This window comes from Oncorhynchus tshawytscha, linkage group LG01 (assembly GCF_018296145.1).
Source record: "Oncorhynchus tshawytscha isolate Ot180627B linkage group LG01, Otsh_v2.0, whole genome shotgun sequence".
NCBI lineage: Eukaryota > Metazoa > Chordata > Actinopteri > Salmoniformes > Salmonidae > Oncorhynchus > Oncorhynchus tshawytscha.
Genome location: NC_056429.1, coordinates 35,349,743 through 35,421,831, shown reverse-complemented (window position 1 = coordinate 35,421,831; position 72,089 = coordinate 35,349,743). Strand labels below are relative to the sequence as shown.

The 72,089-nt window shown below is 42.8% G+C and overlaps 1 protein-coding gene across 1 annotated transcript; it reads left to right on the top strand.

The window, feature by feature from the left end:
- Window positions 1–37,597: 37,597 nt before the first annotated feature.
- Window positions 37,598–63,373, top strand: aqp4 (aquaporin 4). Its single transcript, XM_024413997.1, has 5 exons — window positions 37,598–37,700; window positions 52,338–52,818; window positions 53,311–53,475; window positions 62,084–62,164; window positions 62,445–63,373. Exons 1-5 carry the CDS (start codon window positions 37,666–37,668, stop codon window positions 62,709–62,711), a joined length of 1,029 nt encoding a protein of 342 aa, XP_024269765.1. The 5' UTR covers window positions 37,598–37,665; the 3' UTR covers window positions 62,712–63,373.
- The last annotated feature ends 8,716 nt before the right edge of the window (window positions 63,374–72,089 follow it).

The following is a 72,089-nucleotide window of genomic DNA, read 5'->3' as shown; positions in this document are numbered from 1 at the left end:
GGACATGAAGGTCAGTCAATATGGATCATTTCAAGAAGTTTGAAAGTTTCTTTAAGTGCAGTCACAAAAACCATCAAGTGACATGATGAAACTAGCTCTCATGAGGATCGCCACAGGAATGTAAGATCCAGAGTTACCTCTGCTGCAGAAGATAAGTTCATTATAGTTACCAGCTTTAGAAATTGCAGCCCAAATAAATGCTTCACAGAGTTCAAGTAACAGACTCATCTCAGCATCAACTGTTCAGAGGATACTGTGTGAATCAGGCCTTCATGGTCGAATTTCTGTAAAGAAACCACTACTAAAGCACACCAACAAGAAGAAGAGACTTGCTTGGGCCAAGAAAAATGAGCAATGGACATTAGAGGAGGAGGTGTTATGGTGTTGTGGTGCTTTGCCGGTGATACTGTCTGTGATTTATTTAGAATTCAAGGCACACTTAAACAGCATGGCTACCACAGCATTCTGCAGCTATACACCATCCCATCTGGTTTGGGCTTAATGGGACTATCATTTGTTTTTCAATGGGACAATGATCCAACACACCTCCAGGCTGTGTAAGGGTTATTTGACCAAGAAGGAGAGTGATGGAGTGCTGCATCAGATGGCCTCCACAATCCCCCAATCTCAACCAAATTGAGATGGTTTGGGATGAGTTGGACCACAGAGTGAAGGAAAAGCAGCCGACAAGTGCTCAGCATATGTGGGAACTCCTTCAAGACTGTTGGAAAAGCATTCCAGATTAATCTGGTTGAGAGAATGCCAAGAGTGTGCAAATCTGTCATCAAGGCAAATGGTGGCTATTTGAAGAATCTCAAATATACAATGTATTTTGATTTGTTTAACCCTTTTTGGATTACTACATGATTCCATATGTGTTATTTCATAGTTTTGATGACTTCACCTTTATTCTACAATGTAGGAAAAAAAAGAAAAAAAAATACCCTTCAATGAGTAGTTGTTCTAAATCTTTTGACCGGTGGTGTAGTGCAATAAAGAACCATTTCCCAAGGTTCTATAAAGAACCATTAAAAACGCTTCTACAGTATATAGTGTCACTTGATGAACGACGTCCGAAGCTTCATTTCGTCGAACAACCCCCTGATTGGTTTGGTATTGGTTTCAGTGGAAGACAAAAATGCCTCGCGGCGCACCTGCTCCAGAGTGTCACCTACAGTATAATGACTTGGCAGGTCTAAATTCTTTTGAACAGCAGATGACACTAGTGTACACTGCATAGATCAAAGCCTCAAGTAATTAACCTATTTTCAACACAATTGGCTGGAAAGCTTCAACGCTTCAGGAAGCTTAATTTCCCAATCACTACTGGACCAGCTAGGAGTCTCTGAGAAGATAATTGGGTACTACAGACTTTATCAACCGTTCTCAATTGACACAAGACCATACATGAGTCTTTCACAAGACACCGTCACTGGTCAATCACCTGTAATATACAATAACATAAAACAATAAATTGGTTAAACTGGAATGACCCATGGTTGCACAAACATTTTAGAATGAGCCGCCGCCACGACATGTTCCTTATCAGTAAAAGAAGAAAGATTACTCTCAGAATTCTGTAAAACGCAGAGAAAATTAGAGAAACAGCCTTGAGAAGTAGTTTCTCTTCGCAGGATATACACCATTAGACCAACTCATTAGAGCAGTCATTGCTAAATACTTTAACTTCTAAATAGGCCGTCTTTATCCACTTATTGCTGGGAGCTGCATGAATATGAGATGAATAGAGGTCTAATTATGGGTTTGTGGGGCCTTCTAAAAGATGTCCTATATTACTAATATGATCAGGATAATATCACATACTGGCTATGCGATTCTCTGACTAACGTTGATTATTTTCAAGCAAGATCTGATCCAGCCAACTTGTTGGAGCAGAGGCAATAATACGATATGCTAAATGTAAAGTGTGTGATGTGGTCTCATGGTGTGTAGGTCTGTATAGGTGTCTGCAGAGAGCTGATATAATGCGTGTGTCTGTGTGAAGTGCCTTCTGGGTGAATCGTGTGTGTGTGTGTGTGTGTGTGTGTGTGTGTGTGTGTGTGTGTGTGTGTGTGTGTGTGTGTGTGTGTGTGTGTGTGTGTGTGTGTGTGTGTGTGTGTGTGTGTGTGATTTTTTAAATTACATTCTTGAAGTGGTGAGTAAAATCTAATCAAATGTTATTTGTCACATGCTTCGTAAACAAGAGGTGTAGACTAAGAGTGAAATGCTTACTTATGGGTGCTTCCCAACAACGCAGAGAGAAAAATAGTATAACATAACAAATAAATACACAATACTAACGACAGAGATGGCCGCCTCGCTTCGAGATGGCGCCGACAGAGATGGCCGCCTCGCTTCGCGTTCCTAGGAAACTATGCAGTTTTTTTTTTTTTTTTACGTGTTATTTCTTACACTAGTACCCCAGGTCATCTTAGGTTTCATTACATACAGTCGAGAAGAACTACTGAATATAAGATCAGAGTCAACTCACCATCAGTACGACCAAGAATATGTTTTTCGCGACGCGGATCCTGTGTTCTGCCTTACAACCAGGACAACGGAGTGGATTACATGCAGCGACCCAAAAAAACGACTCAGAAAAAGAGGGAAACGAAGCAGTCTTCTGGTCAGACTCCGGAGACGGGCATACCGTGCACCACTCCCTAGCATTCTTCTTGCCAATGTCCAGTCTCTTGACAACAAGGTTGATGAAATCCGAGCAAGGGTAGCATTCCAGAGGGACATCAGAGACTGTAACGTTCTCTGCTTCACGGAAACATGGCTCACTGGAGAGACGCTATCCGAAGCGGTGCAGCCAGCGGGTTTCTCCACGCATCGCGCCGACAGAAACAAACATCTTTCTGGTAAGAAGAGGGGCGGGGGCGTATGCCTTATGGCCAACGTGACATGGTGTGATGGAAGAAACATACAGGAACTCAAATCCTTCTGTTCACCTGATTTAGAATTCCTCACAATCAAATGTAGACCGCATTATCTACCAAGAGAATTCTCTTCGATTATAATCACAGCCGTATATATCCCCCCAAGCAGACACATCGATGGCTCTGAACGAACTTTATTAAACTCTCTGCAAACTGGAAACGATTTATCCGGAGGCTGCATTCATTGTAGCTGGGGATTTTAACAAGGCTAATCTGAAAACAAGACTCCCTAAATTTTATCAGCATATCGATTGCGCAACCAGGGGTGGAAAGACCCTGGATCATTGTTACTCTAACTTCCGCGACGCATATAAGGCCCTGCCCCGCCCCCTTTCGGAAAAGCTGACCACGACTCCATTTTGTTGATCCCTGCCTACAGACAGAAACTAAAACAAGAGGCTCCCACGCTGAGGTCTGTCCAACGCTGGTCCGACCAAGCTGACTCCACACTCCAAGACTGCTTCTATCACGTGGACTGGGAGATGTTTCGTATTGCGTCAGACAACAACATTGACGAATACGCTGATTCGGTGTGCGAGTTCATTAGAACGTGCGTTGAAGATGTCGTTCCCATAGCAATGATTAAAACATTCCCTAACCAGAAACTGTGGATTGATGGCAGCATTCGTGTGAAACTGAAAGCGCGAACCACTGCTTTTAATCAGGGCAAGGTGTCTGGTAACATGACTGAATACAAACAGTGCAGCTATTCCCTCCGCAAGGCTATCAAACAAGCTAAGCGCCAGTACAGAGACAAAGTAGAATCTCAATTCAACGGCTCAGACACAAGAGGCATGTGGCAGGGTCTACAGTCAATCACGGACTACAGGAAGAAATCCAGCCCAGTCACGGACCAGGATGTCTTGCTCCCAGGCAGACTAAATAACTTTTTGCCCGCTTTGAGGACAATACAGTGCCACTGACACGGCCTGCAACGAAAACATGAGGTCTCTCCTTCACTGCAGCCGAGGTGAGTAAGACATTTAAACGTGTTAACCCTCGCAGGGCTGCAGGCCCAGACGGCATCCCCAGCCACACCCTCAGAGCATGCGCAGACCAGCTGGCCGGTGTGTTTACGGACATATTCAATCAATCCCTATACCAGTCTGCTGTTCCCACATGCTTCAAGAGGGCCACCATTGTTCCTGTTCCCAAGAAAGCTAAGGTAACTGAGCTAAACGACTACCGCCCCGTAGCACTCACATCCGTCATCATAAAAGTGCTTTGAGAGACTAGTCAAGGACCATATCACCTCCACCCTACCTGACACCCTAGACCCACTCCAATTTGCTTACCGCCCAAATAGGTTCCACAGACGATGCAATCTCAACCACACTGCACACTGCCCTAACCCATCTGGACAAGAGGAATACCTATGTGAGAATGCTGTTCATCGACTACAGCTCGGCATTCAACACCATAGTACCCTCCAAGCTCGTCATCAAGCTCGAGACCCTGGGTCTCAACCCCGCCCTGTGCAACTGGGTACTGGACTTCCTGACGGGCCGCCCCCAGGTGGTGAGGGTAGGCAACAACATCTCCTCCCCGCTGATCCTCAACACTGGGGTCCCACAAGGGTGCGTTCTGAGCCCTCTCCTGTACTCCCTGTTCACCCACGACTGCGTGGCCACGCACGCCTCCAACTCAATCATCAAGTTTGAGACACAACAGTGGTAGGCTTGATTACCAACAACGACGAGACGGCCTACAGGGAGGAGGTGAGGGCCCTCGGAGTGTGGTGTCAGGAAAATAACCTCACACTCAACGTCAACAAAACTAAGGAGATGATTGTGGACTTCAGGAAACAGCAGAGGGAACACCCCCCATCCACATCGATGGAACAGTAGTGGAGAGGGTAGCAAGTTTTAAGTTCCTCGGCATACACATCACAGACAAACTGAATTGGTCCACTCACACAGACAGCATCGTGAGGAAGGCGCAGCAGCGCCTCTTCAACCTCAGGAGGCTGAAGAAATTCGGCTTGTCACCAAAAGCACTCACAAACTTCTACAGATGCACAATCGAGAGCATCCTGGCGGGCTGTATCACCGCCTGGTATGGCAACTGCACCGCCCTCAACCGTAAGGCTCTCCAGAGGGTAGTGAGGTCTGCACAACGCATCACCGGGGGCAAACTACCTGCCCTCCAGGACACCTACACCACCCGATGCTACAGGAAGGCCATAAAGATCATCAAGGACATCAACCACCCGAGCCACTGCCTGTTCACCCCGCTGTCATCCAGAAGGCGAGGTCAGTACAGGTGCATCAAAGCTGGGACCGAGAGACTGAAAAACAGCTTCTATCTCAAGGCCATCAGACTGTTAAACAGCCACCACTAACATTGAGTGGCTGCTGCCAACACACTGTCAATGACACTGACTCAACTCCAGCCACTTTAATAATGGGAATTGATGGGAAATGATGTAAATATATCACTAGCCACTTTAAACAATGCTACCTTATATAATGTTACTTACCCTACATTATTCATCTCATATGCATACGTATATACTGTACTCTATATCATCGACTGCATCCTTATGTAATACATGTATCACTAGCCACTTTAACTATGCCACTTGGTTTACATACTCATCTCATATGTATATACTGTACTCGATATCATCTACTGTATCTTGCCTATGCTGCTCTGTACCATCACTCATTCATATATCCTTATGTACATATTCTTTATCCCCTTACACTGTGTATAAGACAGTAGTTTTTTGGAATTGTTAGTTAGATTACTTGTTGTTATTTGCATTGTCGGAACTAGAAGCACAAGCATTTTACTGCATTGTCAATGTCAATGATTGACAACTGCTCAAAAAATAAAGGGAACATCACATGCTGTTGTGCAAAAATGGAATAGACAACATGCTGTGTGCAAATTATAGGACAACAGGTGGAAATTATAGGCAAGAGACACCCCCAATAAAGGAGTGGTTCTGCAGGTGATAACCACAGACCACTTCTCAGTTCCTATGCTTCCTGGCTGATGTTTTGGTCACTTTTGAATGCTGGCAGTGCTTTCACTCTAGTGGTAGCATGAGACGGAGTCTACAACCCACACAAGTGGCTCAGGTAGTGCAGCTCATCCAGGATGGCACATCAATGCGAGCTGTGGCAAGAAGGTTTGCTGTGTCTGTCAGCGTAGTGTCCAGAGCATGGAGGCGCTACCAGGAGACAGGCCAGTACATCAGGAGATGTGGAGGAGGCCGTAGGAGAGCAACAACCCAGCAGCAGGACCGCTACCTCCGCCTTTGTGCAAGGAGGAGCAGGAGGAGCACTGCCAGAGCCCTGCAAAATGACCTCCAGCAGGCCACAAATGTGCATATGTCTGCTCAAATGGCCTGAAACAGACTCCATGAGGGTGGTATGAGGGCCCGACGTCCACAGGTGGGGTTGTGCTTACAGCCCAACACCGTGCAGGACGTTTGGCATTTGCCAGAGAACACCATGATTGGCAAATTCGCCACTGGCGCCCTGTGCTCTTCACAGATGAAAGCAGGTTCACACTGAGCACGTGACAGACGTGACAGAGTCTGGAGAAGACGTGGAGAACGTTCTGCTGCCTGCAACATCCTCCAGCATGACCGGTTTGGCGGTGGGTCAGTCATGGTGTGGGGTGGCATTTCTTTGGGGGGCCGCACAGCCCTCCATGTGCTCGCCAGAGGTAGCCTGACTGCCATTAGGTACCGAGATGAGATCCTCAGACCCCTTGTGAGACCATATGCTGGTGCGGTTGGCCCTGGGTTCCTCCTAATGCAAGACAATGCTAGACCTCATGTGGCTGGAGTGTGTCAGCAGTTCCTGCAAGAGGAAGGCATTGATGCTATGGACTGGTCCACCCGTTCCCCAGACCTGAATCCAATTGAGCACATCTGGGACATCATGTCTCGCTCCATCCATCCGCCATGTTGCACCACAGACTGTCCAGGAGTTGGCAGATGCTTTAGTCCAGGTCTGGGAGGAGATCCCTCGGGAGACCATCCGCCACCTCATCAAGAGCATGCCCAGGCGTTGTAGGGAGGTCATACAGGCACGTGGAGGCCACACACACTACTGAGTCTCATTTTGACTTGTTTTAAGGACATTACATCAAAGTTGGATCAGTCTGTAGTGTGGTTTTCCACTTTAATTTTGAGTGTGTCTCCAAATCCAGACCTCCATGGGTTGATAAATTTGATTTCCATTGATAATTTGTGTGTGATTTTGTTGTCAGCACATTCAACTATGTAAAGAAAAAAGTATTTTATAAGAATATTTCATTCATTCAGATCTAGGATGTGTTATTTTAGTGTTCCCTTTCTTTTTTTGAGAAGTGTATATAGGTTACCAGTACCGAGTTGATATGCAAGGGTAAAAGGTAATTTAGGTAGATAATTTGTGTATATATACGTAGGTGGTAAAGCGACTAGGCAACAGGATAGATAATAAACAGTAGCAGCGTATATGATGAGTCAAAAGAGTTATTGGAAAAGGGGGTCAGTGCAGATTGTCAGAGTAACTATACTTTGAACAAAAATATAAATGCAACTTTGACAATTTCAACAATTTTATTGAGTTACAGTTCATAAAAGGAAATCAGTCAATTGAAATAGATAAAAGGCCCTAATCTATGGATTTCACATGACCGGGGAGGGGCGCAGCCATGGGTGGGCCTGGGAGGGCATAGGCCCACCTATTTGGGAGCCAGGCCCACTCACTGGGGTGCCAGGCCCAGCCAATCAGAATGTGTTTTTCCCAACAAAAGGGCTTTATTACAGACAGAAATACTCCTCAGTTTCATCAGCTGTCCGGGTGGCTGGTCTCAGACGATCCTGCAGGTGAAGAAGCCAGATGTGGAGGTCCTGGGCTGGCGTGGTTACAAGTGGTCTGCGGTTGTGAGGCTGGTTGGATGCACTGCCAAATTCTCTATTGTCTTAAAAAATGAGAAATGCTCACTAACAGGGATGCAAACAAATATATCTGCACACAATTTGAGAGAAATAAGCTTTTTTGTACATATGGAACTTTTCTGGGTCTTTTTATTTCAGCTCATAAAACATGGAACCAAAACTTTACATGTTGCGTTTATATTTTTGTTCAGTATATTTTAGCAGTCTTTCTGTTTAGTGGCAGAAGTTGTTCAGGGTCCTATTGGTTCCAGACTTGGGGCATCGGTACTGCTTGCCATGCGGAGAGAACAGTCTATGACTTGAGTGGCTGGAGTCAATAGTGGAGAATGCATTCACTGTAAATGCTGCATATGTCTGCTCAATCGGAAAATGTACTTTATATTTCAATTGAACAATCTGTAACGCGTCAGCGATACATATTGAATAGAGTCCTTACTCTCAGTTGGCTGTGTTGTGTTGTCACATTCTGCAGATTGAAGTGGGATGTTCAGAGTCATCTCATTCAGAGGCATCTCTCCCTGTATTGGGCTGTGTCCCAAATGGCACCCTATTCCCTATGTGGTGCATTACTTTTGACCTGGTCTAAATTAGTGCACCACTTAGGGAATTAGGTGCCATTTTGGACGTAGCTCCTGTTTTGGCCTTTTGTTGTAGGGAGGTGTGTCCTACCTGTGTACTTGCTGCAGGTTCTATAGACTCCATCGATTTTCCTCTTTTCCCAGTCGGAGCCCTTTCTCTCAAATCAATTCTGGGAAATTGCTTGTTCACCAACAAATGACAGTTGGAAACCAGAGGAGTGTGAAGGGCAGAATTCCGAGGGCTATCCTGGGTTTTTGTTCTGTCAGCTAGAGACGGGACGGAGCGTTTGTGGAGGGAGAACTCAAAGGTGTGTGTGTGTGTGTGTGTGTGTGTGTGTGTGTCTGTGTGTGTGTGTGTGTGTGACAGCTGGTGGAACAAAGGGCATGGCCATCACACCATAATGTGCCGCACGCCACTTAGTCAGACACATGCACATTACACACCGCACGCATGCAGTCTCATCTTCTGACAAACATACACACACACACCCACACATGCACACACACAGTCTGGAGATAGGAGAGAGAATAGTGTGGGCTAGCTCAAGGACAGAGAGAGGCTGTCAGTCCAAATGACCTCTTTAGACTCAGTTTATTTTGTTGATGTTTTCATGGATGGAACTCAGCAGTGATATTGATCTGTTTATCTCCCACATACACTTTGTCTTGCACTGAGGTGTGTGTCTCTCTCTCACTCCTGCTCTCTCTCGCTCTCTCACTATCTATCTGTCTGAATGTGTGTTTGAAATATGTTGTTTTAATTTGTGAGGAAATTCAGAGAACTGTTTAAATAGTAAAGGGTCTATTACCGCCCCCACCTTTGACCCTGTTCCTCCTTGTTAGCCAAATAGCCAACTTTGCCTGAGCAAACAGAAAATTCACCACACATTTGGCCTTTTCCTTATTCGAATACTAGTACCCCATTATAAACATCCCGACAGTAAACTCCACCCCCAACCTCTCACACAGACATTCCAAAAGAGACATTAATGGCATTAACCTGGCACACACAGAAAACACATGATGCACAGTTTCACTCGTGACACAGAAAGGACACCCCTGTCCGACTCCTGGGTCAACTGTGCCAACCAGCTCTTAGTGGCCAGGGCTCCAAGTAGAACCCCCCACTGGAGGTCCCTCGACCTCTTTGGTACAAGATGTTTGCAGAGCTGCCTACATCTAAAACCCACCATGCTCTCTACCCCACATACATGCTACTGATGTGCCTTCACTCCTGTTATGTTCCTAATGTTTTTCACTTTAATTTCTCACCTTAATGCAGAGGTTGTAGAGGGCTTTACTTCCCATGCCCTTTACCTCCCATCCCCTTATGTAGCAGGGTTTCGCCTGCTACGCAAGTTCTGTTATACTCACAGACATGATTCAAACCGTTTTAGAAACTTCAGAGTGTTTTCTATCCACATATACTAATAATATGCATATCTTATCTTCTGCGGATGAGTAGCAGGCAGTTGAATTTGGGCATGCATTTCATCCGGACGTGAAAATACTGAATGGACACAACAATCAGGTCTCTCTCTGTTCTTTATCCATCACTCTCACCCTCCTTTTCCCCCTTTCTTTCCTCTCTCGCTATATTTATCCCTTTCTATTTTTATTCATCACTCTTAGTTCTACCCTCGCACCCTTCCACAATGCCTTTCTCTACATTACACTCTCTCAATCTCCCTATCTTTTTCTGAGATAGCATGTTATATGTAATTTATAATGGAAATGCTTAAATAAACTAACAGGCACATATACACAAACCAACAAAAAACATTACAAACCTCACATGACATTCAGTCACGACTGTCTCACACAGAGAGACACAGAGTTATCAATAAACATGTATTTTTCTATTTCCCTTCCAGTCTAACCCTTTAACCCATTTCAAATGAAAACTGGAAATGCTTTCAGAATTCAGCTCACCTTCACAGCCCAGTGTATGAATACTGGACTACCAACGTCTGAACATAGACTATACTGGCTAGATCACCACGGACATCTCACACTCGCTCTCAATCACTCTCACTCGCTCTCTCCCCCTCTCTCTCCCCCACTCTCTCCCCCTCTCTCCCCCTCTCTCCCCCTCTCTTCCCCTCTCTCCCCCTCTCTCTTCCCCCCCTTCCCTTCTCTCTTTCCCTCTCTTCCCCTCTCTTCTCTCTTCCTCTTCCCCTCTCTCTTCCCCTCTCTCTTCCCTTCTCTCTTCCCTTCTCTCTTCCCTTCTCTCTTCTCTCTCTTCCCTTCTCTCTTCCCTTCCCTTCCCTCTCTCTTCCCCTCTCTCTTCCCTTCTCTCTTCCCCTCTCTCTCTCTCTTCCCCTTCTCTCTTCCCCTCTCTCTTCCCTTCTCTTCCCCTTCTCTCTTCCTTCTCTCTTCCCCTCTCTCTTTCTCTCTTCCCCTCTCTCTTCCCCTCTCTCTTCCCTCTCTTCCTTCTCTCTTCCCTCTCTCTTCCCTCTCTCTTCCCTTCTCTCTTCCCCTCTCTCTTCCCCCTCTCTCTTCTTCCTTCTCTCTTCCCCTCTCTCTTCTCCTCTCTCTTCCCTCTCTCTTCCCCTCTCTCTTCCCCTCTCTCTTCCCTCTCTCTTCCCTTCTCTCTTCCCTTCTCTCTTCCCTCTCTCTTCCCCCTCTCTTCCCTCTCTCTTCCCTTCTCTCTTCCCCTTCTCTCTTCCCTCTCTCTTCCCTTCTCTTCCCTTCTCTCTTCCCCTCTCTCTTCCCCTCTCTCTTCCCTTCTCTCTTCTTCCCTCTCTCTTCTCCTTCTCTCTTTCTCCCTCTCTCTTCCCTCTCTCTTCCCTTCTCTCTTCCCTCTCTCTCTTCCCCTTCTCTCTTCCCCTCTCTCTTCCCCTCTCTCTTCCTCTCTCTCTTCTTTCCGCCCTCCCTCTATCAATTCAATTCAAAGGCCTTTATTGGCCTGGGAAACATATGTTTACATTGCCAAAGCAAGTGAAATAGATAGTGAATTTACTTAAATAGTTAAGTAAACAATTAAAAAAATTAACAGTAAACATTACACTCCCAAAAGTTCCAAAATAATAAAAACAGTAGTTTATATTAGAGGTCGACCGATTAATCGGAATGGCCGATTAATTTGGGCCGATTTCAGGTTTTCATAACAATCGGAAATCGGTATTTTTGGGCACCGAATGGGCGATTACATTTTTTTTTTTTTTTACACCTTTATTTAATCTTTATTTAACTAGGCAAGTCAGTTAAGAACACATTCTTATTTTCAATGACGGCCTAGGAACAGTGGGTTAACTGCCTTGTTCAGGGGCAGAACGACAGATTTTCACCTTGTCAGCTCGGGGGATCCAATCTTGTAACCTTACCTAATCCAACACAATAACAACCTGCCTCTCTCTCGTTACACTCCACAAGGAGGCTGCCTGTTACGCAAATGCAGTAAGCCAAGCTAAATTGCTAGCTAGCATTAAACTTTTCTTATAAAAACAATCAATCATAATCACTAGTTAACTACACATGGTTGATGATATTACTAGATATTATCTAGCGTGTCCTGCGTTGCATATAATCTGACTGAGCATACAAGCATACAAGTATCTAAGTATCTGACTGAGCGGTGGTAGGCAGAAGCAGGCACGTAAACATTAATTCAAACAGCACTTTCGTGTGTTTTGCCAGCAGCTCTTTGTTGTGCTTCAAGCATTGCGCTGTTTATGACTACAAGCCTATCAACTCCCGAGATGAGGCTGGTGTAACCGAAGTGAAATGGCTGGCTAGTTAGCGCGCGCTAATTGTCGTTGTGATTTTTGGTTCGAGCCCAAGGAAGAAGCGAGGAGCGGGACGGAAGCTATACTGTTACACTGGCAATACTAAAGTGCCTGTAAGAACATCCAATAGTCAAAGGTTAATGAAATTCTAATGGTATAGAGGGAAATAGTCCTATAATTCCTATAATAACTACAACCTAAAACTTCTTACCTGGGAATATTGAAGACTCATGTTAAAAGGAACCACCAGCTTTCATATGTTCTCATGTTCTGAGCAAGGAACTGAAACGTTAGCTTTCTTACATGGCACATATTTTACATGGAACATATTGCACTTTTACTTTCTTCTCCAACACTTTGTTTTTGCATTATTTAAACCAAATTGAACATGTTTCATTATTTACTTGAAGCTAAATTGATTTTATTGATGTATTATATTAAGTTAAAATAAGTGCTCATTCAGTATTGTTGTAATTGTCATTATTACAAACAAATAAATAAATAAAATTGGCCGATTAATCGGTATCGGCTTTTACGGCCCTCCAATAATCGGTATCGGTATCGGCGTTGAAAAATCATAATCGGTCGACCTCTAGTTTATATACAGTGTTGTAACGATGAGCAAATAGTTAAAGTACAAAAGGGAAAATAAATCAACATAAATAAAATAAAGCAGCTTAATTTAATTTAAAACCCCAAATCTGTTTTGCATGAAGACACAACCTGTCATTCATCACAAACTTTGTGAATATCTGGGTTTTCCCTCTTCACAATGCAGAAAGACTGCATTTAATCAGTGGGCACCACTCATTTTTTATTACAACATACCTTTCTTAATTGTTTTCTCTACTAAAGTAGAGGTTTATTATTATTATTATTATTGCTAAAGTTACTGCATAGGTGTAAACAATTTTTATAAGATAGCACTTCTATAGCCTAAGAAAGTAGCAGAAATGTGTAGAAAGAAGTTTTGAATGCATTTTATTGAAGGGAAACAATAACAATCTTGAAATTTTTTGGCAGTATACTTATATACTGTACAATGAGGAATTCAACTACAAAATACAAGCCTTCTACCATTTTTTGAACCATTGCCCCCCCCCCCCACAAGGTGTATAAACTACATCAATAAATAATAATAAAATAAGATAATAGATACAAAACAAAAGCGAGAAGAACATAAATCAACCAACTCTAATTAGCAGATGTAGGACAGTATGCAAGTGTGTGCATGGACTTTGCAGATGTATTTCTCACATGTGCAGCACATAGTATTTGTTTTACAGTCCTTCCTGTGGGGGCATAATTGGCATCTCCTCCTCTTGCCTGCCTCAGCTGCAGCTTCAGGTGGATCAGGACAAGATTCAGCCCCCTGAACAGATTTCACAAGCGCTGCAGAGGCTGCTGTGTGGGGGAGGTGCTCCCTCCTTTGAATGTGTGGGGTTACAATTGCCTTTCCCAGCTGCTCCAGGAACACCCTCCTCTTGTCCCGCTTATCAGGCATCCAGGTAGGGTTCCATATCACGAAGGCATTGTATGAGGACACATCAATGATGTTATGGAAGATGACCAGGGGGCAGCGGGCAGTCATCTGCCTGCAGTTGTAAGTTCCAATCACCTTGTCCAGGTTGTCTATGCCTCCTTTGTTGTGGTTGTAGTCCAGGATGATGGCTGGCTGGCTTTTCCTCCCGATCACTGATCTCAGCCGTTTTGTGCAGTGTGCTCAGGAGGACCACATTCTTGTTCCTCTTTGGAAGGTAAGAAACTAGAGTGGTAGTGGAGGTGAAGGCAAACATTGGTGAGAAGGTGTTACGTTCCCCAGATTATGTGTTGTAGTTTGTGTATTTGCATGTGTTTATTTCAGGAAATGGCTTCCTGAAATCCCTCAAGCAGCTGATTGGTCGACTCCAGGGCTAATTGGAGAGCTGACCCCGCCCCCTCATCAAGACACAGCTGTCTCCAATTACCCATTCCTTCAGAAGCTATATAAAAGCCAGTGTTCTGTTCAAGAGATTATTTTTGTAGAGGATTTTGCTGGAGGTAGATTTGCTAGAGAGATTTGCTGGGAGGTCATTGCAGAGATTTTGCTAGAGAGATTTTGCTAGAGGTTGATTTTGCTGGGAGTTCATTGCTGAGAGTTGGTCCCTAGCAAATTCAACAAATGTACGGTGAGACGTTTTTTTTGTGGTTCCTGAAGCGCTGCCTATAAGCTTCAGGCACCAACTCATAAGCCCGCAACACGGTAGTTTTAACTGTATCGTAATGTAAACTTGACATTGTGCCCCCTCAGTTCATCTGTCACATCAAGCATAACCGGCATCCCCTGGGTCTTCTCTGGGACTCCACTGGTCGGCTTCTCTGTGTAGACTTACAGCTTCCAAGCATAGCTGGAATGTGCATCACAGGCCACCCATATCTTGATGCCATACTTTGCTGGCTTGTTGTGAATATACCCCCGGAAAGGACAGTGACCTTTTGACAAAAGAGATTACTATCAGTAATTAGTATCAGTGCCACAGAAAACAATCACATAAATCAATGATATTACAGCAATGCATAACTAAATTAAAAGTGAAAATCACTTGCATTACAGATAAAAATGCACCTCTGAATGGAACCAGTTGCTCATCCACTGTTACCTCAGGCCCGGGGTTGTAGAGGTATGGCAGATGCTTCACCCACTTCTCCCAGACCTCTCTTATGGCCGCCAGTTTGTCTCTCACACGTCTTGCAGGTCTTGACTCACGATTATCGAATCGTAGCATTCTTGAGAAAGTGTGAAAGACTCAGTGGCATCGTGGCATGGAAAATCACCCTTCCCTTCTCTGCATCCCAGAGACTACATGTAACCTCGCCTCGGGACCTATACACACCCGCTAAGATTAGCAGCATTATGTAGGCATGCAGGTCAATCTCATCCATCCTTTTCCAGTTGTCTCCATATTTACGGAAACCCTCCAAACTGGACATTTCCAGGATTCTTTTTTGGATGGCTGGTGTGATAAACAATTAGAATGTTGAGGAGATGGCCTGGGCATGGGCAACTGCATGTATTGTGGGCTCTGAGGTCATCCTTATGACATTTTGTGCTGCCATCCTGCCCTGGTTGTCATATTGTGACAAGGACCATGTTATTTTACTGTTCTTTGACAAAAAATGTCTCTCTTTCAGCTTGGGGGATTTCTTCTTCATCAGAAGATGACACATCGTGCTCTGGGTTGTATACTTCCCCAACATCTTCTTCAGATACCTCCCTCCTCTTCTAAATCATAGTTCTCTTGTTCCCCCTGGACATCTGAAAAAATCAGATCTACGACCTGTTGGAGAACGAAACGTGCACTCAGGGCTTCAGCAAAGAGAAAACTGGGGGGGACTGTCTTCTGCAGCACCTTTATACCCTCTGACTGCATTCCCTATTAGTAAACAATGCTTTCAAGAAATGTTTATTTTGTCTGAAATTTTGGTTATTTTGTCTGATCTTGAGTCACCTGTCTGGGGTTGTGGAGGCAAGATGCTGCACAATAAAGTTTTAGTTTTGTCTGAGTTGAATCAGTAGCACACAATCTCAATTTCTCATTGTTATGTGTGTCTTTGTGGTTTTTGTGGTGTGTAATGATTTCATTTCATGGTGGGACAAAAATGACCCTAAGACAATCTTTGTACTCTGGTATACAGCTTTCATGGAAATATGAACAAAGGCGATGTTTCACTTTTTCTAATGTTGGAGTCACTCTAGGAAAACTCAGCAAATGTCAAGTTGAAAAAATATCATTTAGGGGGTTTTCTTTGCTGTTTAACATAGTGGCGGGTCATTTTTGACCCTAAAGACAACACAAGGGTTAAATCTTCTCTCTATGGGTAATTGGGGTTGGGAAACACATTTATATCAGTGCAGCACAGTAAAGTGCAGCACATTATAGACTTCAATGTTTGGGCTCATGGACGGTTGGAGCCCCGTGCTGGCTTTGCATCGCAATACTCTTCACTTTACTTCTGAAGTGTGCATTTGTCCACAACCCACATCAAATCAAATCAAATGTACCTTGTCACATGCGCCGAATACAACAGGTGAAATTCTTACTTACAAACCCTTAACGTAGTTTTAAGAAAAATACCACAAAAAAAGAAGAAATAAAAGTAACAAAGAGCAACAGTAAAATAACAATAGCGAGGATATATACAGGGGGTACCGGTACAGAGTCAATGTGCGGGGGCACCGGTTAGTGGCGTAAACGAGGGGGGCAATGCAAGTAGTCTAGGTTGTCACGCCTTGATCTGTTTCACCAGTCCTTGTGCTTGTCTCCACCCCCTCCAGATGTCACCCATTTTCCCCATTATCTCCTGGGTACTTATACATGTGTTCTCTGTTTGTCTGTTGCAAGTTTGACTTGTTTGTCAAGTCAACCAGCGTTTTGTGTCTCAGCTACTGCTTTTTCCAGTCTCTCTTTTTTTTGCCCTCCTGGTTTTGACCCTTGCCTGTCCTGACTCTGAGCCAGCCTGTCTGACCACTCTGCCTGCCCCTGAGCCTGCCTGCCGACCTGTACCTTTTCCCCACCTCTGGATTATTTGACCTCTGCCTACCCTGACCATGAGCCTGCCTGCCGTCCGGTACCGTTACCCCACCTCGGGTTTTCTGACCCCTGCCTGCCCTGACCTGTCGTTTGCCTGCCCCTGTTGCTGCAATAAACATTGTTACTTCAACACAGTCTGCATTTGGGTCTTACATGAAATGTGATATTGGTATCCATTTGATTAGATGGGGGGTAGAAGCTGTTTAGAAGCCTCTTGAACCGAGACTTGGCGCTCCATTACCACTTGCCATGCAGTAGCAGAGAGAACAGACTATGACTAGGTTGGCTGACAATATTTAGGGCCTTCCTCTGACACCGCCAGGTATAGAGGTCCTGGATGGCAGGAAGCTTGGCCCCAGTGATGTACTGGGCCGTACACACTACCCTGCCTTGCAACCATGCTCTCGATGGTGCAGCTGTTGAACCTTTTGAGGATCTAAGGACCCATTCCAAATCTTTTCAGTCTCCTGAGGGGGAATACATTTTGGTGTGCCCTCTTCACGACTGTCTTGGGGTGTATGGACCATGTTAGTTTGTTTGTGATGTGGACCAAGGAACTTGAAGCTCTCAACCTGCTCCACTACAGCCCCGTCGATGAGAGTGCCTTTTCCTGTAGTCCACAATCATCTCCTTTGTCTTGATCACGTTGAGGGAGAGATTGTTGTCCTGGCACCACACGGCTAGGTCTCTGACCTCCTCCCTATAGGCTGTCTCATCGTTGTCGGTGATCAGGCACTGTCGTGTCATCTCCAAACTTAATGATTGTGTTGGAGTCATGCCTGACCTTGCAGTCATGAGTGAACAGGGAGTACAGGAGGGGACTGAGCCTGCAACCCCGAGGGCCCCCCGTGTTGAGGATCAGCATGGCGGATGTGTGGTTACCTACTTTTACCACCTGGGGGGACCCCGTCATAAAGTCCAGGATCCAGTTGCAGAGGGGGGTGTTTAGTCCCAGGGTCCTTAGTTTAGTGATGAGCTTTGAGGGCACTATGGTGTTGGTGGTGATCCTCTGTAGCTCAGTTGGTAGAGCATGAACATTGCAACTAATGGAGATGCCATAATGGCACAGATACAAAAGATGAGACTTCCTTCTATTTATATGGTGTCAATTGTTTCGGTTGTGACCGTTTCGGTTTAAACCATTTTGACTTATAGACTTACTTGAATGAATCCATATAGTTAGCATGTAGCTGGCTAGCTTTCATTCGGGCAATGTACATCCTAGCAAACATATATTTGAATTAAAAAACTGTACTTTACATATTTCTTGAAATATTAGATGTTCGTTAGTGACACTTCTTAAAAATACATGAAGATTTACCAACAAACAGACAAATGTTCTCCAAAATGCTTGCAGACAAACTACTCAACATTTGGCCATGCTGGAGAGGGGTTTAATCCCATCACCTGGTGGTATTTGTAGGGTTGTGGCTTAAGGCACAATCATTCTACAGTCTTTTAATGTGTGTGTTTTTGTAGTGTCATCAGAAGGTGGGACAGAATTTTTTTGAGAAATATGTTTTTAAATAAACAAAACTACTAATTAGATCAGTATCTTTCAAGTCAAGATGTTCAGTCGATATAACAGTGCACTTTGTTTTTTTACTTAAATCATGAATTGCTTTATTTTCAAACATGACAGCCGTGGTATATCAGACTGGTATGACAAAATGTTTATTTAATCTGCTCTAATTACGTCTAACCAGATTATAATAGCAATAAGGCAGTTAAGGAGTTTGTGGTTTGTGATAAATGACCAATATACCATGGCTAAGGTCTGTGTCCAGGCAGTCGTGCATAACAGCCATTAGCCATGGTATATTGACCATATAGCACATCTCCTCTGGTCTTATTGCTTAATTATATCAAAGTAAACTTGGAGTCAAGCAATGATATGTCGGTAAAGCATGCAGTTTATTAGACTACAGATGAAAAAAGTTACGATGAACTTCACAGGGTGGTGAAAGTGCAAGGTGATGACCTCCTTTCCAATAAATATTTTGAGAGTCTTAGTCTGGTGTCTAATCTTGCTCTTTTGTCCATAATAATCTCATGTAGGCTATACATGCTCTCTAGCCAACAGCGAGCAAATAGTACTGTTGGCTAGAGCGCACGTTCCAAGGGTACACTCGCTTTATAACGCCATAAGGGTACACGCGCTATATAACGCCATTTTTTGGGAAAATATGATGGAAACCCATTTAATTTCTATGATTTATTTGATACATGGGAATTTACCTGCAGAAGGTATTTTTATGTACACTACGTCATCACTCACAGCCTTTTATCAAGTCAATTTGATAGAAACCTAGCTACAGAGAGAAATAATTACTACGGGAGACAAAAGAACAAATTTTATTTCACCCTTACTTCACATATCAATTGATATAGTTTGTATTAACTCCTTATTATTCTCCTCCATGCCGTGCTACTGAAATGTTACAAAACCTCTCTACTTGAGGTTTCTAGTTAACAGAGTCACCGTCACAGGGCCACCTTGTTTCTATGAAGAGGTTGGCGTTTCATGTTTCACTGAGTGGAGGGAGAGCTTAACATCTTGGTGTTAGGGGGCGCTATTTTAATTTTTGGATGAAAAACGTTCCCGTTTTAAACAAGATATTTTGTCATGAAAAGATGCTCGACTATGCATATAATTGACAGCTTTGGAAAGAAAACACTCTGACGTTTCCAAAACTGCAAAGATATTGTCTGTGAGTGCCACAGAACTGATGTTACAGGGGAGCCTGCCTGTTACGTGAATGCAGTAAAAAGCCAAGGTAAGTTGCTAGCTAGCATTAAACATATCTTAGAAAAAACAATCAATCAATCATAATAACTAGTTAACTACACATGGTTGATGATATTACTAGTTTATCTAGTGTGTCCTGCGTTGCATATAATCAATGCAACGCAGGGGGATTATTTAACAAAAGCGCATTTGCGAAAAAAGCACAATCGTTGCACGACTGTACCTAACCATAAACACCAATGCCTTTCTTAAAATCAATACACAGAAGTATATATTTTTAAACCTGCATATTTAGCTAAAAGAAATCCAGGTTAGCAGGCAATATTAACCAAGTGAAATTGTGTCACTTCTCTTGCGTTCATTGCACGCAGAGTCAGGGTATATGCAACAGTTTGGGCAGCCTGGCTCATTGCTAAATAATTTGCCAGAATTTTACGTAATTATGACATAACATTGAAGGTTGTGCAATGTAACAGCAATATTTAGACTTATGGATGCCACCCGTTAGATAAAATACCAAACAGTTCTGTATTTCACTGAAATAATAAACGTTTTGTTTTCAAAATTATAGTTTCCGGATTCGACCATATTAATGACCAAAGGCTCGTATTTCTGTGTGAATTTATGTTATAATTAAGTCTATGATTTGATATTGGATAGAAAAGTCTGACTGAGCGATGGTAGGCAGCAGCAGGCTCGTAAGCATTCATTCAAACAGCACTTTTGTGCATTTTGCCAGCAGGTCTTCTCTGTGCTTCAAGCAATGCACTGTTTATGACTTCAAGCCTATCAACTCCCGAGATTAGGCTGGAGTAACCAATGTGAAATGGCTAGCTAGTTACCAGGGTGCGCTCTAATAGTGTTTTAATCGTCACTCGCTCTGAGACTTGGAGTAGTTGTTCCACTTGCTCCTCAAGGGCTGCGGCTTTTGTGGAGCGATGGGTAACGCTGCTTCGAGGGTGGCTGTTGTCGATGTGTTCCTGGTTCGAGGGGAGGAGAGGGACAGAAGCTATACTCTTACACTGGCAATACTAAAGTGCCTATAAGAACACCCAATAGTCAAAGGTATATGAAATACAAATGTTATAGAGAGAAATAGTCCTATAAATAATATAACTACAACCTAAAATCTCTTACATTGTAATATTGAAGTCTCATGTTAAAAGGAACCACCAGCTTTCATATTTTCTCATGTTCTGAGCAAGTAACTTAAACATTAGCTTTTTTACATGGCACATATTGCACTTTTACTTTCTTCTCCAACACTTTGTTTATGCATTATTTAAACCAAATTGAACATGTTTCATTATTTATTTGAGGCTAAATAGATTTTTATTGATGTATTATATGAAGTTAAAATAAGTGTTCATTCAGTATTGTTGTAATTGTCATTAATACAAATACATTTTTTAAAAATCGTCCGATTTAATCGGCTTTTTTTGGTCCCCCAATAATCGGTATTGGTGTTGAAAAATCATAATCAGTCGACCTCTAGTGGAGATACAGTATGTCTTTGTGCTCTGGGAAGGAAGTCAGCAGGAACTCAATTCAAATTCACCATGCAGACTGATGAGAGAAAAATACACTACCTGGACTTTATTTCATCAAAGAGAATGGTATATTACACACAAACTTATACACAAAGCCTAAAGACCTCAATACCCTGCTACGTGCGGATAGTATGTATCACATTCCCCTCGAGAAGGGTTTATCATTCAGCCAGTTATGCAGGGTTAAACGAATCTGTGGCCACCTGTCAGATATTGAGAGCAATGCTAAGAAAATTACAGACACATTCATAAATGAGAGGCTATAAGGACAAAACTCTTGATGCTGCAATGATGAAAATATCTCAAAAACCAAGAGAGGAATTGCTAAAAACGTAACCAAAGAAGAAAACCCCGCAACAGTATTTTGCACTAAGTACACCAAGTGTTCAGAGAAAATGAAAGAAATCCTGAAAAAAGCACTGGCATATTATGCAATCAGATTTTTTTTAAATGCACACCTCTTCAAGGAACCCCCACTGGTGGTCTATAAGTGTGGTCGCAGAATTGGAGATAGCTTAGCGAGATCTGACCTGCCCCCTGAGCCCACTCAGACGCTCTTGACACCCATTCCAAATGGGAACTACAAAAGTGGCTCATGCGCACAGTGCAATAGCACTACAAAAACATCCTTCTTCAGACACTCACATACAGGTTGAAAAATCGCTGTTAGCGGTATCATCTCATGCAACACAAAGGAAGTAATCTACCTCATCACCTGTTTATGTGGGAAAGCCTATGTAGGACAAACGAGAAGGCAGTTCAATCAGGTGTAAGAACATTGACTATCCAGTAGCAGCTCACTTTGTTGAAGCTAACCATCCTATTTTTCTTTCCCAAGATGGCGTAGCAGTCGGACGTGTGTTTTTGTCTTGTCCCTTCCTGTCACTTGTAAACATTGTTTTTCCTTTTTTTTTCTCTCGTATATATATTTAATATTTTAATATAACTTTCTATCTACAGACTGAATATACTCTCCTGCAACCCGCCTCACCCAATGTGGTACTGATCTGCTATCTTTATACTTAAGAACTCATCAACTCATCAAAAGCTAGCCAGCTAACTGTCTACCAGCTAACTGGCTACTAGTTAGCCACAGCCCACTAGCTGTCTAAAGTACATCGGACTGTTAGATGAAGAGACCCATCGGACAAATTCTTTGGCCACTATACCCACCATATGGAGCCCTGCTGATCCGTCGTCTGAACCGCCGCTTGAACCAGAACCCCAACAGATGCTAGCCACCCAACAAGCTAGTAGTCAGCTAGCCAACTCTCGCCAGTCTGCACAGCGTGACTCAAACCAGAGCAAATCGGACTTAGTTTTCTCCATATCTCCGGATTCCTACTGCAAGCTCTGAACTTTTTTATTTTCTTCACCTGGATCACCGCAGCTAAATAGCTGCTACTCGAGTGGCCACTCCTGGCTAACGTCACTGTCCCGAAGCAATAACCAATTAGCCTAGAGCTAGCCTAGCTAGGCCCATCCCCCCCCCCTGTCCCCCATGCTAGCCACGGCCTGCTAGCTGTCCAGAGCACATCAGACTTTTAGCTTAAGAGGCCCACCAGACAAATTCTTTGGCCACTATACCATTTCTGCCAACTGGCCTGATTTACCACACAGAGCCCTGCTGATCCATCTGCCAATGTAATAGCACGAGAGGGCCACAACAGACTTTCTTCCATTACGACGTCCCTCCAAGGCCCTTCTGTTAGCTTGACATCACCTGATTTAAATTATATTTCTAGGGACAATATGTCTTTCATCGTGACTCTATGCACAGGTTTACCCTCACTGTATCCTACAATACCTTTGTCAGTACATTATGCCTTGAATTTATTCTACCATGCCCAGAAATCTGCTCCTTTTACTCTCTGTCCTGAACGTACTAGACAACCAGTTATTTTAGCCTTTTAGCCGTACCCTTATCCTACTTCTCCTCTGTTCCTGTAGTGATGTGGAGGTTAATCCAGGCCCTGCAGTTCCTAGCTCCACTCCTATTCCCCAGGCGCTATCATTTGCTGACTTCTGTAACCGTAAAAGCCTTAGTTTCATGCATGTTAACATTAGAAGCCTCCTCCCTAAGTTTGTTTTATTCACTGCCCTAGCACACTCTGCCAACCCGGATGTCCTAGCCGTGTCTGAATCCTGGCTCAGGAAGACCACCAAAAATCCTGACATTTCCATCCCTAGCTATAACATTTTCCGACAAGATATAACTGCCAAAGGGGGCGGTGTTGGAATCTACTGCAGAGATAGCCTGCAGAGTTTTGTCTTACTATCCAGGTCTGTACCCAAGCAATTTGAGCATCTACTTTTAAAAATCCACCTTTCCAGAAACAAGTCTCTCACCGTTGCCACTTGCTAAAGACCACCCTCTGCCCCCAGCTGTGCCCTGGAAACCTTTTGTGAACTGATTTCCCCCCATCTATCTTCAGCTAGTGCTGCTAGGTGACCTAAACTGCGTGACCTAAGCCATCCTATAATCTAAGTTTGATGCCCTCAATCTCACACAAATTATCAATGAACCCACCAAGTACAACCCCAAATCCATAAACACGGGCACCCTCATAGATATTATCTAACCAACTTGCCCTCTAAATACACCTCTGCGGTTTTCAACCAAGAACTCAGTGATCACTGCCTCATTGCCTGCATCCATAACGGGTCTGCGGTCAAACGACCACCCCTCATCAATATCAAACGCTCCCCAAAACACTTCAGCGAGTAGGCTGGAAGGATATTGACCTCATCCCGTCAGTAGAGGATGCCTGGTCATTCTTTAAAAGTGCCTACCTCACCATCTTAAATAAGCATGCCCCTTTCAAAAAATGTAGAGCCAGGAACAGATATAGCCCTTGGTTCTCTCCAGATCTGACTGCTGTTGACCAGCACAAAAACATCCTGTGGCATTCTGCATTAGCATCGAATAGCCCCCGTGATATGCAACTTTTCAGGGAAGTCAGGAACCAATATACAGAGGCAGTTAGGAAAGCTAAAGCTAGCTTTTCAAGCAGAAAAGCTTCCTGTAACACAAACTCAAAAAAGTTCTGGGACACTGTAAAGTCCATGGAGAATAAGAGCACCTCTTCCCAGCTGCCCACTGCACTGAGGCTAGGAAACACTGTCACCGCTGATACAGTGCCATGCGAAAGTATTCGGCCCCCTTGAACTTTGCGACCTTTTGCCACATTTCAGGCTTCAAACATAAAGATATAAAACTGTATTTTTTTGTGAAGAATCAACAACAAGTGGGACACAATCATGAAGTGGAACGACATTTATTGGATATTTCAAACTTTTTAACAAATCAAAAACTGAAAAATTGGGCGTGCAAAATTATTCAGCCCCCTTAAGTTAATACTTTGTAGCGCCACCTTCTGCTGCGATTACAGCTGTAAGTCGCTTGGGGTATGTCTCTATCAGTTTTGCACATCGAGAGACTGAAATTTTTTCCCATTCCTCCTTGCAAAACAGCTCGAGCTCAGTGATGTTGGATGGAGAGCATTTGTGAACAGCAGTTTTCAGTTCTTTCCACAGATTCTCGATTGGATTCAGGTCTGGACTTTGACTTGGCCATTCTAACACCTGGATATGTTTATTTTTGAACCATTCCATTGTAGATTTTGCTTTATGTTTTGGATCATTGTCTTGTTGGAAGACAAATCTCCGTCCCAGTCTCAGGTCTTTTGCAGACTCCATCAGGTTTTCTTCCAGAATGGTCCTGTATTTGGCTCCATCCATCTTCCCATCAATTTTAACCATCTTCCCTGTCCCTGCTGAAGAAAAGCAGGCCCAAACCATGATGCTGCCACCACCATGTTTTACAGTGGGGATGGTTGTTCAGGGTGATGAGCTGTGTTGCTTTTACGCCAAACATAACGTTTTGCATTGTTGCCAAAAAGTTCAATTTTGGTTTCATCTGACCAGAGCACCTTCTTCCACATGTTTGGTGTGTCTCCCAGGTGGCTTGTGGCAAACTTTAAACAACACTTTTTATGGATATCTTTAAGAAATGGCTTTCTTCTTGCCACTCTTCCATAAAGGCCAGATGTGCAATATACGACTGATTGTTGTCCTATGGACAGAGTCTCCCACCTCAGCTGTAGATCTCTGCATTTCATCCAGAGTGATCATGGGCCTCTTGGCTGCATCTCTGATCAGTCTTCTCCTTGTATGAGCTGAAAGTTTAGAGGGACGGCCAGGTCTTGGTAGATTAGCAGTGGTCTGATACTCCTTCCATTTCAATATTATCGCTTGCACAGTGCTCCTTGGGATGTTTAAAGCTTGGGAAATCTTTTTGTATCCAAATCCGGCTTTAAACTTCTTCACAACAGTATCTCGGACCTGCCTGGTGTGTTCCTTGTTCTTCATGATGCTCTCTGAGCTTTTAACGGACCTCTAAGACTATCACAGTGCAGGTGCATTTATACGGAGACTTGATTACACACAGGTGGATTGTATTTATCATCATTAGTCATTTAGGTCAACATTGGATCATTCGGAGATCCTCACTGAACTTCTGGAGAGAGTTTGCTGCACTGAAAGTAAAGGGGCTGAATAATTTTGCACGCCCAATTTTTCAGTTTTTGATTTGTTAAAAAAGTTTGAAATATCCAATAAATGTCGTTCCACTTCATGATTGTGTCCCACTTGTTGTTGATTCTTCACAAAAAAATACAGTTGTATATCTTTATGTTTGAAGCCTGAAATGTGGCAAAAGGTTGCAAAGTTCAAGGGGGCCGAATACTTTCGCAAGGCACTGTAAATCCACTATAATAAAAAATGGCAATAAGCATTTTTTGTTTACGGCTGTCCATGCTTTCCATTTGGCTACCCCTACCCCGGTCAACAGCCCTGCACTCCCCACAGCAACTCGCCCAAGCCTCCCCATTTCTCCTTCATCCAAATCCAGATAGCTGATGTTCTGAAAGAGCTGAAAAATCAGGACCCCTACAAATCAGCCAGGCTAGACAACCTGGACCCTCTCTTTTTTAAATTATCTGCCGAAATTGTTGCCACCCCTATTACTAGCCTGTTCAACCTCTCTTTCGTATCGTCTGAGATTCCCAAAGATTGGAAAGCTGCTGCAGTCATCGCCCTCTTCAAAGGGGGAGACACTCTAGACCCAAATTCCTACAGACCTATATCTATCCTTCCCTGCCGTTCTAAGGTCTTCGAAAGCCAAGTCAACAAACAGATTACCGACCATTTCGAATCCCACCGTACCTTCTCCACTATGCAATCTGGTTTCCGAGCTGGTCATAGGTGCACCTCAGCCACGCTCAAGGTCCTAAACAATATCATAACCGCATCGATAAGAGACATTACTGTGCAGCCATAATCATCGACCTGGCTAAGGCTTTCGACTCTGTCAATCAGCACATTCTTATTGGCAGACTCAACAGCTTTGGTTTCTCAAAATATTGCCTCGCCTGGTTCACCAACTACTTCTCTGATAGAGTTCAGTGTGTCAAATCGGCGGGCCTGTTGTCCAGACCTCTTTCAGTCTATATGGGGGTGCCACAGGGTTCAATTCTCGGGCTGACTCTCTTCTCGGTGTACAGTGGGGCAAAAAAGTAGTCAGCCACCAATTGTGCAAGTTCTCCCACTTAAAAAGATGAGATAGGCCTGTAATTTTCATCATAGGTACACTTCAACTATGACAGACAAAATGAGAAAGAAAATTCCAGAACATCACATTGTAGGATTTTTTAATGAATTTATTTGCAATTTATAATTATGGTGGAAAATAAGTATTTGGTCAATAACAAAAGTTTATCTCAATACTTTGTTATATGCCCTTTGTTGGCAATGACAGAGGTCAAACGTTTTCTGTAAGTCTTCACAAGGTTTTCACACACTGACGCTGGTATTTTGGCCCATTCCTCCATGCAGATCTCCTCTAGAGCAGTGATGTTTTGGGGTTGTTGCTGGGCAACACAGACTTTCAACTCCCTCCAAAGATTTTCTATGGGGTTGAGATCTGGAGACTGGCTAGGCCACTCCAGGACCTTGAAATGCGTCTTACAAAGCCACTCCTTCGTTGCCCTTGGGTGTGTTTGGGATCATTGTCATGCTGAAAGACCCAGCCATGTTTCATCTTCAATGCCCTTGCTGATGGGAGGAAGTTTTCACTCAAAATCTCACGATACATGGCCCCATTCATTCTTTCCTTTACACGGATCAGTTGTCCTGGTCCCTTTGCAGAAAAACAGCCCCAAAGCATGATGTTTCCACCCCCATGCTTCACAGTAGGTATGGTGTTCTTTGGATGCAACTCAGCATTCTTTGTCCTCCAAACACGACGAGTTGAGTTTTTACAAAAAGTTATATTTTGGTTTCATCTGACCATATGACATTCTCCCAATCTTCTTCTGGATCATCCAAATGCTCTCTAGCAAACTTCAGACGGGCCTGGACATGTACTGGCTTAAGCAGGGGGACATGTCTGGCACTGCAGGATTTGAGTCCCTGGTGGCGTAGTGTGTTACTGATGGTAGGCTTTGTTACTTTGCTCCCAGCTCTCTGCAGGTCATTCACTAGGTCCCCCCGTGTGGTTCTGGGTTTTTTGCTCACTGTTCTTGTGATCATTTTGACCCCACGGGGTGAGATCTTGCGTGGAGCCCCAGATCGAGGGAGATTATCAGTGGTCTTGTATGTTTCCATTTCCTAATAATTGCTCCCACAGTTGATTTCTTCAAACCAAGCTGCTTACCTATTGCAGATTCAGTCTTCCCAGCCTGGTGCAGGTCTACAATTTTGTTTCTGGTGTCCTTTGACAGCTCTTTGGTCTTGGCCATTGTGGAGTTTGGAGTGTGACTGTTTGAGGTTGTGGACAGGTGTCTTTTATACTGATAACAAGTTCAAACAGGTGCCATTAATACAGGTAACGAGTGGAGGACAGAGGAGCATCTTAAAGAAGAAGTTACAGGTCTGTGAGAGCCAGAAATCTTGCTTGTTTGTAGGTGACCAAATACTTATTTTCCACCATAATTTGCAAATAAACTCATTAAAAATCCTACAATGTGATTTTCTGGATTTTTTTTCTAATTGTGTCTGTCATAGTTGAAGTGTACCTATGATGACAATTAGAGGTCTTTCATCTTTTTAAGTGGGAGAACTTGCACAATTGGTGGCTGACTAAATACTTTTTTGGCAGACCACACCATTCTGTTTACTTCTGGCCCTTTTTGGACAATGTGTTAACTAACCTCCAGACAAGATTCAATGCCATACAACTCTCCTTCCGTGGCCTCCAACTGCTCTTAAATCCAAGTAAAACTAGGTGCACGCTCGGAAACCGATCACTGCCCGCACCTGCCCGCCCGTCCGGCATCACTACTCTGGATGGTTCTGACTTAGAATATGTGGACAACTACAAATACCTAGGTGTCTGGCTAGACTGTAAACTCTCCTTCCAGACACACATTAAGCATCTCCAATTCAAAATGAAATCTGGAATCGGCTTCCTCTATTTCGCAACAAAGCATCCTTCACTCATGCTGCCAAATATACCCTCGTAAAACTGGCTATCCTACCGATCCTCGTCTTAGGCGAGCTCATCTATAAAACTGCCTCCAACACTCTACTCAACAAATTGAATGCAGTTTATCACAGTGCCATCCGTTTTGTCACCAAAGCCCCATATATTACCCACCACTGCGACCTGTACTCTCTCGTTGCCTGGCCTTCACTTCATACTCGTCGTCAAACCCACTGGCTCCAGGTCATCTACAAGTCTCTGCTAGGTAAAGCCCTGCCTTATCTCAGCTCACTGCTATATTGTAATTACTTCGCCACCATGGCCTATTTATTGTCTTACCTCCCTTATCTTACCTCATTTGCACTCACTGTATATAGATTTTTCTTTTGTCTGCTGTATTATTGACTGTATGTTTGTTTATTCCATGTGTAACTCTGTGTTGTATGTGTCAAACTGCTGTGCTTTATCTTGGCCAGGTTGCTGTTGTAAATTAGAACTTGTTCTCAACTAGCCTTCCTGGTTAAATAAAGGTGAAATAAAATATTTTCTTAAATCTCCTTTCTCAAATACACAGGCATTCAGCACGTTACTCTACTAAGGAGAGGAGGTAACATCGAGATTTTTTGATATTTCCGTATTTTATTTTTAATAAATGTGCTAAAATAAAATAGAAACGTGTTTTTGCTTTGTCATTATGTGGTATTATATTTTTTTCTAATCATTTTTAGAATAAGGTTGTAACGTAACAAAATGTGGAAAAGTCAAGGGTTCTGAATACTTTCCGAATGCACTGTGTGCGACTCTATTTATTTATTTTTATAGCTTACAGTTTATTTGCCATTAGACAGCACCTGTACTCTAAATAATTGTCTCTGTGTGTGCACCAGCTCATGCTTTTCATGAAATACAGTATAAGCCAATGCTTTCAAAGCTGAAGTCCCATCGCAATTAGGAAAATGGATGACATAAAAGGTCATTCTGAGTGGCTGAGATTGCCCTCTTTTCAGTACCCCCAGAGATCAGCCAAATTTCATGTGGTAGTGAATATATAGATTTGATGTCCCAGTACCTACTGTATGAGGGAATAGATGTCTTATTGACGCAGACGTTCTCAGTTAATCATCAGGCGACTAATGTTGCCGAGGAATCTGAATGGCCAAGTAGTCCATACCACTTTCAGCTACAAAGAGAGTAAAGTAGTCCATACTATAGCAGTTAAAGTAGTCCATATACTACCAGTACACACACACACACACACACACACACACACACACACACACACACACACACACACACACACACACACACACACACACACACACACACACACACACACACACACACACACACACACACACACCACACACACACACTGTAGCACCACCTCTAGTCTCTATTGACCTGTCCTGTTCTATTATGTATGGCTGGAGGCAGGACCCAGTCTGCAGTAGACACTGTGGTGACACCCTGGCCCAATTGGAGAATGGAGCAGGTAGTTACACACACACACACACACACACATACACACACACTCTCAAACATCTTCGTTACTAATTCATAACCCAATGATTTTACTTTGATTATTACAGCACATCTCCCATCAGTCCTCAACTGCATTTATGCCAATCACAGTGCTGAAGTTGTAATCTTGATTTTACGCTACTCTGCCTATCCAACATTGTATAAACAACCAGCTCAAAGCACTGACTCAGTCCCAGCTCCCAGCGGCAACAAGATCACAAGATCTTCAAAATTCGACATATTAAGGATGAACATTTATTTTTGACCCGTTCATTTTGCGTGGTTACAGAAACAATTCAAAGGTTAACAGTTTGAAACAAGTCTTAAGTCTTAAAATAAAATAATGAAAAACGACTCACTATAACCATGAAGTATTACCTACTGCAGCCCTCATCCTCCACATACAACAACCGTTCTGCCAGTCACATTCTGTTAAAGGTCCCCAAAGCACACACATCCCTGGTCACTCCTCTTTTCAGTTCGCTGCAGCTAGCGACTGGAACGAGCAAACACTCAAACTGGACAGTTTTATTTCCATCTCTACATTCAAAGACTCAATCATGGACACTCTTACTGACAGTTGTGGCGGCATCTTGTGATGTATTGTTGTTTCTACCTTCTTGACTTTGTACTGTTGTCTGTAGAAGTTTGTACCATGTTTTTGTGCTGCTACCATGTTGTGCTGCTGCCATGTTGTGTTGCTACCATGTTGTCATGTGGTGTTGCTACCATTCTGTGTTGACATGTGCTGCTGCCATGCTATGTTGTTAGGTCTCTCTTTATGTAGTGTTGTGGTGTCTCTCTTGTCAGGATGTGTACTTTGTCCTATATTTTTCCTTTTAATCCCAGCCAGTATATAACGACGTGTTTGATGTTTTATGTATGAGATGTACATTATATGTGTGTAAGCTTCACCTAATATAGAATACCTAATATAGAACAGGAGAGGCGTTTGAATTTTCAAATTTGTATTGCAATTATGTATCCTGTTTACTACTTAAATTCAAATTCAAGTGTTGAATTGGAATTTGTGTCATTCTCAATTAAATTCTGAGCGGAATAGGTGGAATGGTATCAAACACTGTTTGATACCATTTCATTCGATCCGTTCCAGCCATTATTATGAGCCGTTCTCCCCTCAGCAGCCTCCACTGGCACACACTATGCACCACACTCCTACTCAGTCACATGCAAACTCAGAAAGACATTTACACACATTTATATTCAGGACAGGAGGAAATTATCAATGATCAGGCTGAGGAAATGTCAGGATCAATTAGCCTGTCCCTGACGAGTCGAACATTCTTTATAGCCAGAGAGAGAGGGATAAGGGAGAGGGATAAGGGAGAGGAGGGAGTGGCGAGAGAGAATGAGAGCGAGAAAGAGAGCGAGAGAGATGGTCATCACTTTACCACCACAATGAGTTTGTTCGGTGAATGTACTTTCTAAAGAACTCTGCTGCCCTCTATAGGTATAGCTCTTAGTCAAACTCTTTCATGTAATGTAGAGGTCGCCAGCTGGCGACCCGTGGGCCAAATGGTTTTATTTGGCTCCCCAAGTTTTCTGAGCTAAAAAAACAATTTTAATTGTTGGACATAAAAGACTGTAAAAACACCAGGAAATCACCCCCAATTGATTTTAATTTTGGAACTCTGTTCCAAAGTATTCCCATGCATAATAGAGACGTGATCATATACACTGAACAAAAATATAAACACAACAAGTAAAAATAAAAGATCCCAGAAATGAAGGTCATTCAAAAATGTGCAGTTTTTCACACAACACAATGACACAGGTGTCTCAACTTTTGAGGGAGTCAGCAATTGGCATGCTGGCTCCAGGAATGTTCACCAGAGCTGTTGCCAGAGAATTGAATGTTAATTTCTCTACCATAAGCCACCTCCAACGTTGTTTTAGAGAATTTGGCAGTACTTCCAACCAAACAACCGCATACCTCATGTCACCACGCCAGCCCATGACCTCCACATCCGGCTTATTCACTTGTGGGATCATCTGAGACCAGCCACCCGGACAGCTGATGAAACTATGGAGTATTTCTGTCTGTAATAAAGCCCTTTTGTGGGGGAAATTTTTGTGGGGACCTTGCTCCCCAGTGGGTGGGCCTATGCCCTCGCAGGCCCACCCATGGCTGCTCCCCTGCCCAGTCATGTGAAGTCCATAGATTAGGGCCTAATGAATTTATTTAAATTGATTGATATCCTTATATGAACTGTAACGCAGTAAAATAAATTAAATTGTTGCATGTTGTGTTCATATTTTTGTTATGTACTGTATATACAAAAGTAAGCTAGGTTTGAAATGATTATGTTTTAGTCAAATATTATATTTCTTTGGGAGGCTTGTGGTCAGTTTTCAATTATTTGCAATTATCTTCCGGCCTCCCGACCATCCGCTTAAGAAGATATCTGCCTGTGGCTGAATCGAGTTGATGATCCCTGATGTTATGTGATCGTCTATCGCTAGTGTCCTTTTATACTGATGAATACAGAATGCCATAGAGAGCCATATGTCCCTTGAAATTCAACCACAACACCATGGGAACACTATTCAAATAAATGTAAAACTCTTCACACTAATAACGTGGACATCTCTGCACATATCAGGAAAGTGGGGATGACCCAACAATGTCCCCCATTATGATGCATTAAAGAGTGTTTTTGTTGTTGTAGTGTGTGTGCAAAATCTTACACTCCATTGTGTTTGCTTGGAACCAATGTACCTCCAACTCCCCTCCTCCAACCCTCACCCTTCTCTCAGCCAACCCAACTATTTAAACACTTACCCCTAATGTGTGTACATGTCTGTGTGCATGCGTTTCTTTGTGCCTGTTTCTGTGTGTGTGTGTACGTATTTGAATGTGTATGTGTGTTCTGGCCCAGAGTCAGCCCCAGAATAGCTTCTCTGTAGGGGTGCAGGGAGAGAGACCGTGTGTGGTTTGATAATGAGTTAACGCTCAGACACTTCCTACACCATCAGGACAGATAAATCAAACTCAGCATGGTGGATTCCTGCAATCACTGAGTATTTGAAGAACATCATCGATGTAATGATGAAAGGCCAATGATGATGTCTGAACAGGCATAGACTACCTATCTGCAGGATCAAAGGCAGTGAACTCATAGGACTCTTTCTCTCTATGACTCTCCATGGCTATATGACTATTTTTCGGGTCAAGGTGGACTCCAACAACCTCAGAGCATTTCGTATTATTCGGTACGCAATCCGAGACACTCAATTTAGTATGTTTCGCTTCGTATGGAAAGTATTAATTTGTGGATTGCCATCACCCATTACATATGATATGTTCCAAATTACAATTCTTATTACATGTTACGAATTTGCAAAACCTTCAATATGTTATGAATTTACAAAACTTGAAATATGTTACAAATTTGCCAAACGTACGATACAGTATGTTACGGATTGTATCTAGGTGGCTAGGAGGCTAATGTTATCTAGTTGGCTAACGTTAGCTAGGCAAGGGGTTAGGGTTATCGGTTAGGGTTGAGTTTAGGAGTTAGTTTAAAGGGTTAAGGTTAGGGGAATTGTAGCAAAAAGGGTTAAGGTTAGGTTAGGGTTAGGGGAAGGTTTAGCTAACATGCTAAGTAGTTGCAAAGTAGCTAAAAACTAGTTAGTAGTTGAAAATACTAAAGTTGTCTGTGATGAAATTCGAACTCATAACATTTGGGTTGCTAGACGTTCGCATTATATACCTACCCATCCACCCTACTATAGTTTTTTGTCTTAAAACCTCTCTAGGCTAGACCGGGCGCTACCGTCCCACCTGACCAACATCCAGTGAAAGTGCAGGGTGCCAAATTCAAACTACAGAATTGTAAATATTTAACATTCTTGAAAATACACATGCAATATGTCAAATTAAAGCTTGACTTCTTGTTAATCCAGCCATGGTGTCAGATTTCAAAAAGGCTTTATGGCGAAAGCAAACCATGCGATTATCTGAGGACAGTATCCCATCAAACAAACACAGACAATCATATTTCATCCTGCCAGGCGTGACACAAAACTCAGAAATAACGATATTGTAACGGTTCTCTTTAGTTGAAGGAGAGGAGGACCAAAATGCGGCGTGATGATGATTCATGTTTGTTTAATAAAGGAAAACTATACATGAATAAACTACAAAAACAATGAAATGTGAAAACTCAAAACAGCCCTATCTGGTGCAAAACACAGAGACAGGAACAATCACCCACCAACACACAATGAAACCCAGGCTACCTAAATATGGATCCCAATCAGAGACAATGACTAACACCTGCCTGTGATTGAGAACCATATCAGGCCAGACATAGAAATAGACAAACAAGACATCCAACATAGAATGCCCACTCAGATCACACCCTGACCAACCAAAACATAGAAACATACAAAGCAAACTATGGTCAGGGTGTGACAGATATAATTCATGCATTTGAAGAACTTCTTCTGTAGACACTCCAATATGTCCCATAAACATCACAAATGGTCCTTTTGTTCGATTAATTCCGTCGTTATATATCCAAAATGTCCATTTATTTGGCGCGTTTGATCCAGAAAAACGCTGGTTCCAACTCGCGCAACATGACTACAAAATATCTGATAAATGACTTGTAATCTTTGTCCAAACATTTCAAACAACTTTCCTAATGCAACTTTAGGTATTTTTTAACTTAAATAATCAATTCAATTTAACTTCTTCGATATAGGGGGCGCTCTTTTAATTTTTGGATAAAAAAACGTTCCCGTTTTAAACAAGATATTTTGTCACGAAAAGATGCTCGACTATGCATATAATTGACAGCTTTGGAAAGAAAACACTCTGACGTTTCCAAAACTGCAAAGATATTATCTGTGAGTGCCACAGAACTGATGCTACAGGCGAAACCAAGATGACATTTCAAACAGGAAATGCCCCAGATTTTGAAGGCGCTGTGTTCTAATGTCTCCTTATATGGCTGTGAATGCGCCAGGAATGAGCTTACACTTTCTGTTGTTTCCCCAAGGTGTCTGCAGCATTGTGACGTATTTGTAGGCATATCATTGGAAGATTGACCAATTTACACTACATCTACCAGGTGCTCGCTTGGTGTCCTCCGTCGCAATTATTGCATAATCTCCAGCTGCGTGTATTTTTCCATTTGCTTCTGAGGAGAAACCCAACTGCCACGAATGATTTATCATCTAATAGATATGTGAAAAACACCTTGAGGATTGATTCTAAACAAGGTTTGCCATGTTTCTGTCGATATTATGGAGATAATTTGGAAAAAAGTTTGGCGTTGTAATGACTGAATTTTCGGGGTTTTTTCTTAGCCAAACGTGATGAACAAAACAGAGTGATTTCTCCTACACAAATCATCTTTTTGGAAAAACTGAATATTTGCTATCTAACTGAGAGTCTCCTCATTGAAAACGTCCAAAGTTCTTCAAAGGTAAATGATTTTATTTGAATGCTTTTCTTGTTTTTGTGAAAATGTTGCCTGCTGAATGCTAGGCTTAATGCTATGCTAGCTATCAATACTCTTACACAAATGCTTGTGTAGCTATGGTTGAAAAGCATATTTTGAAAATCTGAGATGACAGTGTTGTTAACAAAAGGCTAAGCTTGTGAGTGAATATATTTCTTTCATTTCATTTGCGATTTTCATGAATAGTTAATGTTGCGTTATGGTAATGAGCCTGAGGCTATGATTACGCTCCCGGATACGGGATTGCTCGACGCAAGAAGTTAAGACGGGATAAACTGCGTTCTATACCGGACAAAAACTAAGTGGAGCGTGCTTTCATGCGCCTCTAACAAACAGTACACTAGACTCAAGCCTCGTTCTGAACAGCCCTACTTCTTCATTACACGAAGGAAAAACATCAACCAATTTCTAAAGACTGTTGACATCCAGTGGAAGCGGTAGGAACTGCAAGCAAGTGCCTTAGAAATCTAGATCCCCATAAAAAAAACATTGAAAAGAGAGTGACCTCAAAAAAAATCCTGGATGGTTTGTCCTCGGGGTTTCGCCTGCCAAATAAGTGCTGTTATACTCACAGACATCATTCAAACAGTTTTAGAAACTTCAGAATGTTTTCTATCCAAATCTACTAATAATATGCATATCCTGGCTTCTGGGCCTGAGTAGCAGGCAGTTTACTTTGGGCACGCTTTTCATCTGGATGTGAAAATACCGCCCCCTAGCCTAGAGAGGTTAAGTAACCATCTGTGTTGTGTAACCCTACAAAACGTAATCTATCATACTTAACCGAAAGGTTGCTGGATCGAATCCCCGAGCTGACAAGGTAAAAATCTGTCATTCCGCCTCTGAGATTAGTATGATAGGTTACATTTTGTAGGGTTATGTAAGACAGGTGGTTATTTAGTACAAAAAATGAAAGTAGGGTGGTTGGCCGGGGTGAGAAGACGAAATGTGGAAGACACATTTCAGTTGAGGGCATTCAGTTGTACACGTGACTAGATATCCCACTTTCTCTTTCCCTAATTTGAGTGTCCCGGATTTACATTTACTATGTTACGTCTAGTCTGAGACAAGGCTTTCAGTTCAGATAAAGGCTGAAAGGTTTTGATTTTCTTGATTTCTTGAACAAGAAAAAGGTGTGATGAACTATCCCTTCAACTCTTTTTCTTATGTCTTCTCTCTCCCTCTTTTCCCTCTCTTGCTATGTGAGGTGTACACTAGGGCAACTGCTATTGCCAAGCTTCTCTGCAGTATGAAACAGTGGGGCTCTGTAAGGGGTTGAGGTTGGGAGAGAAGAGAGGGAAAGAGGGAGGAGGTAAGGGGTTTGATGGGACTAGAGAGGGTTGTTAGAGAACCCTTTTCAGTTCTCTCCTCTCTCTTCTCTCCCCTCTATTCAGAACTATTGATTTGGCTGACTGGACCAGCCAGTGTTTCATTCTGTGGGGTTTCACTCTTTCAGGAATCTGCAGCAGGCAGATGAGTAATGTGTCTTTGCTGCCTCAGTCTTCATACACACACCAATCAGACACACACTAAACAAGCCATGTACACTGTGGACCCCACTTTGAAGTGAATATACTCCTAAAACACACACTCTAACACATATTGAACTCCTCAAACACACAAAGATAGCCCTGAAACTAGAATGAATGGATAAGTAGAGAATACGATAAACTCTTCTGTCATAAAGGACAGCATCAATGTGTATTAGAGAAGACAAAAGCAGACTAAACCTGGAAAATCTCTTCCCTCTCCCCACTACAGTACTGTTCTCTGTTGGTCTCTCTCCCTCCTTCTCTCTCCCCCTCCCGATTTCTCCCTCACACCCTCTCTGTCCCCTTCTCCACCTCTCTCTCTTTATTGTTCTCTATTTCTCCCTCTTTACACCCCTTGTATCTCTCTCCCCTCCATCACTCTCCCTTCTCACCCTCATTCTGTCCTGTCAAAGTTGGTTCTGCTCAAACTTTCTTTGTTTGTGTCCATGGCTCCTCTAGAGGGGTGCAGCTGCACGGTGATGGGAGCTGGGGGAGGGGAGAGATGAGGGAGGTGAGAAAGATGAGAGGAGCCAAAGGGATGGGGAGAACACACAACATAGACCAACCTATAAAGTCACACACACACACACAACCGGGGTCGGCTGCATCGCAAGGTATGACAACTGAGAGCCGGGCAGCAGAACGCCTGAGGTGAGTAGGGCGGAACGGTGCGTCATGGGAATGCTAGTGTTTGGGAACGGGTTTTTACAGGTTAACATGTTATTATATGATGTTTCCATGCATCGCCTTGGGTTGATTATCTGGATACTTTTTTGATATGGTGCATTTCAGATTTTAAAAAATTGATATAATTATTTAAGTGGGCTTGTCTGGTGTGTTTGATGATTGGTCTGTCTGAGATAAAGGCCTATACAGTGTTTGTGAAGCTTTGATTGCTTATCACGAGTCAGAGGAATTTGACACTGTGTTCCTTTGAATGTTTTTGTTTGTATTTATTTTTACACCCGTTAGAATAGGCTACATTCCAATGAAAATGTTATTTGCTTTTGGTGTAAATATAATTTTGTTATAGATTTGAAGGACAATGTATGGTTGCTCAATGTTAGTCAATTATGAACAATTCTGATCTCTTGGTACAATGCGAATTTCTTGAGAAGAAGCCTATGTATCCCTCAATCGAAATAGTCTTGCAATTAAAAATAAACATGAATTATATTAATTTGATTGAAGTATGTATGGTTAATTATTTTAAAAATCTATATATGAGTACATATTGAATATGGACAAATATGCCACTTGTTGCACTCTTTATGACATGTAGCCTAATGCACCTATCACTTCGAGTTATGCTTTACCTGCTGTCATCCTGCTGCCATAGCAATGGCAACCCTAATTAGCCTACCCTATAATTGTCATCTTTATTTTTTGATTCATTAGGCTTATTGTGGTGGTTTTAGGTTGTTACCTTGCATCACAAATGGCAACCCATTGGCTGTATTTACACAGGCAGCCCAATTCTAACATTGGTTCCACTAAATGCTCTTTTGACCAATCACATCAAATCTTTTCACGTCAGCTTTTTTACAGAGCTAATCTGATTGGTCAAAAGTCCTAAAGCAATGGGACTCCCTAAATCTTTCTCAGATTATTACCAATCTCACAAATTATGACTCCAAACACCCAGGAAATGTTATCCTCACAAATAATCCTCATAGGTATCAGTCTGGTGTTTTCTGTAATGACCTTCGTGATCACTGTTTTACAGCCTGTGTTCGTAATGGCTGCTTAGTGAAATGACCTGTCCTGATTTAAAACTTTCATGAGCAATCCTTCCTTCATGACCTGGCCTCTATAAATTGGTATAGAATCAGCTTGATCCCTCTGTCGAAGACACTTGGACCTTCTTTTTTATATTTTCAGTAATATTGTTAACAAACACGCCCCATAAAGAAAATTAGAATTAGAAACAGGTTCAGCCACAGGTTCGACCGTGATCTTGCAGAGTTACTCCACCTCAAGAATTGCATTCGGCGAAAGGCTAGGCACACGCATACTCAGGCTGGCTGGCTCTCATTCAGGCAAATGAGAAATAAGTGCACTCAGGCTATACGGAAGGCCAACGTTAGTTACTTTAAGGAGCAGACTCTGTGGGTCTAACCCCAAAAAGTTCTGGAAAATGGTTAAAGACCTGGAGAATAAACCCTCCTCCTAACAGCTGTCCTTTAAAGTTGATGATGTGGTTGTTACTGACAAGAAGCACATGGCTGAGCTCTTTAATCATCACTTCATAAAGTCAGGATTCCTATTTGACTCAGCCGTGCCTGCTTGCCGTCCAATATTTCCTCATCTCCCACCCCTTCTAATGCGACTATTCCAGACACTTCTCCCTCTTTTTCCCTTGGCCCGCTACAAAGTTTCATCCTGCAGGCAGTCACTGATTCCGAGGTGCTAAAGGAGCTCCTTAAACTTGACCCCCAAAAAGCATCTGGATCAGATGGCTTAGACCCTTCCTTCATCAAAGTTGCTGCCTCTATCATCGCCAAGCCTATCTCAGACCTTTTTTAACCTGTATATCCTCTCTTGGGAGGTTCCTATTGGTTGCAAGGTAGCCACTGTTCGTCCTTTCTTTAAAGGGAGAGATCAAGCTGATCCTAACTGTTATAGGCCTATTTCTAACTTGCCCTGTTTATCAAAAGTGTTGGAAAAACTTGTCAATAATAAACTGACTCGCTTTCTTGATGTCTATAGTATTCTCTCTAGTATGCAATCTGGTTTCCGCTCAGGTTATGGCTGTGTCACTGCAACCTTAAAGGTCCTCAATGATGTCATCATTGCCCTTGAATCTAAGCACTGTGTGCTGCTATTTTTGTTGGCTTGGCCAAAGCTTTTGATACGGTAGACCATTCCATTCTTGTGGGCCAGCTAAGGAGTAACGGTGTCTCTAAGGGGTCTTCGGCCTGGTTTGCTAACTACCTCTCTCAAGGAGTGCAGCAGTGTATAAAGTCAAAACATCTGCTGTCTCAGCCACTGACTGTCCCCAAGGGTGTACCCCAAGGCTCGATCCTAGGCCCTATGCTCTTCTCAATTTACATCAACAACATAGCTCAGGCAGTAGGAAGCTCTCTCATCCATTTATATGCGGATGATACAGTCTTATACTCAGGTGGCCCCTCCCCAGATTTTGTGTTAACTTCTTGCGTCGAGCAATCCCGTATCCGGGAGTGTAATCATAGCCTCAAGCTCATTACCATAACGCAACGTTAACTATTCATGAAAATCGCAAATGAAATGAAAGAAATATATTCACTCACAAGCTTAGCCTTTTGTGAACAACACTGTCATCTCAGATTTTCAAAATATGCTTTTCAACCATAGCTACACAAACATTTGTGTAAGAGTATTGATAGCTAGCATAGCATTAAGCCTAGCATTCAGCAGGCAACATTTTCACAAAAACAAGAAAAGCATTCAAATAAAATAATTTACCTTTGAAGAACTTTGGATGTTTTCAATGAGGAGACTCTCAGTTAGATTGCAAATGTTCAGTTTTTCCAAAAATATTATTTGTGTAGGAGAAATCGCTCTGTTTTGTTCATCACGTTTGGCCAAGAAAAAAACGAAAATTCAGTCATTACAACGCCAAACTTTTTTCCAAATTAACTCCATAATATCGACAGAAACATGGCAAACGTTGTTTAGAATCAATCCTCAAGGTGTTTTTCACATATCTATTCGATTATAAATCATTCGTGGCAGTTGGGTTTCTCCTCGGAAGCAAATGGAAAAATACACACAGCTGGAGATTACGCAATAATTGCGACGGAGGACACCAAGCGAGCACCTGGTAGATGTAGTGTAAAATGGTCAATCTTCCAATGATATGCCTACAAATACGTCACAATGCTGCAAACACCTTGGGGAAACGACAGAAAGTGTAAGCTCATTCCTGGCGCATTCACAGCCATATAAGGAGACATTGGAACACAGCGCCTTCAAAATCTGGGGCATTTCCTGTTTGAAATTTCATCTTGGTTTCGCCTTTAGCATCAGTTCTGTGGCACTCACAGATAATATATTTGCAGTTTTGGAAACATCAGAGTGTTTTCTTTCCAAAGCTGTCAATTATATGCATAGTCGAGCATCTTTTCGTGACAAAATATCTTGTTTAAAACGGGAACGTTTTTTTATCCAAAAATTAAAAGAGCGCCCCCTATATCGAAGAAGTTAAACACTCTACAACAAAGCTTTCTCTGCCCTTAACCTTGTTCTGAACACCTCCAAACCAAAGGTCATGCGGTTTGGTAAGAAGAATGCCCCTCTCCCCACAGGTTTGATTACTACCTCTGAGGGTTTAGAGCTTGAAGTAGTCCCCTCATACAAGTACTTGGGAGTATGGCTACACTTCTAGACTGTACTGTGCACTGTCCTTTTCTCAGCACATATCAAAGCTGCAGGCTAAAGTTAAATCTAGACTTGGTTTCCTCTATCGTAATCGCTCCTCTTTCACCCCAGCTGCCAAACTAATACTGAGTCAGATGACCATCCTACCCATGCTAGATTACGGAGACGTAATTTATAGATCAGAAGGTCAGAGTGCTCTCGAGCGGCTAGATGTTCTTTGCCATTTGGCCATCAGATTAGCCACCAATGCTCCTTATAGGACACATCACTGCACTCTATACTGGTCATCTGGTCATCTCTGTATACCCTGGTCCTCTCTGTATGCCTCTTAGGCCTCATTCCCCCCTATCTGAGAAATTTACTGCAGCCCTCATCCGCCACATACAACACCGTTCTGCCAGTCATATTCTGTTAAAGGTCCCCAAAGCACACACATCCCTGGGTCGCTCGTCTTTTCAGTTCGCTGCGAGCAGTGAGCCATGCTATGTTGTTGTCTTAGGTCTCTCTTTATGTAGTGTTGTGCTGTCGCTCTTGTCATGATGTGTGTTTTGTCCTATATTTTTATTTAATGTATTTCGATTTTTAATCCCAGCCCCCATACGCGCAGGAAGTCTTTTGCCTTTTGGTAGGCTGTCATTGTAAATAAGAATTTGTTCGTATCTGACTTGCCTAGTGAAATAAATGTTGTTTTTTATAAGAACATTTTGTGTTTAATTGAGCTGCTTGTGTAAAGACAGTCGAATTAGTTTACAAACATTCTAGTCCCGTTTAGTTCAGTTAAAAGAGCATGCCACTTGCAACACCATGGCTGTGGGTTCAATTACTACAGGGAACCAGTATGAAAATGTAGGCACTCACTACTGTAAGTTACTCTGGATAAGAGCATCTGCTAAATGACCCAAATGTAATAGTATTTAGAAACAATTGGTGTATTGTATGGTTGTCACTGTTGTTTCATTAGGCCAGTTGTTTCTTTAGTTATAGACCACCCTCTGCCCCAGTTGTTCCCTGGACACCATATGTGAATTGATTGCCGCCCATCTATCTTCAGAGCTCGTGCAGCTAGGTGACCTAAACTGGGACATGCTTAACACCCCGGCCATCCTACAATCTAAGCTTGATGCCCTCAATCTCACACAAATTATCAATGAACCCACCAGGTACAACCCCAAATCTGTAATCACGGGCACCCTCATAGATATCATCCTTACCAACTTGCCCTCCAAATACACCTCTACTGTTTTCAACAAAGCTTTTGACTGTCAATCACCACATTCTTATCGACAGACTCAACAGCCTTGGTTTCTCAAAATATTGCCTCGCCTGGTTCACCAACTACTTCTCTGATAGAATTCAGTGTGTCAAATCGGAGGGCTTGTTGTCCGGACCTCTGGCAGTCTCTATGGGGGTGCCACAGGGTTCAATTCTCGGGCCGACTCTCTTCTCTGTATTCATCAATGATGTTGCTCTTGCTGCTGGTGATTCTCTGATCCACCTCTACGCAGATGACACCATTCTGTATACCTCTTGCCCTTCTTGGACACTTTGTTAACTAACCTCCAGACGAGCTTCAGTGCCATACAACTCTCCTTCCATGGCCTCCAACTGCTCTTGAATGCAAGTAAACTAAATTAATGCTCTTCAACCGATCGCTGCCCGCACTTGGCCGCCCGTCCAGCATCACTATTGTGGACAACTACAAATACCTAGGTGTCTGGTTAGACTGTAAGCTCTCCTTCCAAACTCACATTAAGCATCTCCAATCCAAAATTATATCTAGAATCAGCTTACTATTTCACAACAAAGCATCCTTCACACATGCTGCCAAACATACCCTCGTAAAACTGACCATCCTACCGATTCTCAACTTCAGCAATGTCATTTACAACAGTGCCATCCATTTTGTCACCAAAGCCCCATATACTACCCACCACTCCGACCTGTACACTCTCGTTGGCTGGCCCTCGCTTCATACTTGTCGTCAAACCCACTGGCTCCAGGTCATCCTGGAATGGAGTCAGCAGGAGCAACAGCCACTCCCCTCCCATCGATGGAAGAGAGGGTTCTACATCACACCACCGTTCTCCATCGGATTGGAACGGCGATGGATCTGGTGATGGAGAGAATGGACCGATGGGAGAGAAGCGGTTTCCTCTCTCCACCTTCGGCCCCTCCTCCTCAGGACTCCCCATCTCCCGACTCCAGCACCCTCCGTCTTACGCTCCCAAGGGTCTATGATGGAACGGCAGCAGGGTGCCAGGGTTCTTACTCCAGCTAGGACTGTACCTGGCCACCGTCAGACCTACTCCCTCGGGAGCGGAGAGGGTGAATGTCCTCATTTCCTGCCTCACGGGTCGTGCTCTGGAGTGGGCAAATGCAGTTTGGAATGGCCCAGACTCAGCGAAGGAGCACTACCCCGAGTTTTCTCGCCGTTTCCGCGCCGTGTTTGACCATCCTCCAGATGGCCGAGCGGCGGGAGAACGACTATTCCATCTCCGGCAGGAGAAAAGGAGCGCCCAGGATTACGCGTTGGAGTTCCGTACCTTGGCAGCAGGATCCGGGTGGAACGACAGGGCCCTTATCGACCACTACAGGTGTAGTCTCCGGGAGGACGTCCGCAGGGAGCTAGCGTGTCGGGACACCGCTCTTTCCTTGGATGAGCTAATTGACATGTCCATCCGACTGGACAATCTGCTGGCGGCCCGCGGGCGTTCGGAGAGGGTCCTGTGTGTTCCACCACCCAGCACCTCCACTCCTGTTCCGATGGAGTTGGGAGGGGCTTTGCCGAGGGGTACCGGAGGAGGAGGCTCCCTCTGCACCAACTGTGGTCGGAGAGGACACACGGCCGATCGGTGCTGGGGGTCCGTCTGGGAGTCGAGATGGCAGGCGGAACATTTCTCGATCACCCCAGGTGAGTCAGCACCAAACTCACCCAGAACCCCTGTTGGTCACATGTTTGTCTTGATTTTTTTTTTTTTTCTTAACTTTTTCCCCTCTTCCCAGCATAGGGCGCTAGTCGATTCAGGCGCAGCTGGGAACTTTATGGATCGCGGACTTGCTATTAAATTAGGTGTTCCGCTTGTGCCGATAGATTCTCCCTTTCCCGTGCACTCCCTAGATAGCCGGCCATTAGGGTCAGGGGTGGTCAGGGAGACCACAATCCCACTGGACATGGTAACGCAGGGGAATCATAGGGAGCGTATCAGTCTCTATATTATTGATTCGCCTGCGTTTCCAGTGGTGTTGGGGATTCCCTGGCTGGCCCGGCACAATCCTAAAATTTTGTGGAGACAGGGGTTCTCCAGGGGTGGTCAGAGGAGTGTTCTGGAAGGTGTCTGGGAGTTTCCGTCGGTGCCACCTCGGTGGAAAGTCCAGACCAGGGTCCCACAGTGTGCATTCCCCGAGTATGCCGATTTGGCAATCGCTTTTAGTAAAAAGAAGGCGACTAAATTACCACCACATCGACCGGGAAGGGATTGTACGATAGATCTCCATGTAAACGCTGCGCTTCCCAAGAGTCACGTGTACCCATTGTCCCAAGAGGAGACGTTGGCTATGGAGACATATATCACGGAGTCTCTGGGACAGGGGTACATTCGGCCCTCCATTTCACCCGTCTCCTCGAGTTTCTTTTTGTGAAGAAAAAGGAGGGAGGTTTGCGTCCTTGTATTGATTATAGAGGTCTAAATGCCATCACAGTGGGGTTCAGCTACCCACTACCTCTCATTGCTACGGCAGTGGAATCCTTTCAGGGAGCGCAGTTCTTCACAAAATTGGATCTCAGGAGCGCGTATAGCCTGGTGCGTATTCGGAAGGGAGACGAGTGGAAAACTGCATTTAGTACCACATCGGGCCACTATGAGTACCGCGTCATGCCGTATGGGTTAAAAAATGCTCCAGCCATTTTTCAATCCTTTGTAGACGATATTCTCAGGGACCTGCACGGGCAGGGAGTGGTTGTTTATATCGATGACATTCTGATCTACTCAGCCACTCACGCCGCGCATGTGTCTCTGGTACGCAAGGTGCTTGGTAGACTGCTGGAGCATGACCTATACGTCAAGGCTGAGAGGTGTGTGTTCTCCAAACGAGCCGTCTCCTTTCTGGGTTATCGCATTTCCACCTCGGGGTGGAGATGGAGGGTGACCGCAGTAAGGCTGTGCGTAATTGGCCGACTCCAACCACGGTAAAATAGGTGCAGCGGTTTTTGGGTTTTTCCAACTACTACCGGAGGTTTATCCGGGGTTTTGGCCAGGTAGCGGCTCCAATTACCTCACTGCTAAAGGGGGCCCGGTGCGGTTGCAGTGGTCAGCGGAGGCGGACAGAGCTTTCAACAGGTTGAAGGCGCTGTTCACGGATGCACCCGTGTTGGCGCATCCGGACCCCTCTCTAGCATTCATAGTGGAGGTGGACGCGTCCGAGGCTGGGGTGGGTGCCGTGCTATCACAGCGCTCGGGTACGCCACCAAAACTCCGCTCCTGTGCTTTCTTCTCCAGTAAGCTCAGCCCAGCGGAGCGTAACTATGATGTGGGGGACCGGGAGTTGTTAGCGGTGGTCAGGGCTCTGAAGGTGTGGAGACACTGGCTTGAGGAGGCTAAGCACCCCTTTCTCATCTGGACCGACCACCAGAATCTGGAGTATATTCGGGCAGCTAGGAGACTGAACCCGCGGCAGGCAAGGTGGGCCATGTTTTTACTCGATTCCGGTTCACTTTATCATATAGACCAGGCTCCCAGAACGTGAAGGCGGACGCACTGTCCCGCTTTTACGACACGGAGGATAGGTCCACCGAACCTACTCCCATCCTTCCGGCCTCAAAGCTGATGGCACCGGTGGTATGGGAGGTGGACTCGGACATCGAGCGGGCGTTACGGGCTGAACCAGCGCCTCCTCAGTGTCCGGCGGGGCGGAGGTACGTGCCGCTTGGTGTTCGGGACCAACTGATTCGGTGGGCTCACGTCCTACCCTCCTCGGGTCACCCTGGGGTGAGGAGGACAGTAGGGAGCCTTCGGGGAAGGTATTGGTGGCCTACCTTGGCTAAGGACGTTAAGGTTTATGTCTCCTCCTGTTCGGTATGCGCCCAGAGTAAGGCTCCTAGGCACCTTCCTAGAGGGAAGTTACAACCCCTCCCCGTTCCACAACGGCCATGGTCACATCTATCCGTAGATTTCCTGACCGACCTTCCCCTGTCTCAGGGCAACACCACGGTTCTGGTGATTGTGGATCGGTTCTCTAAGTCCTGCCGTCTCCTCCCGTTGCCCGGTATCCCAACGGCCCTACAGACTGCGGAGGCATTATTCACCCACGTCTTCCGGCACTACGGGGTGCCGGAGGACATCGTTTCTGATCGGGGTCCCCAGTTCACGTCCCGAGTATGGAGGGCGTTCATGGAGCGCGTCTGGGGGTCTCGGTCAGCCTGACCTCCGGTTATCACCCTGAAAGTAATGGGCAGGTGGAGAGAGTAAACCAGGAGGTGGGTAGGTTTCTGTGGTCGTACTGCCAGGACCGGCCAGGGGAGTGGGCGAGATACATCCCCTGGGCGGAAATGGCCCAGAACTCATTGCGCCACTCCTCTACTAATGTGTCCCCCTTTCAGTGTGTGTTGGGGTACCAGCCGGTCCTGGCACCGTGGCATCCGAGCCAGACCGAGGCTCCTGCGGTGGAGGAATGGGTGCAGCGCTCCAAAGAAACCTGGAGGGCCGTCCAGGAATCCCTTCAACAGGCTAGTGGACGGCAGAAAAGGAGTGCTGACCGCCACCGCAGTGAGGCCCCGTGTTTGTACCAGGGGACAGGGTCTGGCTCTCGACCCGAAACCTGCCCCTCCGCGTGCCCTGCCGGAAGCTTGGGCCGCAGTGTGTAGGGCCGTTCAAAGTCCTGAGGAGAATAAACGAGGTGTGTTATCGATTACAACTCCCTTCCTATTATCGTATTAACCCCTCGTTTCATGTGTCTCTCCTCAGGCCGGTGGTAGCTGGTCCCCTACAGGACGGTGAGGTGCTGGAGGTCCCTCCTCCCCCTCTGGACATCGAGGGGTCCCCGGCGTATAAGATACGGGCCATTCTGGACTCGAGACGCCGGGTGAGGGGCCTGCAGTACCTCGTGGACTGGGAGGGGTACGGTCCGGAGGAGAGGTGCTGGGTACCCACCAGGGACATTTTGGATCCGTCGATGTTGAGGGATTTCCATCGCCACCATCCGGATCGCCCTGCGCCTCGTCCTCCGGGTCGACCTCGAGGCCGGTGTCGGCGCGCTGCGGGAGCCACGCGTCAAGGGGTGGGTACTGTCACGACTCCGACCGAAGGACACTCCCCTTCCCGTTCAGGTGGCGCTCGGCGGTCGTCATCGCCGGCCTACTAGCTGCTACTGATTATTTCCTCCCCCTCCTTATGTGTTGATTGTGTGCACCTGTTTTGAGTTAGGTAGTAGGCTTTATTAGTCAGCCGGCCCGCAGGGTTCCTTGTGCGGGATTAATTATTGTGATCGTCTGTTTGGTGTACTTATGTGCACGTCTATTTGGGTTTTGTGTTTTCCCATTTTGTGGGTTTTCCCTGGACGGTTTAAGTCCCCCTGTTTGGGGCATTTGTTTGTTCAGTACGCCCTGTGTTTTTGTGAGGGTTGGCTTATGTTCAGCGTTTGTGTCAGTGCATTAAAATAGCACTCCCCTGAACTCTCTGCTTCCTGCGCCTGACTCCTCACCCACTACACTCAGACCGTTACACCATCCAACTACCTCATCCCCATACTGTATTTATTTATCTTGCTCCTTTGCACCCCAGTATCTCCACTTGCACATTCATCTTCTGCACATCTACCATTCCAGTGTTTAATTGCTATAATGTAATTACTTCGCCACCATGGCCTATTTATTGCCTTACCTCCCTTATCCTACCTCATTTGAACATACTGTGTATAGATGTGTTATCACAGTTGCAGCCAACAGTATTTTTCTGTGACAAAACATTTCTGGGGGCATTCTGTCATTACACACAGGTGTTGGGAGCATGCAGATATCTAATAGCACAGGTGGTCCCTCTGTCTTCCCTCTGTCTTCCGTAAAAACACGCTTTAACATGGAGATATGGCCATGTGGTAACACTAACCCTGACCCCATAAAGGTGTGTATCAATTTAACGTTTTGTTTTTTGAAAATGGTTTCTCGCTGATATGAAAGATAAAGTCCTAATGCTTCCAAAAACCGTACCGTATGATATGCGTGTTAAACCCCTGTCCAGTAGGTCTTAGCCAGGGATGGGCAAACGGTGGCCTGTGGCCCAGCTCTTGAAGGCCCTCAGACCAATTTAAAATAGTTTGTTTTGTCTGAGTCTCAACTTACGAGGTCAAATAGTAGAATACTATTGTGCATCAACAGTTGTTCTCTTGTTATGTCAATTCACTGATAGTCACACAATTAGCCCATGCCAGCTAAAATGTTTTAGGTTGGTAATTTAGTCTACCAGCCTGCTATCTAAACTTGTAGTTATCAAGGCCATTGATTTTTGCATTAAATTAACTCTAAAACTAAAACATTTGCATAATTTTAGTTAGGTATAAAACAAATATTTGTAATAATTATTTGATGAAACATTGAATTTGGCCTCAAATGCTATAGCCCATAGAAATGCATTGAATAACACATTTGTACACAGACAGTCAAAAAATAAATCATAAGGAACAAGGATTTTAAACTAGTTAGGGATAGGCGGGACGCAAATGTCTCAACTGGCCAATTGCCAGGGAAAATGCAGAGCGCCAGATTCAAATAAAATACTATAAAATTCAAACTTTCATTAAATCACACATGTAAGATACTCAATTAAAGCTACACTCGTTGTGAATGCAGCCAACATGTCAGATCTTTAAAATGCTTTTCGGCAAAAGCAAAAGAAGCTATTATCTGATAGCCTGCTCCATCTGTAACAGCAGTAAACAAAGGAGTTAGCATATTTCAACCCTGCAGGCGCTACACAAAACACTGAAATAAAATATAAAACATGCATTACCTTTGACAAGCTTCTTTTGTTGGCACTCCAATATGTCCCATAAACATCACAATTGGTCCTTTTGTTCGATTAATTCCATCCATATATATCCAAAATATCCATTTAAAAAGCACGTTTGATCCAGAAAAAAAACAGCTTACAAAAAATGTGACGTCACTACAAAATATTTCAAAAGTTGCCTATAAACTTTGCCAAAATATTTCAAACTACTTTTGTAATAAAACTTTCGGTATTTTTAAACGTTAATAATCGATCAAATTGTAGACGGGGCAATCTGTGTTCAATACAGGAATGAAAACAAACCAGCGCCACTTTTCACGTCTTGCGCAACTCACAAAAGTGTACCCAGTTCCTAGTTGGCCTACTTCTTCATTGCACAAAGGAATAACCTCAACCAAATTCCAAAGACTGGTGACATCCAATGGAAGCGGTAGGAACTGAAAACAGGTTCCTAAGAAATATCCCTTTGCAATAACAGGTCAGGAAACAGAGAGAGGCAAAAAAAATAATCTGAACAGTTAGTCCTCTGAGTTTTGCCTGCTACATAAGTTATGTTATACTCACAGTCATGATTCAAACAGTTTTAGAAACTTCAGAGTGTTTCCTATCCAAATCTATGAATAATGTGCATATCTTATATTCTTGGGATGAGTAGCAGGAAGTTGAAATTGGGCACGCTATTTATCCAAAAGTGAAAATTCTGCCCCCTAGCCCCAAGAGGTTGTCTGTCCTATATCTGAGAGATATAAGAAAACAGGAGAAATATATATATATGTTTAGACCCATGTCTGGTCACCTTATTTATGACACATTTGACCCCCTATGCACTTTTAGCAAATGTTACAGCCTGGTACTAGGTTACCTTCGGAGCTTGTGTGCATTGTAGCGCAGAACAACTTACAGACAGTTTCATTATAATTGTCTTGTCCGGATGCTCTCATGTAGAATACGCTTTAATAAGCACCATGATATGGAATAAGAGCAAACGTTATATCAGCGGAAAGAGGGCATTGAGCTGCAGCCACAACAAGAAAGGGCAAGTCTCTAGCGTAAACACACAGGGAGGTATTCAATATTAAAATGAATTTACCTTATGATGTATAAGTGCATCAATCGACTCTAGGGGGTTGTTCAGACTTAGCGTCTGGGCTCGTAACATAACTCCCCCGTATAGAAGATGCCTTCGTGTGTAATGTAATGGAACAGAGTCATGACCAAGGGCTACCTCGAGGGCTGACTGGGTTGGAAATGTGTGGTTAGACCTTTATTAATATCCTTAAAGCAGTGGTGTAAAATACTTCAGTAAAAATACAATTTAAGTAGTTTTTGTGGGTATCTGTACTTTACTTTTTTATTTATATATTTTTAGTAACTTTTACTTTTACTCCGCTACATTACAAAACAAAATAATATACTTTTTAATCCATACATTTTCTCAGACACCCAAAAATACGTGTTACATTTGTAATGCTTAACAGGACAGGTCAATTGCCAAATTCGCACTTATCAAGAGAACATCCCTGGTCATCCCTACTCCCTCTGATCTGGCTGACTCACTAAACACAAATGCTTCATTGTAAATGATGTCTGAGTGTTGGAGTGTGCCCCTGGCTAACAGTAAATACAATAAACACAATTCGTGACATCTGGTTTGATTAATATAAGGAATTTGAAATGATTTAGACTTTTACTTTTTTGATACTTAAGTATGTGTGCAATTACATTTACTTGTGATACTTAAGTATATTTAAAACCAAATATTTTTAGACTTTTACTCAAGTAGAATTTTACTCTTTCCCTTTCAATTGAATCATTTTCTATTAAGATATATTTACTTTTCTTCTCAAGTGTGACAATTGGGTACTTTTTCCACCACTGCCTTCAAGATCGCTTCCAAACTTCCAAACTCACTCACACGCACTTCTCCACAGCTCCAGACACACCATTCCCATGTAAGTAGTTACAATAGAGTACAAGGACAGGTTTTGATTACAATAGTTATGTCTCCGACTTGTGTCTGTGGCAGGTGCATGTGCTTTGGAATGTTGAAGTTTTAGATTTACTTGTTTTTATATGTAGCTTAGGTTATAGTTCGTGGGTAATATGCCATCACAAATAGGCTTACATTTGAGTGGAGATTATACCCGCGTTAATATTTCAGAAAATGTAAGGAGTGAAAGTTGCCGGTAAGTTAGTCTTTCATGGCCTATACTATTGGTTTATTGATAGATTTTCCGTTAAGTTTGTTTGATAGGGTAACCTATTTATTCCTTGGTGATATGGATTTATTTTCAGCCTACCTGCATTATTAGTTATTCTCACCACATACATTAATATAAAAGAATGTGTCCCTTTTGCAGCCTAATATATAACCTTGGTTATTTTTATAACGAAAATGGCATTGTATTATTTAGTTGTTTTATCTGTTGTGTTCTCTGTCCTGCCCATTTTGGTAGGCTTTGGTCTGCACCTCTCATTCTCATTCGGTGTGGGGGTTGTTTATCATCTCTCTCTTCTGCCCCCTTGCTTCTCTCCCATCTTGTGCTTCCCGGAATGTTGAGTGCGCAGAGCGAGCCAATCAAATGGAACTCATTTCCATAGGAATTACACGCAAATTAGAGCTAGAATGGCAGAGGAACTCGAAAGACTTCATGATGGACAGCGATGATCTGTCTGTTCCCTATCCAAACTGAGCAGTGTAGCCTATATCAGCAGTGAGGGGATGTTGATGGATATTTTTAAACTCCACGTGAGTGAAGCAGGAGGGCACCTGATTTCTCATTGTCTCCTTTCTCACACTGTTTTTGTTCCTCTCTCTCTCTCTCTCTCTCTCTCTCTCTCATTATCTCCCTCACTCTCTCATTATCTCCCTCACTCCTCTTCTTCATTATCTACCTCATCCTCTTTCCTCTCTCCCTCTCTGCAGGACGTGTTGGTCCCGGTGTGTGATTCCTTTCCGTGCCGAACAGTGCCTACCCATCTCTTTTCCTTCCTGGCCTGCTTGTTGCGCTAGTGACAGGATCATGGCTGCCTTCAAAGGGATCTGGACGCAGGAGTTTTGGCGTTGCGTCGGGGCGGAGTTCCTGGCCATGATGATCTTCGTGCTCCTCAGCCTGGGTTCCACCATCAACTGGGCGGTTGAGGAGGAGCATCCACCCCACCCTGACCTGGTCCTCATCTCCCTTTGCTTCGGACTCAGTATCGCCACCCTGGTCCAGTGCTTCGGACACATCAGCGGTGCTCATATTAACCCTGCGGTGACCACTGCCATGGTGGTGACCCGGAGACTCAGCCTGGCAAAGGCTGTGTTTTACCTGCTGGCCCAGTGTCTGGGGGCCGTGGTGGGGGCGGCTGTGCTCTACGGGGTTACTCCAGGCTCCGTCAGGGGCGAGTTGGGTGTCACATCAGTAAGGAGGAGGGGGGAGACTGACTCTGGACTTTAAATGTCACTGAATTAGTTGTCTTAAGTGTAGAATGAATATAAGTTGAGTGTGTAGAGTCTTTTGTCTGACAGCGAATTCTGTTGACTTATTATAGGGTATATTAGCTGTTTTCATCATCATTGAAGAGAAACTACACACTTTGAAAAAAGGTGCTATATCTAGAGCTTAAATATGTTATTTGGCTGGCCCCATAAACTAATCCAGTTGGCACAGATGTCAATTCAACGTCTATTTCACGTTGGTTCAACGTAGTTTCATTGAAATTACCTGGAAACAACATTGATTTAACTAGTGTGTGCACAGTGGGAATCCTTGAACCCTTTTTGGTTCCATGTAGAACCCTTTCCACGGAAAGTTTAGGAAATAGGGTGCCATTTGGGACCTTGTCCTCATGTCTTCTGTACGGGGATTACATCCTCTCCTGTTGGCTAACCAAGGTCATGTGACTCTCCCCAGGTAAACACCAGTATCTCCGTGGGTCACGCTCTGGTGATAGAATTCTTCATCACCTTTGAGCTCGTCTTCACCGTGTTCGCCACCTGTGACTCCAAACGCAGCGACCTGAAGGGCTCGGCTGCCCTGGCCATCGGCGTCTCTGTCTGCATTGGACACCTGTTTGCTGTGAGTAGTACCTCAGGTAGCCAAAATAGTTAGCAACACTTCATCAGTCAACAAGGAACACTAACCCTAACACTACCCCTACACCTACCCCTAAACCTAACTCTAGCCCTGCCCTCAACCCTAACCTGTTTTCAGCCATAGCTAGGGTTGCAAAGGGAGGGTATATTACTGATAACATTTCAAGTTTACCAGTAAACTATCAGAATTTTGATAGTTTTCAAGGTTTAGGGCAATTTTATCGCATGACATCTAGTGGCCATTTTTGGGTAGCATTTTTGGGTAGCTACTTCAGATTCTCTGGCCCTCTGTGTGGCCTTATTACATGTAAAATATATAAAATAATCAAGTATGATTAAAACATGTAATGACAAAGCTGTAAATCATAAATATAAAACATCAACTTAAGAATACCATTCATGAGCGTTTCAGCTTGAAATATGTTATTACACACTATATATATTTTACAATGTTAATTTGTCTTTGTGGGGGGGGACAAAATGGCGCCGTAGAGAGAACACGGTGTTTCAGCGAGCTCTCGTGGCATTCGTAAATTTATATTCTTACATTAATCTCCTAGCTTGAAAAAGTGGTAGAATTGGCTAAATAAGTTACCATATAATGAGTCTTGACGACTATTTCGCAAAAATCTCCGACAACATGCCCAATAGAACTACTAAAAAGTCGACCAAAACCACCACCCCACCACTACCTGACATGATGACTCCTTGCTGTCCCCAGTCCACCTGGCCATGCTGCTGCTCCAGTTTCAACTTCCACCTGACTGTGCTGCTGCTCCAGTTTCAACTGTTCTGCCTTATTATTATTCGACCATGCTGGTCATTTATGAACATTTGAACATCTTGGCCATGTTCTGTTATAATCTCCACCCGGCACAGCCAGAAGAGGACTGGCCACCCCACATAGCCTGGTTCCTCTCTAGGTTTCTTCCTAGGTTTTGGCCTTTCTAGGGAGTTTTTCCTAGCCACCGTGCTTCTACACCTGCATTGCTTGCTGTTTGGGGTTTTAGGCTGGGTTTCTGTACAGCACTTTGAGATATCAGCTGATGTACGAAGGGCTATATAAATAAATTTGATTTGATTTGATTTGATTTGGATGTGCATGAGGAGCTAGCTAACGTTAGCGAAGCTAACACCATTGCGGATCCAGGCACAATGGACCTGATGATTCAAAAGATGACTGATAACATTACTAAAGTGATCGATGCTAAGATAAGAACGGTCTTGGAAGCAATAGCAGGCCATTCAGCTGAAATACAGAGCGTTGTGAAACGTGTTGTTGAGGCGGAAGGAAGAATTGCTGCAGTGGAAACTTCAACTACATCTATGGACGCTAAGATAAAAGCACTTGAGAAACAGGTGCGCGAAATGGCGGAGCACATTGACGACTTGGATAATCGAGGACGCAGATGCAATATTCGTGTTGTGGGACTCCCGGAAAATTCTGAAGGGACACGTTCAGTAAAATTCTTTGAGGAATGGATCCCTGGCTACCTACAAATGGACACTAAGGCTGGTCGTGTGAAGCTGGACAGAGCCCATCGCTCTCAAGCACCGATACCCGGTCCCAATCAGCGCCCACGGCCGGTGGTTATAAAGTTCCACAACTTCACCGACAAGCAGCGCTTCATGGATGCGGCTAGAAACATCGGCTCTGATGGTAGTCAACATAAAGGTCCAAAGGTCTCATTCTTCAATGATTATTCCACAGCGGTTGTACGAAGACGCAAAGCGTTTGATGAGGCGAAGGCTCGACTCAGGAGAATGAAGATGGACTACGCACTGTTGTACCCGGCCACATTGAAGATTATGGTCAACGGATCACCTAAAAAGCTCTACACACCTGAAGAGGCTGCTGCGTTTATTGACTCTCTCGGGTAAATAACTTTGAGCTGCACCTCCACAGCATTGAATAACTTTGTTTATTTTTGGTTGAATCTGATCATGAAACAGTGGTGTGAGTCCTCACGTACTCCGGCTCAGTAATATTCGTATCTTTATTATTTTTCTTGCTAAAGTAATAGCCGCTATAGCTCAGGCTGAGATATGTGTTAATCCATATTCGTGCCCAGGCTTGGTTTTAGGTGGAAGAGCCTCAATCTTCTTCTATTGATTTTCTTTTCCATATATATAAAGGATGAGGCTATTGAGCGGCAATGCAGACTTAAGAGTCTACATTGGAGAGTTGAAATCCCCTGCATGTTAGCTAGTGGGAAAACCCCCTTTTGGATCTTTACATGTTTAATTTTTGGGTTTAGTATAGTTCGAGTTCAGGGTTCAAATTTTTTGAAACTCATTTGGATGATAAGGAGCACCTGAAATTACAACAAGGAGGGTTTGGTCAAGTGTTTTTCTCATCATTTACATCCAGAAGTAGAGGTGTAGCAATTCTGGTGAATAAGAACTTACCTCTTAAGGTCTTGAATTGTGTGAAAGATCAATTTGGTCGCTTTGTTATAATTAATGGTACTTTACAAGGGCAGAACATTTCCATAATGAATATTTACTTCCCCCCTGCTCACCCCCCTGATTTCCTCACTAAGGCATTTCTAGACTTTTCAGAATTAAACTCAGACACTGCAGTGGTTGGAGGAGATTTTAACTGCTTGTTGAACCCCCTTATTGATAGGTTTCCCAGTGGTATAGCTTCACTCTCTCCTCAAGCTAAGTCACTTAAAGTTATTTGTGATGATCTGGGGTATGCGGATGTCTGGAGAGCTTTTCATCCCTCCAACAGAGAGTTCACTTTTTCTCTGCACCTCATGGATGTCAGACTAGAATAGATTATTTTTTATGCCCAAGACGTCTTTGCAGTCTGTTTTATCCGCTAGGATAGGAAGCATAGTCATATCTGATCATGCTGAGGTGATTCTGGACATAAAACTCAACGGGGCATTCAATCGGTCAAGACCATACCATTAAAGACCATACATTCATCATATTTTATAACAGAGTTTAAAGCATTTTTCTCTATTAACTCTCAATCAACAGATAACCCCTCACTCCTTTGGGAGACCTGTAAAGCGTATGCCAGGGGTCTGATTATGTCATACACAGCTACTAAGAGACGGAAAAAGCGGGAAAAGCAAAAAATGTTAGAGGGTGAATTAGGAACTAAAGAGGACTACATTAAAACGCCCACTCCTGCCCTATTAAAGGAAATATCAGTCATTAGATCAACGTTAGACTCTCTAACACAGGACGCTGAAAAGAAAATGAGATTTGTCAGTCAAAAGCTATATGAACATGGCGATAAGCCAGGAAAGTACTTGGCATACCTAGCTAAAAAGAGGGCTGACTCTCAGTCAATTGCTACTATTACTGATTCTGATGGTAATCATTTATATGAAAATAAATTGATAAGTGACTCATTTAAGAAATTTTATACAAAACTTTATGCCTTAGAATTGCCAAAGGATGCACCCAAATTAATGGAGAACTTATTTTGTAAGATTGAGCTCCCTACTATCTCCGAAGAGCAGAGGTCCCTCCTTAATGCCCCTGTTACCAAGGAAGAGATAATGTTCGCAATTAAGAATCTGCAAAATGGTAAGGCCCCAGGACCAGACGGGTTTTGTAGTGAGTTCTATAAAGAGTTCCATGGCCTGATCCTTGAGCCATTGCGTGATATGTTTAACCACTCATTTTCAAATGACCAACTCCCTCAAACGCTGAGAGAAGCCAACATTTCACTTATTCTCAAAAGGGGAAAATGTCCAGAGTCTTGTTCCTCGTACAGACCAATTTCCCTTCTGAATGTGTATAGAAAATTGCTTTCTAAAATTCTAGCCACAAGATTAGAGGACTCACTGCCACTAATTGTGAAAGGAGACCAAACTGGCTTCATTAGGGGCCGTAAGTCATGCAACAACGTCAGGCGGCTTCTTAATGTAATTCAAGCCTACCAACAAAGTGCTGTGGATGGTCTTGTGTTCTCCCTAGATGCTGAGAAAGCATTTGATCGTGTGGAGTGGTCTTACCTATTATTTGCTCTAAATAAATTTGGTCTGGGGGACAACTTTATAAAATGGGTGAAAGTTTTATATGATGATCCTCAGGCTGCTGTCCTTACTAATGGGCTACGGTCAAATAGCTTCTCTATCCACAGAGGTACCAGACAGGGCTGTCCTTTATCCCCCCTCCTCTTTGCACTCGTTATGGAACCACTAGCCGAGGCCATCAGGGTAACGCCTGCTATACAGGGGCTGCTCATTGGTGATGTTCACCATAAAATAAGCTTGTATGCTGATGATGTCCTGATATTCATCTCTAGTCCCGAGACTTCAATTACATCTCTTATTAATATTATTGAATCATTCAGCGAATTCTCAGGCTACAAGATTAACCTTACTAAGTCAGAGGCTATGCCACTTGGTAGCCTACACTCTGTACCTAATACTTCTCCCCCTTCCCTTTTAAATGGTCTCCCTCAGGTTTCATGTATCTGGGTATATTTGTAACTCCTAAATTCCAGCTAATGTACAAAGCCAATTTTGTTCCCTTGTTTGATACAATAAGACAGGATCTGGAGCGCTGGAACTCTCTCCCGATTTCTTGGTTGGGTAGAATATCCCTCTTGAAAATGAACATTTTACCTAGACTACTTTACCCAATCCAAATGATCCCAGTATTACTCTCCAATAAGGTAATAAAGGATATAAATGGATGGCTAAGTTCCTTTATATGGAGTAAACGCAAGCCAAGACTTAAGATGGCAATATTGCAGCTGCCAAGTTCTATGGGCGGCTTGGACCTGCCCAATATCAGGTTCTATCAATGGTGTGCCCACCTTTGTTATATTTCTGACTGGATCACAAATGATGACTCCTCTATTTGGTTAGACATTGAGACTTCTCTTTCAAAATACCCCTTACAGGATCTTTTATTTTTCAGAAGTTTCAAGTCTGTAGAAGATCACTGCAATAATCCCGTTACACTTAACACACTCAAAGTATGGAGGTCAGTTCAATGCTTCCTGGGAAGGTCCAAACTAACCTCTGCTCTTACCCCAATTCTTAACAACCCAGATTTCAGTCCAGGATTGCTGGATGCCGGCTTTAACTTATGGCTTAATAAGGGCATACGCAGGCTAAATGACTTATTTGCTGATAAGATTTTGTTGTCATTTGAGCAGATGGTCGAGAAATATCGACTCCCAAAGCAGGACTTTTTCCGCTTCCTACAAGTAAGACATTATATTCTGAAGAGCACCACCTTAATTGGTAACCCTGATGTGTCTGTCATTGAAAGAATGCTTTTTGTCCCACAAAGGAAAATGTCTGTAAGTCTGTTTTATGATACTTTAAGGTCCTTTTCTGCTGTCAACACACAGAGGGTGAAACAAGTGTGGGAGAAAGAATTGTCTGTTACTATTGACGAAGAGATGTGGGAGGACATTTGGAGATATGCAAAAACAATATCTATATGTAACCGTACTAGAGCAATCCAATTAAGAATAATACACAGATTGCATATATCCCCAAATCGCAGACATGCTTTTAGCCCCACTTCCTCTTCCCCTCAGTGTCTTAAATGCAAAACTGATACAGGCACCCTAACACATTGCTTATGGTCATGTACCAAAATACAAAGATACTGGTCTGGTGTTCTGCAAGAAATTGAAAAGATCCTAGGGGTTGATCTAGAATTGGACCCAGTTTCTTTACTGTTAGGTCTCCCTAGTAGGCATGTTACTTCTGTCGTTAAAAGGAGGCTTTACAACATCCTTACCTTCGCAGCGAGGAAAAACATCCTTTTACAGTGGATTGGTGATAAGGTTCCTTCTATTAAAGATTGGCATAAGATACTATTTGAATGGGTGCCTCTGGAATATCTGACATGTACATTGCATTCTAAAACAGACCAGTTCTACAAAGTATGGGAACCTTATCTAAATTACCTAGAACCTGAGGTATCAGCTATTATGCTGCAAGGATTCTCTTAGAATGGCGGGGATCTATGTATTTCAGAACTACACTGTACGTTCCATGTGTGGAACCTAACCTCTTGGTTTAAACTGAGCTTTTTTGTTTAATTTCTGTTTGTAAGTTTGTTTAAAATGTATGTATTGAGAGACGCAATGATGGTGATGGGGTGAGAGAAGCACCGAGCGGGAAGAGGAAAATGGTGTACATATGTATGGGTGTGTATATGCGTGTGCGTGCGTGTATGTATGCGTATGTGTGTGTATATGCATGGGTATATGTATGTGTGTGTATGTATGTGTATGTATGTATGCGTATATATATGCACATAGATATGTGTAAGTGGGTGCTGTTTTTCTTGTTTTTGTTCTGTGTGCTTTGTCTCTGTTGTATCTCTTAATATGGGTGAAAATTGTGAAATTCCAATAAAAATACTGTTACAGAATTTGTCTTTGTAGTAAATGTTTTGGCACCAAAACAGACAGTAGTTAGAGTGTTTTCTCATTAGGCCACATTTTAAATTACATTTATTGTAATTTAGCAGACACTCTTATCCTGAGTGACTTAAAATTACTCAGCTATTAGTTATCAGCAAAGGCAGTGCTAGTAGGAAAAAGTCAAGTGTGAGTGTTAGTTCACAAACGGCAAAGGAGTTATTTTAAATTTTTTGCAGGGTGTGGGTGTTAGTGGGAGCAGCACAGGGGAACCCAAGAGCAGACTCAGACCAGAAAACAGGAATGAATGAACCAATATATTTATTGTAACAGGGAGAGATGAAGTGCAGATCCAGGGAAGTTCAGATGAGTTGTAGGAAACTAGATGTGGAGTCCTATATGAGTTTCTAGCTATTTTTGAAGCACATGTTGTGTCATAGAAACTAATATGTAACACTGTAAATTATAAAAGCTAAAAATGTTTATTGAAATTACAAAGTCATTTGTGGAATATTAGGTTTCGATTTTGTTGTCACTAGTTACCACAGCCACAAATTAAAAATAGCTTTATTTTGAAAATGCATGAAAACAAACGCTTTTTGGTCTTAATTTAAGGTTAGGGTTAGGTATACAGTTAGCAGTGTGGTTAAGGTTAGGGTTACATTGATGGTTAAATTTAACACCGGATCTTAAGAAGAGAAATAGTAGAAATAGGCAGGGTTTAGGTATAATTATGACTTTGTGGTTGTGGTAACTAGTGACGACCCCCCCCTTTTTTTTATCTCCTTTTCCTTTCTTTCTGTGCCCCCAATGTTTAGATATATTGGTTAAAGTTACCAGGTTGTGAGCTAGCTAGCCAATGAGGTAACATGACTGAAGAAAGTATAAACAAATGGTTTACAACGTCGACGCGCGAGTAGTTTTAGAACAGACCGGGACATGGTTTATGAATGTAAAATGTGATCCCTGCGATAGGAAGATAGAAATGTTGCGCCGGTGCTGTGCCGAAAAGCTCCCCCTGACAGAATTCTCCCTTCCCCTTCACGTTCTTCATTGCTGTGACTTGCTTGCTAGTTGAGATTTCTGCTCTTCACTCTGTTGTCAGTTTAGCCTACATTTCACTGATCTTAGTAGCAGAAAGCATTTTTGTCTGCAGTTTTCGGTTTGGCCATTTGTTTCAAGTAGATGTGGCGCTCTGGGCGAACCCCCCCTTCAGCGCCCGCCCCCGCCCGCACGGCTGGCCATGTTGACCGTACCTAAATCCGCAACTGATTTTGTATTAGTCTACAAAATAAATCTCTTTGCTAAAATTCGTCATCTCTCCCATGTCTTTTTCGACTAGCATTTTTGAAAGTGTAAGGATAATAATTCAGCCATAGTTGTTCTGAAATGTTTATTGCTTGCCAACATTTTACTCCCTCCTCTTTTTAATATAACACACATACATGAATGATTAATTTCGGTTGCCTATCCTGACGTGAAGTGTGTTCTATAGAAAGTATTTGATTCTGATGTGTGTCACAGAAAGTATTTGACTCTAGCTACAAAATTAAGGAAATTAGAAGGGGGGATTCTGGCAGGGGGGAGATTTTCGGCACAACACCTGTTAAATGAGTCAGATCTTTTGACCTTGTTGGGCTAGAAGCAAGCCGTTTCCTCTGTAGTAAGGATTCAACCTTCACACAAACAAATCTGCACTCGCTTGTTTCTCTAAAGCACTCGGAAACAACGGCACAGGGTAGCCTGATGATTACAATAATTATTATCTGGGTTATTTTTTCATTGTCCCAGTGCTCCCAAAATAAAACTTCTGGTCGCACATCAAAATATTTCGGCGCACTTTAGAGCCCTGCTATGGCGATTTCCTCTTGAACCATATGGTCTATCCATCCACTAGAAACTCATGGACAATATGGACACAGATATAAAACCGGAATACTACTGTATAGATGAAAACATTTTGAATAACACAAGTTGTTCAAGTATAAATTCTGAAAGTTACCATAGATTGCCATAGATTACCAGTTAATTACCAAAATTACTGAATGTTCCATTGCAACCCTAGCCATAGCCAGTGTAGGAGTCTGGTCATCCTATATCCATGATGGGTTGCCAAACTGGCCATGTTGCTACATGGGGCCAAATTAACCAGGGAAACTACACTACACAAGTCCTCGGGTTGGAATGTCTCAATTAGTGTATTTGTGTAATATCTCTATACTCTTCTGTTTAGATCCCCTTCACTGGTGCCAGTATGAACCCTGCTCGATCATTTGGACCTGCCATAGTCACCTGGAGCTGGGAGAACCACTGGGTGAGAGAGAACAAATGATACACTGTTATACAAGCTGTACACTCACTACTTTACATTGTAGCAAAGTGTCATTTCTTCAGTGTTGTCACATGAAAAGATATACTCAAATATTTACAAATATGTGAGGGGTGTACTCACTTTTGTGATATACTGTACATCATATACATCAAACACACTGCTATGCTCTCATACTGATGCCCCCATAGACACACAACACCGACACATACATACCCACACGGGTAAATACAGTATACTAATAGTTCTCCCTCTCTCATCTCAGGTGTACTGGGTAGGCCCAGTGCTGGGCGGTGTGACAGCCGCAACTCTGTATGAGTACTTGTTCTGTCCCGACCCTGAGCTGAAGAGACGTTATACTGAGGTCCTTTCCAAGACTGGCTTCACCTCCACCAAATATCGAGAGGTCCAGAGCAGCTTAAGGGTAGACCGTGACCAACTGGCCAAAGAACACCCCTTCACCGTGATGGATGTGGAGAGAGCTGAACAGAAGGAGAGGGAGACGTCAGGGGAGGTGCTCTCCTCTGTATGACTAGTGAGGTGCACTGGGAGAGAAGACCAGACCACTGTACAGTCCCTTAACCCATACCCTCCCCTCAAAGAGACTGACCTCTTATAGAGACTGATCTCTGCTGGACTGACATCTCTAATGCTGACCGACCTAAAGACTTTCTCTTATGACTGACTTGACCTCTTATGGAGACTTGCTATGCAAACTGACAGTCAAAGACTGTAGACTGAATATAGACACAACAATAGACTTGCCTTCTGTAGAGATATAGACAGACTTAACACATACAGCATACTTTGTATGTAGACACTTGCAATATAGACACAAACACAGACCAACCCCTAGATAACATACAGCAGTGGTCCTCCATTCTCAGTGTACGTGTTCAAATCTCCACCCTTTCAACTGGGTGCTCCTCTCTTTCTCTTCTTATCCTTTATGGCCTGAATGGTCGATATGAGATGTTTCTCTAATAGCTAAAAGATATTGATTTACTAATTTATGAGTTTATATGTATGTAACAGTGTTGCTTTCATCCCTCGCCTCACCCCAACCTGGGCTTGAACCAGGGACTCTCTGAACACATTGATGACAGTCACCTTAGAAACATCACGATCTACAGTTGAAGTCAGAAGTTTACATACACTTTGGATGGAGCCATTAGAACTCGTTTTTCAACCACTCCACTAATTTCTTGTTAACAAACTATAGTTTTGCCAAGTCGATTATGACATCTACTTTGTGCATGACACAAGTCATTTTTCCAATAATTGTTTACAGTCAGATTATTTAACATATAATTCACTGTATCCCAATTTCAGTGGGTCAGAAGTTTACATTCAATGAGTTGACTGTGCCTTTAAACAGCTTGGAAAATTCCAGAAAATGTTGTCATGGCTTTAGAAGCTTCTGATAGGGTAATTGACATAATTTGAGTCAATTGGAGGTGTACCTGTGGATGTTATTTCAAGGCCTACCTTCAAACTCAGTGCCTCTTTGCTTGACATCATGGGAAAATCAAAATAAATCAGCCAAGACCTCGGAAAAAAGATTGTAGACCTCCAGAAGACTGGTTCATCCTTGGGAGCAATTTCCAAAAGCTTGAAGGTACCACGTACAAGCAATAGTACGCAAGTATAAACACCATGGGACCACACAGCTGTCATATCGCTCAGGAACGAGACGCGCTCTGTCTCCTAGAGATGAACGTACTTTGGTGCAAAAAGTGCAAATCAATCACAGAACAACAGCAAAGGACCTTGTGAAGATGCTGGAGGAAAGAGGTACAAAAGTATCTTCATCCACAGTAAAATGAGTCCTATATCGACATAACCTTGGGGACAAAGATTGTACTTTTTGGAGAAATGTCCTCTGGTCTGATGAAACAAAAATAGAACTGTTTGGCAATAAATTACCATCTTTATGTTTGGAGGAAAAAGGGAGAGGCTTGAAAGCCGAAGAATACCACCCCAACCGTGAAACACTGTGGCAACATCATGTTGTGGGGGTGCTTTGCTGCAGGAGGGACTGGTGCACTTCACAAAATAGATGGCATCATGAGGGAGGAAAATTATGTGGATATATTGAAACAACATCTCAAGACATCAGTCAGGAAGTTAAAGCTTGGTCGCAAATGGGTCTTCCAAATGGACAATGACCCCAAGCATACTTCTAAAGTTGTGGCAAAATGGCCTAAGGACAATAAAGTCAAGGTATTGGAGTGGCCATCACAAAGCCCTGACCTCACTCCTATAGATAATTTGTGGGTAGAACTGAAAAAGCCTGTGTGAGTAAGGAGGCCTACAAACCTGACTCAGTTACACCAGCTCTGCCGTGAGGAATGGGCCAAAATTCACCCAATTTATTGTGGGAAGCTTGTGGAATGCAACCCGAAACGTTTGACCCAAGTTAAACCATTTAAAGGTAATGCTACCAAATACTAATTGAGTGTATGTAAACTTCTTACCCACTGGGAATGTGATGAAAGAAATAAACGCTGAAATAAATCATTCTCTCTACTATTATTCTGACATTTCACATTCTTAAACACTTCTTAGGGCTGCAGTCCCGTTAACGGGATCGATATGACAACAGCCAGTGAAAGTTCAGGGCGCCAAATTCAAAACAACAGAAATCTCATAATTAAAATTCCTCAAACATACATGTATCTTATAGCGTTTTAAAGGTAATCTTGTTGTTAATCTCACCACAGTGTCCGATTTCAAATAGGCTTTACATCGAAATCACCACAAACGATTGTTAGGTCACCACCAACTCACAGAACAATTCTGCCATTTTTCCAGCCAAAGAGAGGAGTCACAAAAAGCACAAATAGAGATAAAAATTAATCACTAACCTTTGATGATCTTCATCAGATGACACTCATAGGACTTTATGTTACATAATACATGTATGTTTTGTTTGATAAAGTTCATATTGATATTTTAAAAATATTTTTACTTGGATTAAATGTCAGTAATTGTGAAAAACTGAGTTTAAATGTATTTGGCTAAGGTGTATGTAAACTTCCGACTTTAACTGTATAACTCCACAAAAGCCACAGTCCTTGCAGAGCAAGGGGAACAACTACTTCAAGGTCTCAGAGCAAGTGATGTCATCGATTGAAATGCCACTAGCGCGCACCGCTAACTAGCTAGCCAATTCACACTGCTTACATGCGTGTATAAGATGTGGCAGGGATAAACAATGTTCATGAATAAAGATTACTGGAGGTGGGTTGAACAGATTTATTCTACTTTTACTGTATTCATTTTTACTCTTTTACTGTATCCCTTCCTTACGATTTTTGCTTTTGTTAATATCTCCTCCCCTCCTATCCCTCTCATATTTTGGGCTCGATTCAATCCGTGGCGCAAAGAGCTGCGCTACAGGGCATAGGAATTTAAAGGCAATTTTCCCACGTTAGTGGAGACTGCATATCTGAGCTGGATCGGAAATTACCTTTAAATTGCAATTACGCTATAAGCTTCAGCGATATGAAAAATGCAAGTCCTTAATCACAGACACACACACACTTACATACACTCACAGACTGATCTTCCTTTGTTTAAGGTAAATCCTATCATCTATAGAGTGATTGTATAAAAAGCAGATAATGTAGCTGTTTCATGTTGTTTTTCTACTGTTAATATGTTGGACATATCTCTTGAATTGAATATCAATTGTCTCTCCCCTGAGCTGTGCTGCAGTATACTGAGGTACATCATAACTAATAAAGTTAAACCGATGGATTGGTTGATAAATTGATTGATTAATTGATTGGCTGATTTAGCAACATGATTTATTATTTTTTTCCATATCCCACACACAATGGGACACAATGTTTTCCAAAACAAATCCCCTGCATGTTTGAGGCTAGAAATGGTTAAAACGTTGTGCCAGTAACCGAAAGGTTGCTGGATTAAACCCTGGAGCTGAGAATGTAAAAATCTGTTGTTCTGCCCCTGAGCAAGGCAGTTAACCCACGGTTCCCCGGGCGCCGAAGACGTGGATGTCAATTACGGCAGCCCCCCGCAGCTCTCTGATTCAGAGGGGCTGGGTTAAATGCAGAAGACACTTTTCAGTTGAATGCATTCAGTTGTACAAATGACTTGTATTCCGCTTTCCCCAAAGTTGAACTGGTGTACTTACCGCTGTCTAACAGCAGGGGGCACTAACGACCCCAGGAAAGGCTTGAGTGGGAAGTTTTCGTTTTTGGGAAAGCGCAAGCATGTAAGTACAGTGTGTGGGTGATGTTCGTTTGTGAGCGTGTAGGATGTAGAAAAGCACATGGGATTTGAAGTGCTGAGCCATTAACCAAAAAGTGTGGATTTTTGTGTGACAACTAATTGAGCGACTTTGGTTAATTTATTTGAATTCCGTTTATTATTATTTTATTTTTTGTGAACTCAATGCACACGTTGAACATTTTCTCTAGAGATAAAGCAGATCAATCCAGAACTGTGCGATGTAGTAGGGAGATTTAGTTTCCAACAATAAGCTACAAAGTTCAGCGCAGAAAACATTGTAATTAACAACAATGATGATAATCCATTACACACCTACTTGTACGGTCTGTGTGTTTCTTATATGCGACCTCAAGTTAGTGTGGGGCAGACACGGAGAGAGAGACGAGAGAGAAGAATGCATGATCTCTGGAGGGATAGAGAGCAGTCATGAGGTGTCTCTACCTGAAAATATTGATCGATAGTTGATATTCAGCAGTCATAAAAGTATACCTTATTTACTTTGAACAACTGATAAAATAGGGATTTTGTCAGGCAGCATAGGAAGTAGCTCTATATAGATGAGATGATGACTTTGAATTAAATAATAGTAATCAAATAAAACAAATGTAATATACACAACTTAAGTATTTTATTAAAGCAAAGTCATGTGAATAAATTATGGTTAATGACTGATAAGCAGTAATGGGCAGTCACTACCATCATGGGACTTTTTGTCATGGTTTTATTCTGTGTTTTTATAGCATTCAATCTGCATAATGCATAGTGCATTTTATTTTGTTGTGTTGCTTTTTTTACTTTAGCTTATTTAGTAAATATTTTCTTAACTCTGTTTTCTTAAAACTGCATTGTTGGTTAATAAGGGCTTGTAAGTAAGCATTTCACGGTAAGGTTTTTGTATTCGGCGTCTGTGACAAATACAATTTGATTTGATTTCACGTAAAAAAATATATATATATAATAATTGAAAACTAAAATGGAAATAAAAGTAACGTTTTTATAATCAAACCGAAACGGAACTGACCTCAAAAATAATTAATCATCCAGAACTTTTGAACTCACAATATCTTGGTTCACAGTATTACAATCTTTCTGCTACACCACCACACCTGTGCTAGTAACTCATTCCACCTGTATTTTTACACTTACACAGTGAATCTCAGCTTTGTTAAAAAATATACTCATATCATAGTGATTCAGGAGTAACATTAAAACAGAATAATATATGCCTCACCAACATTCGACAACTATACAGAAAACCCTCAAATTGCTGAACTAAGTCAATTAAATCAATAATAAGAGAATAGTCAGATTAACTGGTGATGAAAATAACAGTGGAGATGGCTCTCTTTCGCTGAATGCAGGTAATAGGTAATGAATGTGTGTAAGAACACTAGAATGTGTGGCGCAGCAGAAAGATTAATGCAACTCCAATCCAGAGGTTGTGAGTTCAAACCACAGGTGGCTTATACTTATGCTGAACTGTGTACTGCTAACTCCACCATAATTTGCAAATAAATTCATTAAAAATCCTACAATGTGATTTTCTGGATTTTTTTCTCTCATTTTGTCTGTCATAGTTGAAGTGTACCGATGATGAAAATTACAGGCCTCTCATCTTTTTAAGTGGGAGAACTTGCACAATTGGTGGCTGAGTAAATACTTTTTTGCCCCACTGTATCCACACACTCTCAAAAATAAGAGTATGGTTACAGTACAATGTTGTTCCCGGGTTTTAAAAAAGGCCAAATGTACACAAAAGGTACATTCAGAGATACACATAGGAATTCACATGGTACTGGTCAATACCTTTTAGGGGACATGTGTGGATAATCTAGCATAATGGTACATTTTTGTACACAATGTATTCAATATAAGGTACACTCATTAACACACTTTGAAATTTAGGTGGTGGCAATGTGCTGGGCCCATGTTGTATTTGTGCCAACTGTCAATAGAAATAGTGTACGAGTTGAAGTGGTTTATCATTATGTTGATGAAGGTTGAGCACCTTTTTTGACACTGTGAGTTCTGCGATCTTTGTAAGATCCTGTGGCAATCAAGAGCTGCACTGTGAATAAATTACTGTGCATTTTCCAGCAGTTTAATGACAACTGTTTCATAAAGTTAATTTTAAACTTTCAATAAGTCACTGACAACTAGCTGAATGTCAGTTACTGTACATATCAAAGGAACTTAGTGTAGCTTATGTGCCACACTCACTGACCTGATGGTATGACAGGAAAGTTAGCATTACAATGACCTGTATCACGTGCACTTATGCCAGGTATTCACAAGGCTGGTAAACGGACAATTTTCAAGCTTATTGTCTCAGTACAGAATTCAACAGAGCTAATTAATTGGGATGACATTACCTCTCATGGGAGACCAAAAAGAGCTAATTGCAAGGCGCCTCCAATAAGCCACACCTGCAATATTCTGAGAGGCTGCCACTGCTACAGTATGCTGCCAATTAGCAAGTCATGTTTATCAACAGAAGAGTCAGTTAAGGCACAGTAGGTTACTGGTGTGTGTTATTGTGAGTCTCACAATAATTTACTGACAACTTGTTGCCACTTAAACGACTGGAAAATGCACCATAACCTTTTTACAGAGCAGCTCATTAGTGACACTTGCTTTTACAAAGTTTGCAGAACAGACAGTGTTGAAGAAGGTGCTCAACTTGCATCAGCATAACCATTGTCATGACTCTCTTTCTTGGGTGAGGATCATAGGACCCAGATCAGCTTGGCACAGGGCAAACAGATAGCCCCTCAAATGATGAAGACAATTTGTGTATCGCTGGATCATCATTTTTCGGCTAGGGTTTGTGTGATTTACGAGGTCAGTGACGTTCAGAATGAGACTGATATGAGGAAATTATTAATGGATGACTGGTATGATAACGATATATTCAGATATATTCTTGAGTTAATTCAGGAAACGTTAACTCTTAAAACAACCTTTTTCCATGGTGCCCCAAGTTACTTATGAGTTAATTGTTACATGATTAATGTACATATTTATTAGACCTTATCATGAGCCCACCTGTATTTTGCCCCCACCTAACTCATATGTGATCACATGTGAAAGTAATGTGTTTTTTCCATAAGGGGTTAGAGCATGTCGTGTGTGTGTGTGTGTGTGTGTGTGTGTGTGTGTGTGTACAGTAGGCCATTCCCAGGAAAGTGCTTAGTAAACTGTGCTGTTGGTACAGTGAAGCCCCTCTCTCCTCACAGAGCTGTGTTATATCATGTGGCAATTTCTATTTATTAAATGTGTTTATATAATTGCTCTGTTTACATGAATTGGAGGGAGAAAAAACACATTCTCATTAAAAGTTAAATGACCAGAGAAGCAAGAAACAGACATACTGTATTTGCACATAAATTCCACGAGGACTAGAGACAGCGACACACAGAAAGGGCTATGTCAATACCTTGTTATTTTGCTGGCAATGGAGATGTTGGGAGTTGTTGTATCTGAAATCATACAGCCTCCTTGTACAGTGAATGGAAGGCACCGGATGACAAGACTGAAGGAGAATGAAAGACAGCAGGAGGATGGATGATTACAAAAAAATGTGAGATTAAAACTCACTTAGTTACAGGCAAAACAAAACACTGAGCACACACACACACACACACACACACACACACACACACACGCACACACACACGCACACGCACACAAACAGCCATGTGCAGCCATTGTAATTCCACTGAGGAAGTATACAATTTAAATATTAAAAGATGTCTGACTGACTGACTGGTGTTTAATATTAACCACCATGGTGGATATCACAGGAGACCAATCAAAGGAGACATGCCTGAAGGGTGGCTCTGCCCACATGCCATCTGTCTCCCTGACTGTCTGTGGCACAATATTCAACACATCACCACAAGGCTGCTATGGTATCACAAAGTCAACACTATCCATTTGGTCAATAGGGACCATATCCTTCTGGGTGGGAAAAAACAGCAAGTGGACCACCTGCGGTACATCGTCGCCATGGTAACCTGTAGGGACGCAGAAGAGTGAACACTAGAGTGAACAAGGCAACCTCCAAAAGGACCAGGAGAGGATGCCAACTGGATATTCTAACTCTGGATGGATTCCAATAGTAATTACACATCACTTTGCAAGCCAGCATACTGTTACTTGCAGGTAGGGTTGAAAAATTCTGGTAGAGTTCACAGGTTTTCCAGAAACCCCAGTTGGAAGATTCCAGGTAATGCTACAATCAGAATTTTGGGAAAGTTGGCAGGATTTAGTGACTCTACTTGTAAGCCTTATGTGGCCTGTAAACCATGAGTTTCAGGCTACTGTATTAGAATTAAGCTAGTCCTCAGAACAAGGCCTTACGAGATGTAATGTATTGACATAAAGAGTTTATTTATAATGATAATATTTACCAAGGAACTCACTTGGTGATGGCCAAAGGACTGAAAATGAATAAATTCAACAACCATATCTATATCACTTACAAACACAGTCATGAGTGGTAACTCTACAATTCACTCGAAAAGGCAAGGCACACTGGGAAATTATATTGGAGGTGTGACTTACTGAAGGCGTTACTCAACATTTTCAAGCTGATGCAACTCAAATATGGACCCCCTACAGCAGTGGTGACACAAACTCATTCCATGGAGGGCCTAGCGTCTGCAGGTTTTTGGTTTGTCCTTTCAATTAAGACCTAGACAACCAAATAAGAAGCGTTATTTACAAATGACTGACCTTAATTGATTAATTAAGTACATGGGAGGAGTGAAAACCTGCAGAGACTAAGCCCTCCGTGGAATGAGTTTGACACATGTGCCCTACAGGGTCACAGTTACTCTATGGGTTTGAGTAATAACTACAAAATCACTTTAAGTAAACTGTATATCATGGGCAAAGGTTTTCCTCAAAAGTTTCGAGCCAGCATAATGTGCAAACATTGGGGTTTACAGTGCAGCTGCCCAAAGGGCAAACATGAGTCAGGTCAGCATCATCTTTTCTCTATAGATTACAGGTCAGCATACACAATAATGAAATTAGAGATGTTGATACATACTTCATCCATTCCTTCCTGAATAGTCAACACAGTCTGACTCCTATCTCTTCCTCTTGATTGAGATGCACACTGTTGATTGGTCAAATAGTGTCCAAGAGGTCTCTTTTCTCCAATGTGCAGTAGGCCTACACATTTGCTCGTATCAAACGCTTTGGATAAATACTTGCGGTTGACACAAGCTACAGTTTACATAACCACCGTCAGCAGTAGCTCTCCATCCATTAGAAGAAACCCACCTGCTGAGGGTCTCCGTCAAAACCACACAGCATGATTAACATCAAGGCCGAGATCCTTTTCATTCCTAGCCTCTCCCGCGACATGGAGAGCACTGGAGGCAAGCTAAAAGGCAGGAGAGGGAAAGAGACAGGACTCTATGGTGAGGAACCTATATAAACAAACCCCTTGACTTTTTCCAGATGTTGTTACGTTACAGCTTTATTCTAAAACTGATTAAATGGATGTTTTTCTTCATTCATCTAGACACAATACCCCAAAATGACAAAACAAAAACAGGTTTTTATACATTATTTCAAATTTTAAATAAAACAAATACTGAAATATCCCATTTACTTAAGTATTCAGACCATTTACTCA

Excerpts from the sequence above, each read along its gene's own strand:
- aqp4 (XM_024413997.1), top strand. The coding sequence starts at position 37,666 with ATGACAACTGAGAGCCGGGCAGCAGAACGCCTGAG. Across the intron at positions 52,819-53,310 it reads GCGAGTTGGGTGTCACATCA|GTAAACACCAGTATCTCCGT; the intron begins GTAAGGAGGAGG and ends GACTCTCCCCAG. Across the intron at positions 62,165-62,444 it reads GGAGCTGGGAGAACCACTGG|GTGTACTGGGTAGGCCCAGT; the intron begins GTGAGAGAGAAC and ends CTCTCATCTCAG.